General features: G+C 37.9%; 5 protein-coding genes across 7 annotated transcripts in view; 2 read left to right on the top strand and 3 right to left on the bottom strand.

The window, feature by feature from the left end:
- Window positions 1-5,626, bottom strand: part of LOC115964706 (general transcription factor 3C polypeptide 5-like) — a 13,745-nt gene extending 8,119 nt beyond the window's left edge. The window contains exons 1-7 of the mRNA XM_031083967.1: window positions 5,226-5,626; window positions 4,453-4,545; window positions 4,082-4,172; window positions 3,582-3,648; window positions 2,715-2,757; window positions 794-965; window positions 575-673 (exon numbers count right to left, since the gene is read on the bottom strand). Coding sequence (XP_030939827.1) covers window positions 575-673; window positions 794-965; window positions 2,715-2,757; window positions 3,582-3,648; window positions 4,082-4,172; window positions 4,453-4,545; window positions 5,226-5,562 — 902 coding nt within the window. The 5' untranslated portion in view covers window positions 5,563-5,626. The remainder of the gene's footprint in view (window positions 1-574; window positions 674-793; window positions 966-2,714; window positions 2,758-3,581; window positions 3,649-4,081; window positions 4,173-4,452; window positions 4,546-5,225) is intronic.
- Window positions 5,627-9,778: 4,152 nt separating this feature from the next.
- On the bottom strand, window positions 9,779-20,500 carry LOC115964071 (probable thiol methyltransferase 2). 3 transcript variants are annotated; one of them, XM_031083374.1, is made up of 8 exons: window positions 20,275-20,500; window positions 13,185-13,315; window positions 12,578-12,664; window positions 11,780-11,880; window positions 11,602-11,701; window positions 11,248-11,294; window positions 10,984-11,062; window positions 9,779-10,062 (listed from the first exon to the last, which is right to left on the bottom strand). In XM_031083374.1, exons 1-8 carry the CDS (start codon window positions 20,381-20,383, stop codon window positions 10,006-10,008), a joined length of 711 nt encoding a protein of 236 aa, XP_030939234.1. In that variant the 5' UTR covers window positions 20,384-20,500; the 3' UTR covers window positions 9,779-10,005. The 3 variants fall into 3 exon arrangements, 2 of the variants coding, with proteins under 2 accessions (XP_030939234.1, XP_030939235.1); XM_031083375.1 differs by having other exon boundaries at window positions 9,779-10,053; XR_004085987.1 differs by having other exon boundaries at window positions 9,966-10,053; window positions 10,783-11,062.
- Window positions 20,501-23,874: 3,374 nt separating this feature from the next.
- Window positions 23,875-25,924, top strand: LOC115965227. The gene is made up of 2 exons (XM_031084401.1): window positions 23,875-24,290; window positions 25,621-25,924. The coding sequence occupies exons 1-2, from the start codon at window positions 23,875-23,877 to the stop codon at window positions 25,922-25,924; spliced, it is 720 nt and encodes a 239-aa protein (XP_030940261.1).
- Window positions 25,925-39,465: 13,541 nt separating this feature from the next.
- On the top strand, window positions 39,466-40,536 carry LOC115965226. Its single transcript, XM_031084400.1, has 2 exons — window positions 39,466-39,926; window positions 40,044-40,536. Exons 1-2 carry the CDS (start codon window positions 39,466-39,468, stop codon window positions 40,534-40,536), a joined length of 954 nt encoding a protein of 317 aa, XP_030940260.1.
- Window positions 40,537-46,459: 5,923 nt separating this feature from the next.
- Window positions 46,460-57,119, bottom strand: LOC115965225 (putative disease resistance RPP13-like protein 1). The gene is made up of 11 exons (XM_031084399.1): window positions 56,814-57,119; window positions 54,191-56,707; window positions 53,671-53,686; window positions 52,590-53,604; window positions 51,746-51,842; window positions 50,729-50,823; window positions 50,283-50,367; window positions 50,050-50,159; window positions 49,123-49,173; window positions 47,425-47,627; window positions 46,460-46,669 (listed from the first exon to the last, which is right to left on the bottom strand). The coding sequence occupies exons 1-5, from the start codon at window positions 57,117-57,119 to the stop codon at window positions 51,812-51,814; spliced, it is 3,885 nt and encodes a 1,294-aa protein (XP_030940259.1). The 3' UTR covers window positions 46,460-46,669; window positions 47,425-47,627; window positions 49,123-49,173; window positions 50,050-50,159; window positions 50,283-50,367; window positions 50,729-50,823; window positions 51,746-51,811.
- Window positions 57,120-72,089: the final 14,970 nt, after the last annotated feature.

Raw genomic sequence — 72,089 nt, 5'->3', positions numbered from 1 at the left:
AAAGTAGAAACAAAAATGAACTGGTTGACGGGTTGTAATATTTGATCATAAAAATGCTTAAAGGTAGTTATTTTGATATATGGATTAATAATTCATAAGGATGGAGAAATTGGCAAACATGTAGATTATAGAAAAAGAGCATGGTGAATGAAGTAGAGAAGTAGGAGCATTGTGTGATCATAGAATACCTATTAAGTTAAAGGGAAAATTTTAGAGGACTAATATAAGACCAACTATGCTCTGTGGTATTGAATACTGAACTATTTAGAAACAATATATTCATAAAATAAATGTAGCTAAAATGAGAATATTAAAATTAATACGTTGAAGTATAAGATGAAGAAATTCATTTAAAGATACAATTGGCTCTTACTGATGTAAAGGTGAGAAAAAGTCACTTGACATGATTTGTCCATGCGCAAAGGAAAGTAATTAATGCACCAATGAGAAAGAGAGATTTGATTCAAGTCAAGGGAACAAAAAGAGGTATACTAAAACCGAAAATATGATAAGATGTGACAAATGCGTTAAGTATTGATTAGAAATAGAAGTTCAGACATTCAAGAACTCTCACATGCATGAACTAGGATCTTTGCGAGGATCGTATCCTTTTCTGATCCAAAACCTGAGAAATGGTCCGCTTGAAAAGTAGTATGCAATCCTAGACAGATGCCTGCAAGATCAGACAAGTGCAAAGGCCACTGGCAAATATCAGATTTATCCAAGTTCCACAAAACATTCAAATAAAAAATAATTTAACTACAAATGGGCAAGTTTTTGGGCAGAAACACACCTTCTAAACATCTCAATTGTAAAACTTAAGCCTTTATCAAGCAAACGTTCATTTAGTGATTCCTTGGGCCATATAGGGCGCTCGTCAAAGAGATTAGTAAGAAACATTTGCCACTCCCATTGATTTGAGCCTTGGGTTACATATTCCTCCCAATTTACTTTCTTAGGAATCTGTATGAATGTTAAGTGCAACATGGACAAAACAAATAACATTGTGCAATGCTCATTTTGAAATTTCTCATGTTTTATTCAGTAACAGTTATACCTTTTACTGGCACTTCTCTTAACTGACAACAATACTAACAGAAAGAACTCACAGCGTTGTAGATTATTAGATAAAATGGTAATGAAATTTACTAAAACTGACTGCTAAGAGAATCACATGAGCCTTTAGTTTAAAAGTCAGCAACCTTGTTGGAGTTCTAAAATCATTGAAAGAAATGCATATCAGTCAACAGTGGCCTCACAAACATCTAGGAAGGATTGCCTCCAATATATAAACCATCTCAAACGCATCCACAACTGACAAAAAAAAAAAAAAAAAAAAAAAGAGTGCATTTGATCACACATGAATAACATGATCACATTGCACAAAAAAAACACTACATTCTTTGAAAGGGCCCAAAATAGATGTAGAACAGTGATGTGCATGACCTCTAAGCTTACAAAATTGTACTGTAGAAACTTTTTTATTTTATTTTAATAAGTTTAAAAAAAAAGGCGAACTTGGTTAAGACAAAAGAGTGCACAAGTTTCTTATCATCCAACTTATGCAGGCAGCATAAAAAAGAGTAATCATATATCTAAAGTTCCCACAAATAATTAGTTAGTTAGATCTTATGTCAAAATGGATGTATCTGCCACATGGAACTTTAGGTTGGTCAAAATATCTTCTCACTTAATTTCCACTTATGCTTTACAAAATATTTTCTGAGCTATGAGCTATCAACAACTTAGATGACATCAAAAAAGTTTAATTTACAGGGGAAAGGATAATAATAAAGATTTTCTAGTGAGACTGAGACTAAGTCACAATTGACAGAGTGAGCTTCCAAGAAACATAGATTAGTTAGGTAAGGTTCTACCCAATAACAGCTGAGTCTAATAAGAAGTTTCTATAAAGGTAAGCCTCAAAAAGCCCAAGTAAATATTCCCATGTGGAGCTTCATTTTTCCTTACAAATGATTTTTTTGTGTACTAATAATAATAATAATAATTTTTTAATTTTAGAATAGTTTTTTGGTCTTCCACAACCACCCCACCCCACACCCCCCCCCCCCCAAAAAAAAAAAAAGGCTTTAGGATGCGCCTTTACCTGGCTTTAATGGAATATTATTTTAGGGGAACTTAGGAAGGATTTATGACTAGGCTTTGACCCCTCAACACAACTAAGGCCTCTTTTTCTATCATACTAAGGATGGTTGCATGATTAACTTCTATAAAAAAATTATAACCATATTATATGCATATAGGTAGATCTGTATCACATATTTGTCCTATATGGTTAATAAACCTAAGTCCTAACTAAATTTACTAGTAGAAAAAAATATAACAATGAACTCTACAAGGATGAATTTGGAAGGAACGGAATCGGCGGACTTTTGAGAATTTGATTAGCTCCGGTGATCAGATGCTGGCTTCTTTCAGTGGGACTCTTTTTGATTGGTCTCGGGCTTGGGGACTCACGACTAGTGATTCTCTCCCTTCTTTCATTATCTCTCTCTCTCTTTGTAATTAATTTGTGGTTTGGTTTTCTTTTTTGCTTTTTCGTTGTTTCCTCCTTGTACTTTCTGGGTTTGCTCTATGTTTTTTATGCATAGAGTAGCCTTTCGTTTATATAACATTCTTACTTATCAAAAAAAAATATCTAAAGTAAAGGTCTACATAGAAACTTAGTTTAATAGAAGTTACAGGAAGGATATCTTTTATGTTAAAATCAATTGCAAGAACTGGCTCCATATCCATCTGCACAGAACAAGATATATAAAAAAAAAAAAAAGTGTCATTTTAACAGTTATACTCCCTTAAATATCTACTAATACATACAATAAAGAGAGTTGAAAATTAGGCAAACTAAAATGATTCATAGGACATTTGGAATGAGACACAATACAAGTCCTAAACAACATAAAAATCTCGAGAGGAACAACTAAATTACATTCATATTCATATTATAAATTGTAAAATAAAAAACAAGGCAGAAAGAAGTTTTTTTTTTTTTTATGTATTATTTATTATAAATTTCAATAGTTGGGAGATGGTAAATTTGAATCCTAGACATCTTTGTTGGAAACACCAGGAAGTGTCAGTTGAACTATAAGGCACTGGACAGAAAGAAAGAAGTGATATTAGCAACAATAAAGCCTAACAGTGGGTACACAAGTGGGCTTGCCTAAAGCTTGGCAAGCATTTACCTAAGCTTGATCTGCAAATTAATGATATTAATAAGAGATCACACAGACCACCCAAAGGCACAAAAATCTCTAGGAAACTACACTTGCCCATAGTAGAGGCAAAAAGTTGTTTGAGCTAGAGCAGAGGTAGCTTTAATACACTTTGATTCGTCAAAATTTTGTATCAGCTTATCAGGAGTATCTATGACACCTAAGTGACTGAATTTCAATTTCAAGTTGAATTTGTTCGATTAGAAGGTAAGAGAATCAATTAATAGAAGTTTATAACTTTATAGATGTTCAAAATCATAAAATCAATTTTGGACTAGCTGGTGTATTAAATAAATAAAATTAATGTCTAAATAATTGTTACTGTATTCAACAAAGAAATTTCACCTTCCAACATTGTTCTGCAAATTCATCTTGTTTTGTTTTAGAACTCAGCGTGGGTGGCGGTCTTAACCTGAAACATAATTAGGCCAATAAAAACCAGTTCAAAAAATGAACACAATCAACAAGTTAGTTGGAGGATTTTATTCGATGGAATTTTAGAGAATTTTTAAAATTCTAATGAAAATTTAACCTCAAATACTCGGATTTGCATAAATGATGTGGAAAGAAAAAATTGTCCCTGAACATTTCAGGATCCCTCACTATCCTTGGGTAAGGGAAGCTTAGGTATCCTCAGAGATAAGTTGCATTACATTAATGCTTGCCTATGTATTTTTTTCTGCAGTATGTGTTATATAAGTTTCTTTGTCTAAAACAAGAAAAGTGACATGGGCACCATTAAAAAAGAAAAAGTAAAAAGAATAACAACCATTACACAAATTTCTTATGATAAATACAAGAAAAGGATTGGACATAACCAGAGAAGAAAATCCACAATATCTTACACTATATTCTCTGGCACATCCTTTGGTGAAAAAAGCGGGGGCAACAGAATCATCACATCCTCATGATCCACATCCATCAGTCCACCCTTATCTTCAAAAAAAAAAAAAAAGCGCACGCAAGTTATAGATCAAGAAGCACTTTAATTTGTATGTTCTGTTATGATATTAGGCGTAGGTCTGCTTGGGCTCAACTTCCTATTGTAACATACTTGCACTTGTATTTACTAATACCTTTGACTACCTGAGCTAACCCCAGCTAAATTAAGGGACTAAATAAAAGCAGTTATTGACATAGAAAATATGCATTTGTCTCTTCTCTCAGTTTTATAGCACGTTCAAAGTGGTATAGATAATGAAACATATGACTTCACCAAAATGTGGCTCCTCCACTTCTGCCCAATTTCTCTTTTTCCTTCGAGCAACATCTGCATGAACGGCCACAACATGCTGGTAGTCTACCATTCCTTCACACAAGCGCGCGCACGACAATGTTAGAATACCACAGAAAACAGAGGTAATACAAAGTACCGAAATGAAAAATGTGAAAACTTTTAGGGACATAAATGAAAACAAGTCAAAATTAGAGGGCATGATGAGTAATTTAGCCTAAATTTCAAGTCCAAATTGTTAAATAATCCAACTTTCAGAAATTCAACAAAGCGGTAAATAATCCAAACTCTTACTAACAAAACAGATGTAATTCAAAGGAATGAAATGAACAAAAAAACGAAACTTTAGGGATGAAAATGAAAACAGGTCAAAATTAGAGGCCATGATTAGTAATTTAGTCTAAATTTTAAGTCCAAATTGGTAAATAATCCATCTTTCAGCAATTCAACGAAGCAGTAAAACAGATGTAATTCAAAGGACTAAAATGAAACAAAAAACGAAACCTTAGGGATGAAAATGAAAACAAGTCAAAAGTATGGCGCATGATTATTAATTTAGCCTAAATTTCAAGTCCAAATTGGTAAATAATCCAACTTTCAGCAATTCAAAAAATCATCCAGATGGTCATACAAATTACTGAAATGAAAAAAGTGAAAACTTTAGGGACGAAAATGCAAACAAGTTAAAATTAGAGGGAATGATTCGTAAATTTAAAGTCCAAATTGAAAATTGAAAAAGGAGCTAAGTGCAAAACCTTCGAAGTGATAAGCCTGAGGGACTCGAGCGACAATGTCGGCGGCTAGTTCGGCATCGGAATTTCGTTCGATTGATTGAGTTTTGGAGATTTTGAGAAGGAAGTTGTTGTTACAGGGACGGAGCTCACCGAACGCCGGGTGCGAATACGGGTCGTCGGGTCGGAAACGGAGCTCCAGTTTGTTGGAAGGCGAAGTGCGTGCCTTGAGGAGGGCTTGGGCGCCGCCGAGAGAGTCGACAGCGCGGGAGGTGGAGGAAGGGTAGCCCGGATAGTGTACCGCGAATGCTTCGTTGCTTGGTAATTCGCCTGATACGGTACCGTTTTCTATCACTCCCATTATTTTCCCATGCAACGTTTGAGCAAGAGTGAGGAGAGAGAGACAGAGTGAGAGGTTTGAATTGATGGGCCTTTTTTTCTAAATAATACTAGCTTTTTCCAAATTATATTTAAGGTAACCATATTTCATTTGGGTCCTATCATTTCAATTATATTGATTTAGTCTCTAACAATTTAGTATTGTGTCAATTTAGTTGATGTTGTTATTTTTTGAATGAAAATTGCTGATATAACAAATGGTCAAAATAAAAAAATTGGTTTATTGCCACATCAATAGAAACTAATTTTTTATTTTGGTCGTTTGTTACATCAACAATTTTCATCTAAAAGATAACAGTAAAGACTAAATTGATATATCGTTGAAAAGTTAGGGACAAATTGATACAATTAAAATATTAGGGATCAAATTAAAATATGGTATAAAAAATAGGAATCAAATACGTAATTTACTCTTATAGTTATTAGCAAGTTATATGAATTATGTATTTGTGTGTGTATGTTTTTTTTTTTTTTTTTTTGCTTATTTTATATGCTAATTATGAGTCCACCTTAGTTTTTGTTTTGGTTTTATTTCAAATAATTTTATTTTTAGTTTTTTGAAAATAAGGTAACTTTGAGCTTTTTGTCTCATTTCTGTAAATAAGTTGCTAGAATTAAACAATTCCCAAACAGAAACCTCTAAAAACACAATTTCACCAAAATTAAGTTCTATGCAAGCCCACAAGTTTAGTAAACTCAAGTTTTTAATTCCATATCGGTCATGCCACATCACCGGTTACTACTATTATGACATCCATTCCATAATAATTGTTGATTATCATCAGGTGTCTAAGACACTGATTAATTTTGGTATAACCAAGGATCGAATCCTAGATCTTTTATTTAATGACAAGAGACTTTATGAGTTAAGCTAAGTAAAACCCACTAAAATTAAATTAATTACACTTTTCTCCCCTTAATTATTGAACTAACTTCAATTTCCCCTTAAATTATAAAATCAATCCACATCTCCCATGAATTATTGGAAATAAGCAAAACACATTAAGAGGGTGTCTTTTAGTTGGTGAAAAAAGAAAGTGAACATGTTTTAGCTCTAGGAGCTTTAACTAGATCCACCACCGAAATTTGGTTGCAAGGAGATTCCCTTGGCAAACTAATATATTGCTTTAGATGTAACTCAATATATGCAGGGTAATACACAGGGATTAAAGTTGGAGGATGAATATGGTAATTTAGCTTAGATATTTATGTATTTGTGTATAGTACTGTATACAGTACATAAGCACATGATACGAACATAAATACATGTATATGATAATTCTGAGACAACAAACCATGAACTCAGAAATTCAACATAGGTGATACCACAATCGGACTCCTAACTTCATGCTTTCCATTTTCCTCAACCCAAACAAGGGCACCAAATTAAACTTCCCTCTTCTCATTCCCTCTATAACCTATGGTAATATTGTATGACTGCTTCTCATTCTTCATTCCGAACACCAATACCTTTGGTGAGAGAGTGACTATAGAAACTTCTGGTGTTGTCATTTCAGCATTGTATAAGTTGCATAACCCTTTCCAACATTCGTTACAGTTCTACGAAATCTTTTGGCCATCCATGTTTATAGTCACTATATAAAGCAATATAGACGGTTCGGCATTCGGTCCAATTTGGTTTACTTTGGTTCATTTTGGTTCGCTCGGTCTGTTTTGGTTGATTTCAGTCTAATTAAGTTCATCATTTTGGTCCAATTCAATCCATCTTGGTTTAGTTCATTTGAAGGTTGAATAAAGTTTTCAATCAAAATATATACAACTTTAAATTTTCTAGTAAATATTGCATCATTAAGGTTTCAAATTCTATAAATTGCGGTTTCATAATCAAGTTCCAAACAACAAAATATATTTCTAAAAGGGAGAGCGATGCAATGGTTAGAAAGATCATGAAAGGAGTTATTGTGATAACAATGTTGTCCATTGTTGTTTATGTTATGGTGCAGGCTTCCTCTTCTTGTCTTTCTCTTGTTTCATTTAATGTTCTGGTGACAAAAATTTTCATCACTAACATGTCTAATTTTTTTTAATAAATAAATGATAGGCAATGGAATTTTTTGTCACTAAACATTATACTACAATACCTAAAATATATATATATACACACACACAAAATGCAATGAACAATTCCATTATCAACTTAGACCATCACATAACGCTATGCAAACCACCTACTTGCTCCAATTCAACAACCCACCAAAATATCAAGCATCATCAATTTCATTAAACAAGTTTACAAATATTCAATATAGATTACTTACTATACTAAAGTCAATTGCACAAACTTTCATCTTAGTCCATTTGCCCTTCTCTTAGTGCTTTAGTGCACTAGCTTTCCTCCTAGTACACTGCAAATAAAAAAAATAAAAAAAGTGAATCATAGATTGTAATAAGGTGTGTATGAAGTATGAACATATCATGTAATAATGTTTCATGTATTTTGGAGAATACATGCGTATACCAAATAGCTGAATAGAACATGCTTGGCAAGCATGCATGAACCTTTAAGTAATTTATTAATTGGCGGGCTGTTTTCAAGCATTATTAATTTGTGTTGAGGAAAGTATCTCCACTGATATCAGTTTAAGTTAACTACAGAAATCCCCTTCTCCAGAATCTCCTCTAATGACTGTGCAACTACCATCTCAGGACCATATTTAGCACATACTCACCAATGCAATTGCAGGAAGAATGCTGGGATTTTTGGAAGAACCATGCATTCTTATAATACCACAAGTTTTTTTTTTTTTTTTAGGATAGATTTATAATACCACAACCACAAGTTATATACAAAGAGACTAGGTGAAGATATAGTGATATACTATAAATCCCTATAATATGGACTGGGTTCTATTTAAGGCCCTTTGAAAGATTAATTGTAAATGTATCAAGTTAGTTTGTTCTATAGCTTTGTCCTTATTTTAAAAAAATCCAAAATTTTCAAAATTCAATGGATTTTAGATGATAAAAACTTTTCAAATTTTGGCTTAAAATAGAATTTGACTCAAATTTTTGAGACCAAACATATATTTCTGTCAAAAAGTCACAAGCTTTAGTCATCAAGTTACGTCTATAAATCAATTTAGTAATCGATTTTAATAAATAGAAAGGAAAAAAAAAAGGAAAAAAAGAAGAGGAAGAAGACGATGAAAACAACATAATTCCAAGTCACATTTGGAGTCTCCACTTAAAATGGTGCAGGAAGTTGGTTGTATTTGAATGTTGATTTAGAGTTTTTTTTCACCGTTTGGAGTTATAAGTAAGGCCACTATGAGGACCGTATAATTTCTTAAATAAGAGAGGAATTGGAAGTTGAATTAAATACTTTTTAATAAATGTTTTGAGTAATAAGAACATCTTACATCCTTGTTTTAACCAACACTCTTTGGTTTACACAAGTGGTTGGGAAAAAAACTTTGAGCACAAGAATTCATGAAAAAGATGCATAATTTTTTGGTATAAATTATGTGATAAACTTGTCGACATCATATTTTGCTCCATAATTTTTTAAAAAATAAATAGTTATTTAATGATGCCCAGGTATTCGAAAATTATTGTTGTATCCTAAACTGTAATTGAAGCATTGGAAATCAAATTGATGAATCTTGTTTACCTCAATTAAACATATGCTTAAAGAGTTTCATAAATTTGTAAAAAAATGTTGGGTCAAGTCTGATTTGACCAAGGTTGAACAAATTTATCCAAGTTTGAACAAATTTTCGACCATCCAGTTAGAGTGAATGAGTTGCCATCTTAAAAAGCTTGGAAATTTCTCTCAATTTAACTTATGCTACAAAATCGAATTTGAACTGAGGGAGATTTCAAAATTAGAGTTGAAATTTCTTATCAAGTAATCTTTGGGGTTCTTAAATTTCTCCACCATGATCCAAATGAACTAAAATTGGTTGTATTTGAATGTTAATTTAGAGTTTTTCAACTGTCCGAAATTCCCCAAAGTGGAGGTTAGTAATTAGTAAGGCCAACACAAGTTAGAGGATGCGAGGGTAAAACATGGAGTATACGAATTATATATGGCAAAAGTTGTGTCAAGATCATACCTTATCCGCTCTCTGTTTGTGTGAAAATATCCCAAATAAAACCCAAAAAATTTCAAAATTTTTACTTTTTACATTGGGGAGAAGGGAATAAGAAAAATTACCTGAACCAAATCTCTTTTTTAACTTTATAGTTATAGGGCTACATAGGACTGCATATATCAACAAATAAATTCAAAATTGCAGGTAAAAGTTGTGTTGCTAGACTTATTGATAACATTTTACAATAATCAAATTATTATAACGATTCTTTATGTTTTATTGTCATAATCAATATATGAACAATTTCAATGTCCCGAAGTGCTCCACTTTTCACAAGACGACCGCCGTCATCATAGTGAGCATTGGGCTAGGGACCACCTGCCAAGCTTCTCTCTTCCCTGTAAAAGCTAACAACGCCAATTGTTAGAGCACTTTAAAGGGTATTATGATATCTAAACGAAAAATTCATTAAACTTCTAAACTCCCCAGACAGAAAGTTACTAATTAATTCTCCTCACTCTTTCTAGGAACATTCCTCTTGCTCAGAAATCATGAGTGGGTGCAAGTGAGTGTGTGCAAGGCATTCAATCAACTTGTACATCAGACCACTACAGGGAACACTTTTTTTTGTTTTTTGAGAGAGGATTACAGGGAACACTTAAGTTATGTTTATCAGAGGAAAACATTTTCATTGTTTTCAAGTGTTTGGTGCAGTATAAAATATCCTGTTCAAACTGAAGATATTTCTAAATGCCCACTCCATTTCCAAACTCATGTATCTCCTCCCTCAAAGTATAAGATAGCCAACTTGGTAATTTAGAGTGGAATATCTGTCCACAAAATCAACTTTTAGTGGCGAGTTGCAAAATACCAAGACAAGTATCTCATTCAGTGAAATTAGACCCATTTTTGAACTTTAATGCCTCAAATAAAACATCAATAAAAGTATTTAGCAAGGTGTAAGACATTAAAGAGATGCTGTTTAATAACAAGTTGTCAAAAACAATGATGGAAAAACTTCAATCAACAAAATTTCAACAAATCAAAACAATAAAACAAAGAATGATACACATGATAAGTGATACAAGTACATATGCAAAGGAAATTATACAATTCAATTACTTAACTCTTGTCGAGACTCTCGTGTGAGTGTGTTAGATTTATCTGTAAGCTAGCAGGCTGTCCCAATGGCTGTTATTACACCTTTGTTGACTTTTCAAAGTGTACCATGTATCTTAGAGAACTTATTATCGTGTGATTAGCATGCTTGATTTTGCAAGCTCTACATTGCATGTTCTACTGAACTAGGAGAAAATGTTTTGACATACCTTGCGTGGTCCAATAGCCAGTTCATTATCCACAATGGATACTGCCCTAAAGCCCATGGGAAGTAATACCTCTTCATAACTGCAAAGATTTAAATTGGTAAGTTTGAAAAAAAAAAGGTTCTAAGTGTAGACAAACATCCATGCAAAAGTTTCTTCAGTGATATCGATACTAGATTCAAACTACCAAGCCTCTCAACCCCCAAGGGAAGGGCTGGCAAAAAAGAAAAAAGGGAAAAAAAAAAAAAAAGCTAAATAAGTGTGTACTCTGAAATTGATACTTTGAATGGGGGTCCACCAACATGATCACTGATCTGCCATCACGGAAAATTTAGTTTCAACAGAGCCATAAGGAAACCATTTTCACAAACATGTATAAATTCTGAAATTTTACTAATTAATCTGAACTTCACTTTAAAAATTGGAAGGTCTCTAAAATTCTAAGGACATGGCTATTGAGAAAAAAAGCAGGTAAGATTGTGGAAAAAGAAAAGAAAAGAAAAGAAGGTAAGATAGTGGAATGTCTAATCAAATATCATATGATAGTGTTTTTCACATGCAAACAAGAATAAACAAAGGGAAAATAAGTGGGAAAAATTAATGAGGAATTAATATCATTACTGGAAACATTAGTGTTATGAGCTCTCCACCAGGTTTCAATAAATCACGAATTCTCTGTGCCCAAGCCAACCTCATGTCTGGTTCAATGGCACAAAAGAACCTGTAAATTCTCCATTAAAATATGATCATATAGAGATTCTTCTCATGGACAACTAAACCACTATTCATGCCAACTCACGTATAATCGAGAATGAGATCAAATAATTCACTTGGATTCCAAGTGAAAAAGTCCGCCTTTAAGAAATTAAAATAACTTGCATTCGGTAATGAGGAAGACAACTGCATTAACATTAGAACAAACTATTAAAATGAGAAGTAAAGAAAGAGATGAAAACCTATACTAGGTCACCTCTTTAAACTGTAAAATAATTTAGATTCCATGACTTATCACAAGTTAAAGTCACAAAAATACCAGCTTCTTATGAAATAGTAACTGAATCTATCAGGTTCAACTCTCTATTGGTCTAGGTAATCCCCACGCAAGACGTTTGCAAATGATCGCCATAGTAATTGGTCTTTACAGTGCTCTAAATTTTTCTATAACATAAATTTCCTAAGCATCAATTTTAATCTGAAAATGAATAATGGCATGTTTTCAGAAATTAGAACAACCCTGTTATTGTTCCTAATTCAATTAACAGAGATCACAAGTGTGATACTTCTAATCCTTGTCCTTAATACAACTGAGAGAAGCTGGGGTAACCCAGCTATAGTTCCTAATCCAATTCAGAAATGCTGAATAACAACCAGTTCAGGGAGGCTTTCCAAAAAGTTGATAAATTAGACAGTAATGGCCAAATAAACATGGGTAATTCAGTTTTAATATTTTAATTATATCATCGTAGCCACATACATGGTTGTTTCTCCAAAGGAAACAGAAAATGAAATGGTAGAATTAAGAACTTTCGGGTGTCCTTTCTTTTTAAGAGATTGCAAGCCTTAGTGAAGTCAGAATTTTCTGACCAACTGCTCTTACCTCCACTGCTTTCTTAATGGCAATGTCTGATATATCCAATCCAATAACATAGCGTTCAGGACATGCAATTGCTGCTACATCATAACCCTGCCATATTTGAGCAATTTGTTGTTGGCCACAATAGCAAGCTAAAATGCTAGCGAACAGATAAAGATATAAGAACAGCACATAAATAATGTAACATGCAGACAGGGTAAAGGGGGACGAAAGATATACTTTTTTTGGGTCCCCCTCACTGGGATGAGATAGATATCATGTCAAATATCGTCTACCATATATTAAGATGTCATTAATGATCATTGAATTAATCTTAAAACAAGAAATTACTTTTAAGTGTCATTATTTTTCTCCACAAATTATAATTTCATCAAACATAGATCACATGTAGATTTTCTACAGGATCATTGACCCAATTAATCATTGATGATGGATCCTCAAGGGACTAATCTTCCTGATAGAAAATATTGAGATAGAAAAACCAAGAAAAAGGAAACAGATATAAAATATTGACATGCAGAGGACTCAAATCTTGCATAAATATATAAGAAATTGAATTATTATATCAGAAAGTAATATCTTGTGAGTGAGAATGAACCATAGAACTTACACTACCACAACCAGGGACTAAAGCCCTACCCTTGGGAAGAGCTCCTGTCTGATGAAGATGTAAAAGAATTGGTGTCGGCTGTCCTAAATCCCATGGAGTCACACCTTGCTCCCAACTCTTTTCCCAACCATCTGATATGAGTTAGCATACAACAAAATGAGTAGTGAACAACCACACAAATAACATTCCATCCATAGTACAATCTGAATGTGTGCAATTTTCACATTTCTGCCATATTATGAGGCATAATAACATTGATACAAACATAAACTTATAACTGAACCAAGTCATTTTCATGTTCTTAGGACCCATTGCAATAGAAATACAAAGTTAATACAAGAAAGAACCAAAAACCAACAGAAAAAATCACATCTTTTAAACAAAATCGGCATACCCATTTGACAAAATGACGTAGGACAACCACACTAACAATAGAACAAAAGATAAACCCTAGGAGTCAGCACCTAAGGGCTGCTTGGAGTCAGCACCAAGCAAACTGGAGTCGGCACCAGTGAAAGAAAACACACGTTTATTTTTAATAATTCTCAAAACTGTCTTACAATAATCTGAAAAATTGTTTAAATAGCCAACAATAAAAACCCTAAAGAAACCCTAATCATTAAATGTTCGGGCTTGCTTAATTTCAAGCCCAATAACTAGCATGCTCCATCCATAAGGCCACAGGTTGGGCCGTCTTCTTTTTGCTCTTCCTCCTATACGTGTGTGTAATTGGGGGCTTGTACCTCGTGTCCGCACCAACTCCCCCCGGGTGAGAAGAACTCGACCCCGTCGAGTGGAAATCTGAAGAGCTCTGATAGTACTCCAGCAAATCAGGATCCAGTCGCAATAGCTCATCTCGAGTAATCCATGTGCAATCAGAATCTGGTCGCCCTCGCCACCGAACTAAGAAACGGTGAACTCCTCCATCCTTGGTAGAAACAATCTGCTCATCTAAAATAGCATCAATAGATTCTTTATGTGCATAGGGCAAATTTAAGGGTAAAGGAGTGGGAATAGGGGCATCAATAGGATTAGGCAAAGACTCATCAAAAGGGGTATCAGGAATAGTTGTGGGGCTTTTATAAGCAACTAGATCCTCAATATTAAAGGAGGAGCTAATACCATAATCATGAGGGAGGTCAATGACATATGCATTTGGGCCCATCCGTTTCAATACCTTGAATGGTCCGGCACTACGAGCCTGCAATTTCTTAACGGTCCCAGAGGGAAACCGTTCAGGTCGAATCCGAATCATGACATAATCCCCTACCTGAAACTCTGCATGGCGCCGATGAGTGTCAGCATGAATTTTATATTGAGAATTACTTGCCTGAATTTTTTTGCGAATCTCATTATGCAAATCATGAATATGTCGTGCAAATGCCTCAGCAGACTCAGAAATCCTAACATGTGGGGACATGGGCAAAAGATCTAAAGGCTTCCTAGGTGTATATCCATGCACAACCTCAAAAGGACTAGCACCTATAGACCTATTGACAGAGCTATTATATGCAAGTTGGGCTACCGGAAGAATAGAATCCCAATTTCGATTGGCATCACCCACTAGACACCGAAGGAGGTTGCCTAGACTACGATTAACCACCTCAGTTTGGCCATCAGTTTGAGGATGAAAGGCCGTGGAAAATTTCAATTTGGTGCCCACTAAATGCCACAAGGTCTTCCAAAAATAACTCATGAAGCGAACATCCCTATCAGACACTATGGTTTTGGGAAGACCATAAAGTTTGACAATCTCATCAAAGTAGAGTTTTGCAATCTTAGAAGCATCAGAGGTCTTAGAACATGGTAGGAAATGAGCCATCTTGGAGAAGCGATCAACAACTACTAGAATGGAATCATGCTTCCTAAAGGTGCGGGGCAAACCTAACACAAAGTCCATACTCACATCCTGCCATGGGCGATCTGGCACAGGTAGAGGTGTGTACAGGCCAGTGTTTTGTTTGCGATGTTTGGCTAGTTGACATGTACGACACTGACCAACTATCTTGGCAACGCCCCTCTTAAGACTAGGCCAATAGAATTGACGTTCCACTTCCTCAATTGTCTTGTCTCGGCCAAAATGACCTGCCAGGCCTCCCGCATGTATCTCCCAAACTAGGAAATCTCTCACTGAAGATCGAGGGATACATAACTTGTTGGCCTTGAACAAGTACCCATTTTGAAGGGTATAATCATCCAGGATTGGTCGTGGGGCATTACTTAGGCTGGTGTAGAGGTCCCCAAAATCTGGGCATGACTCATAATCATCCTTGAGTCGTTCAAACCCAGTAACCTTAACACTCATGATGGATAGCAAAGACACCCTTCGACTTAGTGCATCAGCAGCCTTATTCTCAATTCCCGCCTTATGCTTCACTACAAAGTGGTAGCGCTGCAAAAATTCAACCCAACTACCGTGCCTAAAATTCAGCTTCTTTTGGGAATGGAGATAGCGCAAAGCTTCATGATCAGAGTAGATAACAAATTCTTGAGACAACAGGTAATGGCGCCAATGCCAAAGAGCTCGAATAATGGCATAAAACTCTTTGTCATATGTGGAGTACTTTTGCTTAGCGTCATTCAACTTTTCACTGAAATAAGCAATTGGGTGACGCTCTTGACTAAGTACTCCCCCTATACCAATACCTGAGGCATCACATTCCACCTCAAAAGGCTTGGTAAAATCAGGGAGACGCATGACAGGTGCCTCAGTCATCTTTTGCTTTACCTCATTGAAAGCTTTAGCAGCAGCTTTAGTCCAAACAAACTCCCCTTGTTTCATGCAGTCAGTGATGGGGGACATAAGGGTACTAAACCCCTTGATGAATCGGCGATAAAAGGAAGCGAGCCCATGAAAGCTTCGAATTTCATGGATATTTTTGGGCTCGGGCCACTCCACAATCGCTTGAATCTTTTGGGGGTCGGCAGAAACTCCCTCAGAGGACACTATGAAACCTAAGAAGACGACTCTATTAGTGAAGAAAGAACACTTCTTGAGGTTGCCATATAGACTCTCCTTCCTAAGGGTAGTACAAACTTGAGTTAGGTGGTCTAAGTGTTGCTCCCTAGACTTACTATAGATGAGGATGTCATCAAAGTACACAACCAAGAATTTCCCCATAAAAGGCTTGAGCACTTGAGTCATCACTCTCATAAAGGTACTAGGAGCATTGGACAACCCAAAAGGCATCACCATCCACTCATATAAACCATCCTTCGTCTTGAAGGCGGTTTTCCACTCATCACCCGAACGAACCCTAATTTGATGATAGCCGCTCTTTAAGTCTATCTTAGAGAAGATCATTGCTCCAGCCATCATATCTAACATGTCATCCAACCGGGGGATAGGAAATCGATATTTCACAGTGATCTTGTTGATGGCACGACTATCAACACACATCCGCCAAGTTCCATCTTTTTTTGGAGTTAAGAGTGCAGGGACCGCACAAGGACTCATGCTTTCTCGTACAAAACCCTTCCTAAGTAGTTCTTCTACTTGCCTTTGTAACTCGGCATGCTCTGCAGGGCTCATCCTATAATGAGGCAAGTTAGGTAGGGCCGCTCCGGGCACAAAGTCTATGGCGTGTTGTATGTCACGCATGGGTGGCAAATGATCGGGGAGTTCCTCAGGGAAAACGTCCTTAAATTCCTGGAGCACTAACCTCACTTCTTCAGGTTGCTCCTCACTGGTCTCTCCACGTAATTCCCTGGCAACTAAGACAAACACAATGGACTCTTGAATTGCTACTCTTTCAAATGCCCTTGGACTTATGATGTTCAGGCCTTTCGCCTTTGGTGCTTCTGTCTTCTTGCTCATGCCAATTGGCTTGGGTTTCAAAGGAGTGAGCACAATCTTCTTACCTTCAAACATAAATGAGCAAGAATTGGATCGCCCATGAAGGGTGACATCCAGATCATACAGCCAAGGTCTACCTAAGATAATATGCCCTACATCCATGGGAATTACGTCACACCATATCTCAGCCTTGTAGGTAAGGAATTGAAGTGGGACAACACATCTTTCTTTTATGGCTATGGAGGAAGTATCCACCCAAGAAACTTTATATGGGTTAGGGTGTGGGGTCAATTTCAAGCCTAGGCGGGAAACAACATTAGAAGACACTGCGTTAATGCAACTTCCACTATCTATGATAACCTTGCAAGTTTTGTCTCCACACTTGGTGTAAGTTTGAAAGATGGCACTTCTTAGCCAATCATCAGCGTTTCTTTGCTCTGTCAAGGCACACCTTACCACATTCACTCTAGGGATACCAAAGTTCTTGGAGTCATCAACTTGGGGAGAAATGGCTCTAATGCATGCGAGATAGCTAGGATCATCTTCCCATTCTGCTTCAACATCATGGGTTTCTTCAACATTGGGATCATACACTAGCTCCTCAACATCTTCTACCTTTTCATCACCCTCTTGAACAACAAGGGTCCTAGAGGGACATCTAGCAGCGATGTGTCCAACCCCATTGCATTTGAAGCATTGGAGGCGAGATCCTAATCTTGAAGGCTCATTGACCACACCTTTTCCCTTGTCCTCTTTTTCTATTGGGGTGCTATTGGGGTTGACCTTAGGGGGTAAGGCGAGTCTAGGTTTGCTACCAAAAGGTTGAGGGTTGGCGGGAACACTTCGGGGCTCAGAACGTCGCCAAAAGATAGATTTGGATGCTAATTCACAATTCCTAGCGAGCTCATATGCTTCTCTTAAGGTAGTGACTCCACGGGTGATAATCTCGCCTAGTAGATTAGCATTTAAACCTTTCTTAAACCTATTGAGTGTGACAACCTCTTCCTCGACTATTCGAATTCGCCTCTTGAACTCCTTGAACTTTTCTATATACTCGGTCACAGGAGTAGTGCCTTGCCTTAGGCGATCCCATTCCTCAAGGAGGGAGCTCCTATAAGTTGAAGGAAGATAATTCCTTGAGAGTGCACCCTTCATCTCAAGCCAATCAGTAATGGGGGGCTCATGTCGTCGCCTAATGCTATCCTCAAGGTCCTCCCAGAAAAGGTCGGCTCTTCCAACTAACTTCATCCTAGCATACCTCACTTTCTTATTCTCAGCCCAATGGTAGTAGTCAAAGAATTTATCCATCTGACGTAACCAATCAGTGAAAACCCATGGGTCCAAGCAGCCGTCAAAGGTGGGTGCTTCTATCTTTTCCTTGAACATTCTATCATCATAATCCCTAGGGTCATTGTGATTATAGTGATCATGTTCCAAGTTTGGAACCCTATGAAAGTAACCGTGGTGATTTTGCCTAAGCAGGTTATCTCCTTCATGGTTAACGGTCTCTCTTTGAGATGCTTCAATTTGATCAACCCTATCAATTAAATTACGGACACTTTTTGCTAGGTCATCTATGGTTTGCTCTAAGGAGGGCCTAGACTCAGAAGTGGATTGATGTTCAGAGTTTGACATGATGCGACCGCTACGTAGATGCATGCACACTATATTTATGAATGCAATTGAGATTCACAAAAGTTCAAGTAACCAATTCTCAATTTAAAATTAGGGTCAGGCAAGAGTGCATGTGAAGAAATTGCAGTCAAGTAGTGACAGAGTTCACAATATTGAGAGATAGCCCAAATAAAAGTCAATTTTCAATAAGCTCCACAATTAATAATGAGGATCAAATATTTCAAAGTTTTTTTTTTTTTTTTAGAATGGGTACAAAGCACAAATAATAAAATAGCTAATTTGGGCACAAAATGGGTAGGCCAATAATATATGGTGGGATATGCACATAAAAAATATAAAGATAATATTTCAATGAGACAAAATTGAACCCACCAAAAGAGAGTAAGAGTTGTACCTAGTCAGTGGCCAATCTCTTTGCACTGGATAGTCAAGTAAATGGATCTGACTTGGATAAGTGAACCTGTGGAGAACAAGTTAAGGCCCAATACATGTAATGGGCTCACAGCAACAATACTGACCTTTTTTTTTTTTATTTTATTTTTTTTTTTTATTGAAATATAACAAAATACAGTTCACGGACTTAAAACTTAAGAGGCTACAGACTGAAAGAAACTAAAGAAACAAACAACGAACTCAGGACTAAAAGAAAAGGAAAAAAAAAAATTTCTCTGCGATGAGAGTCTTCTGCCGGTGTAGGAGACTGATGGCGGCGTGAAGGAAACGCAGACAGCGGCGGGTGGCTGCTTTTCTCAGGTTTCAGCAGCGGTAGTGGCTCGTCAATCTCAGCAGCGGCAGTTGCTCTTCGATCTCAGCAGCGGTGGGTCGGCAATGGGTTTTGGCGGCTGGGTCTTGCGGCGGTGAGGGTTAATTTCTGGGTACCGGCGGCTGGAGGTTGATGGGCTTACGTGGGTCACCTTCTTCTTCTTCTTCTTTTTTTTTTTTTTTTTTTTTTTTTTTTTTTTTTTTGGGTTTGTGGGGTGTGGGTTCTGTGGTCAGAGGCGGGCACGGATGGTGGTCACCGGCTTGGGAGGCGTCACTGGCTTCTCTGATGGCTTGGGGATGAAAAACTCATGTGGGGCTGCGGGGTATACACGGATCGCTGGGACTGGTTTGGGCTTGTTCAAGATTTCATGGGGCAAATACTTGAAAGGTACTGACATATTTGGCTGGCTTGCTCTTTTGATGGTTTTCCTTTCTATTGGTTGTCTACAGTTGTGTTGTATGGACCGGAAGTTTGCTCTGATACCAAAACTGACGTAGGACAACCACACTAACAATAGAACAAAAGATAAACCCTAGGAGTCAGCACCTAAGGGCTGCTTGGAGTCAGCACCAAGCAAACTGGAGTCGGCACCAGTGAAAGAAAACACACGTTTATTTTTAATAATTCTCAAAACTGTCTTACAATAATCTGAAAAATTGTTTAAATAGCCAACAATAAAAACCCTAAAGAAACCCTAATCATTAAATGTTCGGGCTTGCTTAATTTCAAGCCCAATAACTAGCATGCTCCATCCATAAGGCCACAGGTTGGGCCGTCTTCTTTTTGTTCTTCCTCCTATACGTGTGTGTAATTGGGGGCTTGTACCTCGTGTCCGCACCACAAAACCATCTTAAAAACCCAAAAAAAGAAAGAAAAATGTTGTTTTTGGTTGGTACCAATAGAATCCTTGTGTACGAGTTGTTGAAGCTTATCAACACGGGGTTTGTTTAATCTTGTGGTGCTCTCCACAGCTACACTCTTTTGATTTTCATCTCTTTTCTCCATCCTCCTCAGTTTCGAACCATGAATCCTAGCGTTTGTGGACGAAACAGTCCGTATGATTGATGGCGGGTTCCGAAACGGGATGAGGGCCGTGGCGTATTTGTGAGCCAGTAAACGTGAGTGTGACTGTGTGAGAGGGATTGCATTGCATAATGCCCAAATTGAGAAACTCCTTTTTCTTCCCTTTCCTATCTATCAATTTGCCATGCCAAGTCCATGGTCCATAATCCATACCCAAGTGAAATAAACACACCCAAGCCCACTCGAGATGGTTTTTTTTTTTTTTGTTAAAGTGCAAGTTACAACTTCCCCACCCTCGGTTTAGTCGAAATTTAAGTTACTTATTTGTGATTTGAAATTTATACTTTACTCACTTGAGTTTATCTTAGTTAGATTTCCTTAACCCAACTTGGTTAAAAACATGACTAAATATGTAATTTTGCTTATCTTTTATATCTCTCTTTTCCACACAAAAAAAAAAAAAATACAAATACAAGATCAAATAAAATAAAAAAGAATCTAACAGAGCACTAGCATCATGGGATTTCAAATCACATGTAGGCAACTTAAATTTCAGTTAAATCTCATGTGGGTGGAGTGTCAAACTTTAAACCACAAGTAAGCAACTTAAATTTCAATCAAACCATAGAAGTAAGTTGTAATTTGCCATTTTTTTTATTGGTCTAATAGTATCTCCTAAATTGAATGAGGATACGTGCATGGGATCGTTCAACTCAATTACAATTTTACATTCAAGATCCTAGCATACAAAATATCTTAATAGAAACAATATAAAAAATATGCTCATTAATTCAGAGAAAAAGTAATTGAATAAATCTAAACAATTTAAGTTGTATAGAAAGTTAACAAAAGCAAAATTCAATTTTGAATCTAATTAAATTTTCTCTAAGTATTGGTTATATATATATATATATATATATATATATATATATGATTAGGTTTTTTTTATGATTTATTTATATTGAACTCCTCGTTTTCAACATTGAATTAACTCACTTGGTACAAAAATTAAAAAAACTTACATTAGATGAGACACGTGGTGCAAAATTAAACTCTAATTGAATTCTAATTTTTACATTGAATTAACTAACTTGGCATAAAATTTAAAAACTTAGATTAGATAGGACACGTGGTGCAAAATTAGACTTTAATTAAATTATAATTTGAAATCTAATTGAATGTTCTGTTAGTTTTACCTGTATATATATACTAGTACATAGCCCAATGCATATGCACGGGTACAATTAAAATAAATTACAATTATATAATTCAAATTAAACTTCTTTTTTTGAGAGGTTCAAATTATATATGGTACTAGCTTACACTTTTTTTAAATCATACATTTCTAAAATATGTAATGGTTTTTCATTTGTGTGTGTGTATATATATATATATAATTTAGAATTTAATTGGTTTTAGACTTTTCGTTTTTTGCACTAAATAATTTACTTGCCGCAAAAATTAAAAACTTAGATGGACACGAGGCGAAAAATTGGATTTCAATTTAAATCCAATTTAGAAATTAGATTTGGGCTTTTCAATTTTTACACTTAATAATTCACTTGGCACTAAATTAAAAATTAAATGAGACAAGTGACGCAAATTTATAATCTAATTAAAATTTAATTGGATTTTCTCTAAGTTTTAGCTATTAATATATGCTAGTGTATAATCTGTGTGTATGCACGGTACAATTAAAAACAACACAATTACACATATATGGATTCAATTATACATTGTTTAAGTATAGATATATACATGAATTTACTCTTTCTTTCTTCTTTATAATTTTATTTTATTTTATTTTATTTTTTGGATATACACATGAGTTTACTCTTTTTTATTGAGTTTTTATTTTTTATTTTTTTATGGTTTATTTATATTAGACTCTTCGTCTATTGCATAACATTAATTCACTTAGAAATTTAAAAATATATATATACACACACACACACACACATGAGTTTACTCTTTTTATTGATTTTTTTTTTTTTTTGTCTTTATTTATGTGGGGTCAAAGAATTTGACAACCCCGACCCACCTTATACTAAGCCCAAGACCCACGCCGAGGAGGAAGAAATGCCTGAGGTCGAACGAAGAAAGCCCAAATTGCCAAGAAACATCGCCGAGGACAACCTTGTTCTCGGCCAACCGAGATCCTAGAAGGGAAAAACGACACGCCATCGAAGGCAGCCTCCCAGAGCATCCCAAGAAAAAGGACAAGTACAGTAGGACAACCATGGGAGCATGGCGGAGGAGCAATTCGAGGAGAAACTATCATCTCCACCTTAAATGCCCACAACTAACATTCTGGCCGCATTAATGAGGAAATGACCCCAGAACAGTGCTGTCTTGGTTGCTGCAATGCACAGAAGGTTTGGGAAGGTGACTGATGGGACAAGTACTCGAGCAGTGACCTACATGATCAACAGATGGAGGGCCAAGATCAACCGAAAGGGGGTATATAATGTGAGAAATCCTCCTGTAAAAAGGGATCGGGAATTAGAGGGAGAGAATACGGTAGCAATTTGCATGATCTTGGAAACCTTTGTAACCAAGCACTGAAGAAATAATAAGAACAACAAGTTCCTTGGAAGAAATGCCCGAGGACAGAATTTCATACTTTAGTTCACGTCCTTGTTATTCAACCCACTTATAACCATGTCTAGTTATTGTAACTCTCACTAAGGCCTAGTTCTTAAACTCATTCTCTATAAATTTATTGTATTAGGCTAGTTGGGCCTAAGTCCGCTCATCTAATAGAAGAAGTGCACAATCTCAGTCCCTACAATTGGCGCCATCTGTGGGAAGAACTTGTGTGTTGGTAACGGCAACAATCAAGCATAGTAGGATCAGGCCTTCATGAGGCAGGCTCTTATCAGCCTAAACCGGCTAGATCCCAACAACAAGGTAACTTTCCCAACCTTGAGCGTGACCGAAATGAAGAGAATAGAAGGTTTCGAGAGGGAAGTGTGCACACTACTTAAACCAGCAGAAGCCACTCTCGTGCAGGCAGTCATGTGTTCCAAAGACAAAATAACAACCGGGCCATGCAACCAGAAGAAGTTAGGAGTCACGTATCCCAGAGACAGGATGATAAGCACGCCATGCAGTGAGAGATAGATGATTTGAAGAGAAAGTTGCGCCATGCACAATGAAGGCGATCTCATTCTAGCCCTGACATGCCCTCCGATGATGAAAGCGATGATAACTATAAGCAAAGATTGAGAACTCCTCCAAGCGAGACCTTCTCTCACGAAGAAGAGTACTACTAAAGGCGTAAACGTAAAAGCCCATCTCCTAGGGGCTTGGGAAACGATGCCATAAGCAGGGCACTAGATCAACTCTCCAAATCACCTTTTTCACACCGCATAGAAGGGGCTACACTTCCTCGACGATTCCAGCAGCCAACCTTTGCCATTTATAACGGCAAAACAAACCCCGTGGAGCATGTGAGCCAGTTTAACCAAAGGATGGCTGTCCATTCTAAAAACGAAGTGTTGATGTGCAAGGTTTTCCCATCTAGCTTAAGACCAGTGGCGATGAGGTGGTTCAATGGCTTAAAGACGAATTCTATAGATTCGTATAGGCAGCTAACCCAAGCTTTTGGCTCCCGTTTCGTTACAAACAGCAGAGCTCCTCAGCCCTTGAGTGCTTTAGTGTCGTTATCCATGCATGATGGAGAAACTCTAAAGGCCTACTTGGATAGATATTGGGAGATGTATAATGAAATGGATGACGATTTTGACGATGTCGCCATCAGCACCTTCAAAAATAGCCTCCTAGCCGAGCACAGCTTGAGGAAGTCTCTGACTGGCAAGCTTGCCACCAGTGTGCACCAACTGATGGATCAGATCGATAAGTATAAACGAGTAAAGGAAGACCAGCTGTAAGGAAAGGGAAAAGAGAAGGTTATCCCTCAAGAGAGGAGGGATTTCAAGTCGGACTGATATAACAACAACCGCCCGAGGAGAGATTTTGTAGGGCAATCCGGAGTAACCAACACACAGACTGTCAATACTGTATTCCGAGAACCAGTACATCAAGTGTTGGAGAAAATCAAGAAAGAACCATACTTTAAGTGGCCGAATAAGATGGCGGGAGAGTCCACGAGGCACAATCAGAACTTTTATTGCCAATACCACTAGAACCATGGACATACCACGGAGAACTGCAAGAACCTTTGGAACTATTTGGACCAGCTAATTCGAGAAGGAAAGCTGAAGCACCTTCTACATCATCCTAGTGGTTATCAAGGCCAGACCCATCAGGAACCCCAGAGAGATACTACCCTAAGGCCACCCGTAGGGATGATTAATGTAATCTTGGCCGCGTCAAGAAGAACAGGCACGTGCCCTTCACAAGTGTTATCTGTAGCTCAACAGCCTGCCGAGGAGTCCTAGCCAGAGCCGAAAAGGGCCAGAATGAATTTTCACACCCATGCAGATTCATTAATCACGCTTGCTACCTCCTCGGCGGAGGGTCTGCCTCGAATGTCGAGCATCTGGATAGAGCAAATGAGGTTGCAAAAGGCATGGTCCATACCCATGAGGTTAGAGTGGGTCCTAGCTGGATGGACCCTATAGTGAGGTTCCTCAAAGATGATATCCTACCCAATGAGAAGTTAAAGGTTGAAAAAATACGAAGATATGCTCCTCGGTTCTGGTTGTCCGAGGACCACAAATTGTATAAGCGCTCCTATTCTAGGCCATATTTACTGTGTATTCACTTTGAATATCAAAATTACTGCTTGAAGAGCTGCACGAAGGGATCTGTGGGAGTCACATAGGAGAAAGATCTCTGTCGCACTGAGCCATTACCCAGGGATATTGGTGGTCGGGGATACAGAAGGAAGCCCTAGAATATGTTAAGAAATGTGACCAATGCTAAAGGTTTGCCCCAAATATTCATCAGCCAGGAGGCGTTCTCAACCCTTTGTCCAGTCCGTGGCCGTTCACATAGTGAGGCCTGGATATTGTAGGCTCTTTCCCCAAGGCAGCAGGAAATAAGATATATCTGTTGATCGGCACAGATAATTTCACCAAATGGGTCGAAACTGAGCCATTGGCCAACATCAGAGACGTGGATGTTAAGAAATTCATCTGGAGAAACATTGTTACACGATTCGGGGTCCCTCGTACCCTCATTTCAGATAATAGACTCCAATTTGATCGCAAAGCCTTCAGAAGATACTGTTGCGAACTGGGGATCACTAACAGGTACTCAACTCCAACTTTGCAAGGAAATGGACAGGCTGAGGCTGTCAACAAGGTCATAGTCAATGGGCTTAAGAAGAGACTAGATGATGCCAAGGGAAGATGGGTAGAAGAGCTGCCGCACGTCTTATGGACTTACTGGACTACACCACAACGGTCAACAAGGGAGACACCTTTTGCCATGACCTACGGGGCCCAGGTTGTTATCCCTCTAGAGGTAAGCTTCCCAACGCTAAGGACGAGCTCCTTCACTCCAGGCAGTAATGATGAACTACTAGGGAAAAGCCTAGATTTGATCGATGAATGAAGAGAAAAGGCAGTGATCCAGTCGGCCTATTACCACCAGAAGCTCAAGCAGGGATATGATGCCAATGTAAAGCTGAGACCACTAGCACCAAGGGACCTAGTTTTGAGGAAAGTTGTGGGTGCTGCCAAGAACCCATCTTAGGGAAAGTTGGGACTCAATTGGGAAGGACCATACCGAATTACTTCAATAGCAGGAATAGGTGCATACTACTTAGAAGACTTAGATGAAAAAGCTGTACCTCGTCCATGGAATGTAAATAACCTAAGAAGGTATTATTATTAACAAAAGCATTTCTCTAATTTAAATTTTAAGTCTATTATGATTATATGTCTTGTATTTTGGCAATAGTCTAAGTACTAGACAGAACCAAGGTCTTGCATGGTTCTCAGACTCAAATCTATGGGGAAACTAGTTACTTCCAGAAAAATTTTAGTACTAGACAGAACCAATGTCTTGCATGGTCTTCAGACTCAAACCTATGGAGAAACTAGTTACTTTCAGAAAAATCTAAGTACTAGACAGAACTAAGGTCTGGTATGACCCTCGGACCACAACCTTTGAAGAAATTAGTAAGATCAAGCATTCATGCAAGTTGCAAATATAGCCTAAGTATACGCTCGGTATCTCAGATCATCTACTCGGCCCCCACCCCCTAAAGATGTAAGCAAACGCAAACTAAGTGTTCCCTTAATGCTGGTGAGTTAGAATTTAAAGTTTTAATTTCGAATATGGTATGTACATAACCATTTTTACCCATTAGAATAACCAACTCATGAGACACGAGATTCACACTAATAATAATAATAATAATAATAATAATAACAATAAACACATAATGTAAAAAAAAAAAAAAAAAAAAAAAGGCAAAACTAAAACAGAAGCTAGCCAAGATGGCCTATTTCTTTAGCTTTATCTTGATTCCATCCTTGGAAAGCTGAGTAGAAATGACCTCAAGATCCTTAGAGCCCTTACTTGGAGGAATAATCTGAAGGGGCTTAACAGAGAGAGCTGACTCCTCGGCATGAGGGGCCTGAGCATCAGCTGTAGACTCTGCAGTCTTCTAGGGCATTTTAGGGTTCAAGCCTTCATTTGTTGCGGTCGCCCCAGAAAGCTCACTCTCCTTGGCTGGCTCGTCAAGAGTAGTTATGACTAGAGCAGCTTCAGGCTAAGCAGTCTCAGCCTCCTCAGGAGCAACCTCAGCCTCGAAGCTAGCGGGGGTAGTTTTCCAAATGGCAGGAGGGTAGTATACATTCTCCACCTTCCACAGGTCAGATGACGCCTCAACCCCAGCTTGTTTAAGGGTTTCATTCCAAACCTGGGAACAATAGAGCCTGCATACCCCAAGTACTTAAGCCTTGAGAGTGGCTTGGGTCTCAGCCACTCCCAAGGCATAAGCCTCCTCCTCGACTTTCTCCTTGGAGCTCTCGGCCTCTGTCCTGGCGAACTCAGCCTCTGCCTTAGCCCTCAAGGCTTCATCCCTGGCCTACTCCATGACATTCTTGGCCCCCTCTGCCTCGGCCAGCTTCTTCTTTAGGTCAGTGATTTGCTCCTTGGCAATCTTCAGCTAATCCTCGGTTTCGAGCAGGCACCTCGTCTGGCCTTCGGCCTGTTTTTGAGCGCCAACTAGGCCTGCTTCAGCACTATCTCTGGCCCTTGTTATCGTCTTCAGATCCTCCCTTGCTTTGAAGAGATCGGCCTCGGAGTTTTCAAGGGTCCGTGTAGCATTAAGGCACTTGTCACTCTCGAGCTCCAGGGCCCTGCTTTGGTCGTTAGCTGCCTCTTCCAATCTATAAGTGGCCTGGATAGCCTGCCAATTGAAACAAGCACACGGTAAGTTGGAAACCAAGGAACAAAAATCAACGGAGTCACAAGTGTTAGAAGTCTTACCATGCTCAAGTACCTCTTAATGCTGAAGAAGACCTCCTGCCTCCTCAAATTCCCCAACTCGGCCATGTTGACGGGAAGTAGCAGGGACCTCTCCAGTGCATCGGCCACGTAGGTGCCTTCACCCCCTCGGAAGTCCTTGAGGGAGGCGTTGTCCATCAAAGGCTCCTTGTGGAGCATTGGGGCGGGAAGCCAGGCCTGGGGCTCGGACTGAGTGGCGACTTCTTTTTCTTGGCCCTAGTGCCCGATTTTTAGTTGTTTCAAAACTCATCGGGCTTCATCTTCCTCCTGGAAGGAGTGAGACCTCCCCCCATCCATAGGCTCTTTGCCTTTGGAAGCCCTCTTCCTTTTTGGATCGACGGGCTCGGGCCGAGAAGGAGGAGGAAGTTTGGACCATGGAGATAATGGTTGTAATTGGGTGGAAGATGACCTGGTCTGAGCAGGCTGAGGCTTAGGTGGAGGAGGAGGAAGCTTGGGTTGTGGCTTCCCTGGCATGTCCTTCCTCGACTGGCCTTCAATTAGGTCAAGCAAGTTCGTTGGAGGTTTCCTCTTAAAACCCATTTCAGCCTGAGAATAAGTCCATATTGATAGGAGATCCGCTTCAGTCAAACTGGGGTCACCTAAGTCACCAGAGGGATCCTCGGATAGGTTAACTTGGCGGAATACACCAAATTCGTCCTCGGGCGGACCCAAATCAACGAACTCTTCTTCGCTTTCTATTCTTCCTCCCTCGGCCTCTGCAGCTTGATGGGATGAAGAAGGGCCTGCCAATGGAACGCCTTCTGGGACAGGAGATCCTTCAAGAAGCAAAAACCCGTGTTCTGCTACAGTGATTTTGTGAAGCCGAGGATCTTTAGCTCTGATCACGTACTTTAGAGCCGAGAATGATTTCTGGATAGGATCCTACTCGAGGATCTTGTAAGCAGCTCTGACTTGGTTGTCAGCTTCGTTTACAAAGACCTCCGCCTTAAGGATGGTTTCCAAATCTTCCCGGTTGACTAAGTGAAAGTGTCGTTCAAAGGCGTGTGGATTTGCAAAAAGAAAGCATATTCATATTAGCAACCGAACAATGCAAACTATGATAGCACAAAAGATTAACCCTCTCCTACTCTGAATACTCCACTTAGTTCCCCCTCCTCTGTTGGACAATGAAGGCCGTTGTGCCACTCCCCAGACACAATGAGAAAGTCCTTATTTAACCCCTTACTGGTCTCGGGGAGGAACTAAATAAACCGAACCTTATCGTCCCTCATTTTTATATAATAGGATTTACCCTTTAGGTGTTGGAGGTTGTAGCACCAATTTACATCGTGATGGGTTAACCTCAACCCCATTTTCTCGTTTAAGGCGTTCATACAACCCAGGATCCTAAACACGTTGGCGGTGCACTGGGTGGGAGCTAATCGGAAATGCCTAAGGTAGTCCCTCATCACCGACCCCATAGGGATTCTCATACCACCTTCTATGAAGGCGATTATGGGAATCACTACTTCACCCTCTTGCCTCCTAAAATGCCACTTTCTTTCTTTACAGTATCTCAAACCTACATTATGGGGTATCCTATAATCGGCAACGAATTTTTCCATTGCCTCTTTGGACTCAACCAACTTTTTTAACTTACCCATCCCTAAAGACGGCTAAAAGACTCAGGGAAGGACGAAAGAAAGAGAGGAATAAGAGGAAAAGAAACTTAGAAGAGAGAAAACGTGAGTTAAAGAGAGAAGAAAACTTACAGAAATGAGGAAAAGCTCCTCAGACAGGCTTTTTATGCTAAAAAGAGACGTGAGTTTGACTGGAGATTTGACTGAACTCAGGATATGTGCGCAAGAACTCTTGAGTGTAAAAGTAAAGAGGCAAATCGGTTTAAATGGGTATTTATACCTCCAATTAAAAATAACCGTGCGGGTTTTCCCGCCCATAAAGTTAAAGAAATCCTCACTGTTAGAATACCATAACACCGTTGAACGTGGGGAGCATAGAGCTGCTAGAATTTAATGAGGATGCGCTCCGTATACCGAAGCACCAGGAACGTGCCTTAGACAAGTGAAAAGGTTCTGACACTGATGGAGGACAAGACTTGACAAGTCATGATAAAGGCCCGAGGACATCAAAATCCTTCTTTCCGTCTGAGGAGCCGGACAGTAGGATTTCAAGGGGCTATTGTGGGGTCAAAGAATTTGGGAACCCCGGCCCACCTTATACTAAGCCCAAGGCCCACGCCGAGGAGGAAAAAATGCCCGAGGACGAACAAAGAAAGCCCAAATTGCCAAGAAATATCACCGAGGACAACCCTGTTCTCGGCCAACCGAGATCCTAGAAGGGAAGAACGGCACGCCATCGAAGGCAGTCTCTCAGAGCATCCCAAGAAAAAGAACAAGTATAGTAGGACAGCCATGAGAGCATGTTAGAGGAGCAATTCGAGGAGAAACTGTTATCTTCGCATTAAATGCTCACAACTAACGTTCTGGCCGCATTAATGAGGAAATGACCCTAGAACAATGTTGTCTTGGTTGCTGCAACGCACAGAAGGTTTGGGAAGGTAGTTGATAGGACAAGCACTCGAGTAGTGACCTACATGATCAACAGATGGAAGGCCAAGATCAATTGGAAGGGGTTATATAATGTGAGAAATCCTCCTATAAAGAAGGATCGGGAATTAGAGGGAGAGAATATGGTAGCAATTTGCATGATCTTGGAAACCTTTGTAACCAAGCACTGAAGAAATAATAAGAACAACAATTTCCTCGGAAGAAATGCCCGAAGACAGAATTTCATACTTTAGTCCATGTCCTTATTATTCAACCCACTCATAACCATGTCAAGTTGTTGTAACCCTCACTAAGGCCTAGTTCTTAAACTCATTCTCTATAAATTTATTGTATCGGGCTAATTGAGCCTGAGTCTACTCATCTAATAGAAGAAGTGCCCAATCTCAGTCCCTACAATTTATATTAGACTATTCATCTTTTGCACAACATTAACTCACCTAGAAATTAATACATATATATATATTTATATAGGACACTTGGCATAAAATTAAATAACAATTAGAATTTGTAAGGACTAAATTTGGATTGGACCAAGAATAGGATTGGGTTTTCGCCCAACAAGCCCAGACAATGAATTTATAGAGCGTGGGTGAAAGAACTAGTTCTACTCCAGAAGAAAGACAATAAAAGTTGCTGAATTAAGATTGTTAAACACAAGTAAAATAAGAAAATTTGTCCTTAGCACGGCCTGAGGAGCTTATGTTATAATGTTTTGTTGATGAACAAAGTTCCAAGAGTTCACAATGTTATTACAAAGATTTCTTGAGTTTTTTTTTTTTTTTTTTTTTTTTTTTTTTTTTTTTTTTTATCTCCCTTTTTTAGGTCACCTTCTCATGCTATATATTATAATCTTAGTATCATCTCTACCATACACGTGTAGATTGGATTCTAGGAACTCCTTCTTGTCCTATCCAACACCTTTCAGAACCATCAACTAGTAGCTATAAGGCTGCTTGATCACTATTCATGTATCACCTCCACATTAATGCAGCCAGAGAGTTGGTTGGGAGGCATTTAATGTGGAGATAGCAGCTTTTGAAGATATTTGTTACCACCCTTTGCTCATCCCTTATCCAATATCCAACTTTTAGTTGCGATGCAATCTTGAAGGATGATTGGGATGATAAGACATTCTTACTGACCTCGGATCTTCGTTTCTGAGATGAATTTTCTCCTCGGATGTATTATGGACTATCGCATACAATCTTTATTTCTTCTTCTTATACTATTCCCATTATAGCCTTATTTAACCATCCTCGGATTGGGCCATAGGCCCAATTCATATAGTTTTAATATTACCTTCTAGACAGTTGGCCCCCACAAAATCCAATTTGAAATCTTATATATTGGATTTTCTCTCAGTTTTACCTATTAATATATAAATATATAAATATATAAATATATATATATATATATATATTTATACTAGCTTGTAATCTCATGCACATGTATGGATATACTTAAAATATATACATTAAAATGCATAGTATAATTTTTACATATATAATTTAAATATTATTGATAGCCATTCTTATATTTTTTTTAACTCTTTAAAAGTTTTGTAAGAATATTATTAGGTAGAAAATGTAAATTATCCATTTAAAAAAAAATGTTATATTCATTAATTTTGATTTTTATACGCAATAATTCACTTGAATGGATATTATGATATGGTTCCACATTTGACTCCAAACTTAAGAAATAAAACTCTCTAAAAATAAATAATTTAGGACACATGACACAAAATTGGACTTCAATTGTAGAATCTATTCGAATTTTCTCTAAGCTTTACCTACTAATATATATATATATATATATATATATAGATTGGGAACTCAATTTCAATTATATTACACATCATTAAAAAGAAAGAAAATGCAAATTATAAAAGCTAGTATAATTAAGAATATGAATGAATCAATTGCTTGTTACTACATTTGCTGAACTTTTGTTTTTTTTCAATTGTTGCCAAATTAAATCAATTTCAACAATAACCACATGTTTCAGATCAACTGTTTCTTATATAAATCTTATAGAAATAACCATAAGAATACATAAATATTTAGTGCACCACTTATAAAGAATTGTTTTTAGTGACATTTATAAAGAATTAACACATCAAAATTCATTTAAATAGTACAAAGTTAGGCAACTAAGTGTTGGTTTCACACGTACATATATATGTTACATGTTATTAAAGAATATAGAAATGTAAAATTTTAAAACTGATAGGGCAAAATTTAGGTACGGTACTTACATCCTACTCTTTGGGTTCCTCTTTTAAGATTCAGCCATGTGGCCGTACTTAACTAAAAAGTAATACACTTGCATCCCATGAGGAAAAAGTCATACAACTGAATTTTAAGAGGAGAACCTAAGGAATAGCACCTAAATATTATACTTAAGTTTTGTCCAAACTAATATAATTGTCAATAATTTTGTAACTCAACTGACACTTATTGATATTTCTAGTAGAGATGTTTATGGTTCAAATCTTTTGCTCCCTTAATTATCAAATTGTTAAGAAAATATTAATATAATTAAAAAGACAAACATTTTTGAGAAATTTTTTCTTTGGACTCACAAAATAGGTGATGATAAATTTCAACTATATGAATTAGTTAATGTAGGGACTAGGGCCCAAAACAGCGTATTGGGTCTTGGGCTTGTTCGAGGGGGAGCGAGTAGTTGTTAAGCGTCACCAGCTAAAGTCTCAAAGATGAGGAATGGGTGGGAGGCAATCCAAGGGTGAAACCCTCCTTGGATATGATAAAAGTAGTTTACAATACGTACTCCATCCGTTAGTATAATCCTCCAAGAAACTCTAGAGATGAAGACACGTTTCAGGAACATATGAGAAGAAAGGAAATCTAAAAATATCTAAAAGAAAGCTGCCACCACCGCATTAAATGCACTGCAGCTACTTTTTTGGCCGCATTTATGTGGAGAAGACCTCTAAACAGTACTTCCTAGGCTACCACAACTCACAAAGAACGAGAGTGGGTGTCTGATGGGATAGGTACTCAAGTGAGGGTTCAGATGACCAACAAGTGGAGAGCGAAGATGATTCAAAAGAAGATATATAAGGTAGAAGGGTCTTCATGGAAAAAGGATCGGAAGAAGGAAAAATGAGAGAATACTGTAATAATCCAAATGGATTCTATATTCAGCTGTAATCTATATACTGTTATAGTCTCCTCGGACTGAAGGACAATTAATATCAATATATCGTGTTTGTATTTGATTAACATCGAATTCTATACTAGCTATTGTTCAAATTGTTAGGGCTTAGTTCTTTGACCCATTCTATACAAATTTATTATATTGGGCTCATTGGGCCAAGATTTCACACGTATTGGGCTTGCGCTACAAATCGGGACCCTACAGTTAAAATAAAAAAAAATAAAAAAATAAAAATTTGGCCCAAGTATGAGAAAAAAAATGTAGCCTATTTAATGGTGAAAAAGAGCACTGCTATTATTTTGTGTATATATATATATATATATATATATATATATAAATAAAGCTAACTTTTCTTTTCCTAAAAGTCACAAGTATCAAATAACTCCATGCATGGATATACTTAAAATATATAAATTAAGATGCATAGTATAATTTTTACATATATAATTTAAATATTATTAATAGCCATTCTTCTATTTTTTTTAGCTCTTTAAAAGTCTTGTAAGAATATTATTAGGTAGAAAATGTAAATTATCCATTTAAAAAAAAAAATGTTATATTCATCAATTCTAGATTCTTTAATTTTTGTACGCAATAACTCACTTGAATGGATATTTATGATGTGGTCTCACATTTGACTCCAAAATTAAGAAATAAAAATCTCTAAAAATAAATAATTTAGGACACATGGTGCAAAATTAGACTTTAATTATAGAATCTAATTGAATTTTCTTTAGGATTTACCTACTAATATATATATAGATTGGGAACTCAATTTCAATTATATTACACATATTGAAAAGAAAGAAAATGCAAATTTTAAAAGCTAGTATAATTAAGAATATGAATGAATCAATTGCTTGTTACTACATTTGCTGAACTTTTGTTTTTTTTCAATTGTTGCCAAATTAAATCAATTTCAACAATAACCACATGTTTCAGATCAACTGTTTCTTATATAAATCTTATAGAAATAACCATAAGAATACATAAATATTTAGTGCACCACTTATAAAGAATTGTTTATAGTGACACTTATAAAGAATTAACACATCAAAATTCATTTAAATAGTACAAAGTTAGGCAACTATGTGTTGGTTTCACACATACATATATATGTTACATGTTATTAAAGAATATAGAAATGTAAAATTTTAAAACTGATAGGGCAAAACTTAGGTACGGTACTTACATCCTACTCTTTGGGTTCCTTTCTTAAGATTCAGTCATGTACCCGTACTTAACTAAAAAGTAATACACTTCCATCCCATTAGAAAAAAGCCATACAATTGAATTTTAAGAAGAGAACCTAAGAAATAGCACCTAAATATTGTACCTAAGTTTTGTCCAAACTAATATAATTGTTAATAATTTTGTAACTCAATTGACACTTACTGATATTTCTAGTGGAGCTGTTTATGGTTCAAATCTTTTTCTCCCTCAATTATCAAATTATTAAGAAAATATTAATATAATTAAAAATACAAACATTTTTGAGAAATTTTTTCTTTGGACTCACAAAATAGGTGATGATAAATTTCAACTATGTGAATTAGTTAAAATATATATATATTTTTTTAAATTTTGGCTCAAGTATGAGAAAAAAAAATGTAGCCTATTTAATGTTGAAAAAGAGCACTGCTATTATTTTGTGTATATATATATATAAAGCTAACTTTTCTTTTCCTAAAAGTCACAAGTATCAAATAACTCCTTTGTGACACAGTTAAATTTATTGTGTCACATTCATGAATTATGCATAACACTTGTCAAAGAGTCTTATTGTGATTCTTTATTAGCCATTCTACAAATTAATTTTTGACCAACTTTTTTTTTTTTGGTCAAAAATTTTATGTAACCATTAGCTATATCTTTTCACTTGATACCACATTCTTTCCATATAAATAAATAAATATATATATATATATATATATATATTAGTGTAGAGCGAAACTACACTATTGGTTTTTGAAGTTTGCCCTGTGTGCACAATTGGTCCCTTAAGTTTGAAGCAAGCATAATTGGTCCCTCAAGTTTGAAGCAAGCATAATTGGTCTCTCAAGTTTTAAAACTGAGTTGTATTAGTCCTTTTACTAACTGCCATTAGTGGTGTTACTTACGTAGTTAATGGAACAATGAGTTGGCTTTTTTTTTTTTTTAATGATGTGGCATGTTTTTAATTTAAAAAATTGATGAAATTTAAATCATATGGACCTGATTAAAAAAAAATTTGATTTTTGTTTAACAAATGCACGACAGCATGAGAGAGAGAAGGGGAAGAAAGAGATTGATAGCCACAAGAGAGAAGGGCAAGGAGAGAGGCGTTGGTGTTGATCAAAGAGCTAGGGTTTCAGAGAGAAAGGAAGTAGAGAATGGAGAAGGGAGGAAGAAGAGGAAGGAAAGAAAGGAGCGACGGAAATTTGGAGATAGAGTAAAAGAAGAAGAGGAAATTGAGGTTAATAGGGGCTTTGAAGATGAGAAGAGAGTGAATTTCATTGATTCTAAGGTCAAGGAAGAGGTGAATGATGAGCTTATCGACAATGTCTGGAGCCGCCGTGGCACTGCCTCTGCGAGTAATGTAAGTTTATTTTACCAATCTTTTTCTATTTACAATGCTTGTTTTTGATGTTGTAGATGATTTGTAGTTCAAATTTATGGTTTTGCACATACCCAAACACGTGTAGCTAAAACTTTAGGTTAGTGAAGCCATTGTGGCTTGTGATGATATTTTCAAGTTGTTACAAGGAGTATGTTAAAAATGCCTGATTTTGTAGTTGAAAAGTTGGTTCCGATATTGTAGGGGAATTAGTTAGGGGGAGGTTTAGTTCTTGTGAATTAAGGTTTAGTACAATTAGAGATTCAACTTCAGTTCTTAATTAAGGTTTTTGGGGCATATGGTAGTTTATCATGTATCAAATTAGGTGGTCCTAAGTTTGAATCCTATCTCCTACTGTTTTGTGGAGCATCTTGGCTACTTTCTTTTCTGGTGTTTAATAGTTTCTAGACCTTATGAATTTGAGATTGTAATTCTTTACGAGTTGGTCAATTATTTGAATAAAAATTATATCTCTTATAAAAATTAAAAACTTTCGGGTGTCCTTTCTTTCTAAGAGATCGCAAGCCTTATTGATGTTAGAGTTTTCTGGCCAACTGCTCTTACCTCCACTGCTTTCTTAATGGCAATGTCTAATATAACCAATCCAACAACGTAGAGTTCAGGGCATGCAATTGCTACTACATCATAACCCTGCCATATTTGAGCAATCTATTGTTGGCCACAATAGCAAAGTAAAATGCTAGCGAACAGATAAAGGTATAGGAATAGCACATAAATAACATAACATGCAGACAAGATAAAGTGGGAGGAAAGATATACACTACACCTTGTGCCCTTTTTAGTAATGCTTGATCAAATAGTAGTTTAAATTCCATGTGTGAGAAAGGAGGAAGGAGGAAAGATACCAAGTGATTGGTTTCTGATATAGTTGAATAATTGCATCAAGAATTCATTTAACAACTGAATTTTGCTTCAACTGAATACTCAATCACAAAGAGATTTAATCGTTATTGTTTAATCCTTTTATCTTTTTTTTTTTTTTTTTTGGGTCCCCCTCATTGGGATGAGATAGATATCATGTCAAATATCATCTACAATATTTTCAGATGTAATACAAGAAATTAATCTCAAAACAAGAAATTATTTTCAAGTGTCATTATTTTTCTCTTCAAATTATAATTTCATCAAACATAGATCATGTGTAGATTTTCTACAAGATCATTGATCTAACTAGCCATTGATGATGGATCCTCAAGAGACTAATCTTCTTCTCTACCATTCTATCCTACATATATAAAACCAAGAAAAAGGAAACATATGGAGAATATTGACATGCAGGGGACTCAAAACTTGCATAAATATATAAGAAATTGAATTATTATGTGAGAAAGTAATATCTTGTGAGTAAGAATGAACCATAGAATTTACACTGCCACAACTAGAGACTACCCTTAGGAAGAGCTCCTGTCTGATGAAGATGTAAAAGAATTGGTGTCAATTGTCCTAAATCCTGTAGGTCACTTTTGATGAATTAAGTGACTATGCTCTCGTAGCACCCTTTCCCACATCTCTATACTTGAGCCTGGTTCTATGCCCCACCCATAGCCCATGCTTCAAGTCCCAACAGCTCTCCCCTACCCTCTGCTTATCTCCTTCTCCTCATCTTTTATTATGGAAAACTCAAATATACTTCTCAGTACCAAGAAATTGTCCAATCTAGGACTAAGATTAGAGCTCCCTCCAAACCAAGACTCATCTAATTCCCCCCACCTTAAGCTCATCAGCAAGCTTATAACCACGAAATCCATTACTACCATCAATTGTCAAGGAGGTAGTAATCAAAGCTTGGAACCCAACGTACCCCCTTAAAGTTAAGTGAATCAACAAGAATGTATTCATGTTTGTATTCCAACACGAAGCCAACCTCTACAAGGCTTTCAATCGACGGCCTTGGTCCATCAAAGGCAGCCATCTCATTCTCAAGAAGTGGAACTTGGAGTTATCCTATAAAGAGGTAGATTCTCCCCGACCACATTCTAGGTCTAGGTTCATGGCCTTCCTTCCCTATGGCCTTCTGCCGATAATCTTAGGAGGATTGGGGAAAGCCTAGGCTTTGTCCTTGATATCAAATCCGCTGGCAATTCCAACATTGCATGGAGGAGATACTCAAAGGTCTAGATCAACATTCCTACCTCCTAACCTCTCATCCCTAGCATTTTTCTACCTCGAGCTAACCGAGTAGACCTTTGAATCAGTTTGAAGTACGAGATGCTCACCGATGGTTGCTATAACTGCGGCATTATCGGACATGAGGAGAGACTTTGCCAAGATGACCATTTCTGGTTAAACAACCCTTTTGGTATCCCATTTAAGGCAGCAGGTCTATGGCTTTGTACTGACAATGATGAATCCCCCCCATGCATCCTCAATACGGGTTCTAATGGCGGTGGCACGGCCGACCCATCCATCACCTCAAAGAGGAAAGCCGGTTCACATGAGACAGCCACATCATTAGCAAGTATAGGCCCCACTCCAAACATTAAACCCACTACAAATATTTTTTGTACCACTACTATAGTACCGCACCAACTAGCACTAGGTGTGCTCATTAATACGACAGACAACATGGACTCATTAGCTGCACCCACACCCCACAACGACATTGTCCCCATTCCAATCGACCTGTTCGTTACTCATGTACTAGAGCCTCTGAGTCATGTGGTGCCCTATCCAGTAAGCCCCAATCGTAATCCATAAACAAGCCAAAAAGATGAGCATACAGATATACCCACAATCCCATCCAACCAAGCCCTGCATCCAAAAAGCCTAACCCACTCCATTAAGCCTAATCCCTCAAAGGCGAACCCACATCTAACATCAACCTTCCCTATACCCATCACCAATCTGAAAACACCCATATCCTCAAACACTTCAATCCCTATCTCTAGTTTAGACTCCAACTGCCCCCCCCCCCCCAAAAGGAAAATTACCAAGAAAGAGATTAAGCACTTTGCAAAGAGACTCAAAAAGACCGCTGATAGCCCAGAATACTTCATACTATCAACAAGAGAGGAGCTACCCCTCGGTCCTTCCAAGATTTAGGGCCAACTTCTAAAAAGCAGAGCAAGAAGACTCAAAAACCAAGCAAATCAATTCTCCCTTTCCCCATCATCAAGTCATGAATCAGCTGCTAGATCAACGGCGGAGGAGGTGGGCTTTATCATGCCTCCAATGGCGCCATGAAAATCTTTGGATGGAACTGCCGTGGTATTTGCAACGCCGTGACAGTTCGAGCCCTTAAGGCTTAAATAAAAAGTTCAAAACCCGATTTCATCTTTCTTTACGAAACGAAAGCTTCCAAAGAATGCATGGATCAGGTGATGAACTCCCTCAATTTCTCTTTCAATTTCGTTGTAGATGCCAAAAGATTAGCCAGAGGCCTTTGTTTAATGTGGAAAGCTGGTTCTGCAGTTAAGCTTGTTGATTTTAATAAAGATTTGATTGCTGTAAATATTTCGGATACTGCTTGTGCATGGAATTTAGTGGGCTTTTATAGCCCCCTTTATGCAGTCAAGAAAAGGAAGGCATGGGAAAATCTGGCTGCCTTCTTTCGATGCCCGTGGCTTTGTTTGGGTGACTTCAACTACACCTTCAATGATGATGAATCAAATGGATGCAAGAAAGGGAGACACTCCTTCAACAACTTCCTCCAAGAGCTCATGTTTAATACAAGCACCATAGATTTAGGTTTTTCTAGTAATCAGTACACATGGGCCAAAGGAAAATGGGGGCAATGCGGCTATAAAGAAGAGGCTGAACAGAGCTATCTGTAGTATTTTGTGGAGACTTACCTACCCTAAAGCTAGTGTCTATCATCTCGAAGCAATTTAATTGGATCACGCTCCCATTCTGTTTGTCTCAAACCCGACTGAGCCTTTACACATAGGCCATTTCATTTTGAAGTGGCATGGATTAGAGACCCAGGGTGTTATGATATAATTAACAATGCTTGGAACCAAGACTCCTTTGGCACTGATTTCACAAGGCTCTGTCAGAAGCAGGAAGCCACGAGAAGGGCTCTTCGCACATGGAATAGGAAGGTGTTTGGCCACTGCCAGGATAGAATTAGCACGCTTCTTAGCAAAATCAAAGAAATCCAAATTAAAGAGGGCTCTGATCACAATGAAATAGTGGAAGCTAGTCTCCAAGCAAAATTGGCAGAATGGACCAGGAGTGAGGTTTTGTGGTGGCAAAAATCAAGGGAATTGTGGCTTCAATATGGTGAGAGGAACACTAAGTTTTTCCACCTTTCCACAATCATCCAAAGATGTAGGAACAGTATAGATAACATCAAAAATAATAATGGGGACTGGATCTCATATGCCAAGCTTATTAGGAAGTATTTCCATGATGAGTTCAAAGAGCTGTTGACGGAATAAGAGGTCTCATTTCCATCCAACTTGGAAAACCTCATTCCACATGCCATCACTGAGTCAAAAAACACCCTCCTATCTGCTATACCCACCCCTGAGCAAATCAAGGATACACTTTTTAATATGAAGGATCAAAAGGCACCCGATCCAGATGGGTTCCTTACCTAAGGAGATAAACAGCTCACTTATAGTGCTTATCCCCAAGACGCAATGTCCCACCACCATTAACAACTTCAGACCTATAAGCCTCTGCCACATTGTTTACAAGGTCATTTCCAAGCTTCTAGTTTCTAAATTAAGACCTCTTCTCCATAAGCTCATTTCCCCAACTTAATCAGCTTTCATCCCCGAAAGGTGGATAACAGAGAATCAAGTGATTATGCAAAAGGTGCTGCATAGTTTCAAGAATAGAAAGATCAAACCTGGCACCATGGCCATAAAGCTAGACCTTTAAAAGGCCTATGATAGAATGAACTGGAGCTTCCTTAAAGAGGTGTTGCTGAGATTCGAGTTTAATGAGACATTCACCTCTTGGATTATGGCCTGTGTGACCACAGTATCATTTAAAGTCTTGATTAATGGAGGAAAATCTGATCAGTTCAAGCTCGGCAGAGGTGTAAGATAGGGTGATCCACTATCATCATACCTGTTCATTCTAGCTCAGGAGGTTCTACCCAGACTTCTTGATCGGGAATTCCATCTCAAAAAAATTATTGGAGTTAAAGCCAATTTAAATGGGCCAGCCATCACACACGTCATGTACGCCGACGACATAGTGCTTTTCTCTAAGGCAACAAGGATGGAAGCCAAGGCCATCAATGAATGTCTCGACATATACTGCAAGTGGTTAGGCCAATGCATTAATAGGAGCAAATCTGACATATATTTTTCCAAGCATACTCCAAGGCAGACAACAAGAGGCATTAAACAAATATTCCATATGAAAGGCCTTAAGGACTCCATTTACCTAGGAGCACCTATGTTTCTGTCCAGATCTCCCTCCAAAGATTTCAGCTATCTACAAAACAAGCTTGAAGCTAGGCTATCGGGTTGGAGAAGCAGGACCCTTTCATGGGCAGATAGGAGTACATTGATTTCATCAGTGGCCCAAAATCTCCCCAACTACACCATGTCCTCAATCAAGGTTCCTAGCAGCATTTGTGACAAGTTGGATGTATTAACAAGGCATTTTTGGTGGAAACCAATCAACCAAGATGGCAAATTCTTGGCTTTAAAATCATGGGACAAGCTTTGCTATCCCAAAGCTAAAGGTGGGCTGGGTTTTAAAAAAGTGGTTGTATTCAATAATGCCCTCCTCGTTAAGTTGGCCTGGATGATTGCGTCAAAGCATGACAGTCTTTGCATGTCGCTTTTAAAAGCTAAATACAAAGTTAAACAAGGTTGGTTATATGCAAACAGGCCGAAAATCTACTCTCCAATATGGAAGGCCATTGAGGATACCAAAAGCATTATAGTAAAGGGCGCTTGCTACCAATTAGGTGATGGCTCCTTTATCAATGTATGGAATGACCCATAGGTTCCGTGGCTCCAAAATTTCAAACCTAAACTGAGATTGGATCCCATAATAGAAACCCCCTTAATGGAATCACAATTGATTGATCATGACTTGCATACGTGGAATACAAATTTGGTAAACCACATTTTTTATGCCCAATTTGCTCAAGCTGTCCTTTCCATAGCTATCCCAACTAGAAATCGACCTGATACACTCATCTGGATACCCGATCCTAAAGGTAAGTTCTTTGTCAGGTCTGCATATTGCATCTCCACTTCCCACATCCACACAAACCCGAGTCCTAACATCTAGTGGATGAAGCTTTAGAAGATCAAGGCCCCAAAACGCATTAAAATGCTCCTATGGAGAATTAGAACCAATGCACTAACTACATATGAAAATTTAATGAGAAGGTCGGTCATCCAAAACCTGGGATGTGTGTTATGCAGCCAAGCTCTAAAATCCTCCACCCATCTGTTCATAAACTGCCCATTTGCTAGAGGAATCTGGTTTGCTAGCTATTGGGGATTTAAGCCAGAGGAGCATGCTATTTTATCATGTGAAGAACTGATTAACATACTGCTTGACCCCCTCTTGGCCCCTGATCATCTTGAGAAGCATTAGAGCATTCCTTTAAATATGGCATTCATTCTGGATGAAATCTGGAACATAAGAAACCAAGTCATATTCTCTAGCATCCCTTCCAACCCAGTGGAGTCCATAAGGAATATTAATCAAAGGTTGACTGAGTTCAAGGTGCTGTGATCCCCACCATGTCCTCTAGAGAGCCTTCATCCTACACTATGCTGAAGTTGGCAACCTCCCTTCCCTAGTTGGATCAAGTTGAATGTGGATGCTGCCATCAATTCAACTTCCATCGCTTTAGCAGTTGTTGCTAGAAACGATAGAGGAGAGGTGGTTAAGGTTTGGGCCAAGACACATTACTTATGCTCTACACTCCAAGCCAAAGCATCCGCCATCTTTTGGTCTGTTCAGTTAGCTAAAGCTGAAGGATGGCACCAGATTGTCATTGAAGGAAATTCCAAGATATGCTTGGATTCACTCAACACCCCTCCATCCACCCTCATTGGGAGATTAGTGCTATTATTAGTAATATCCTTCTTCTATTAGAATCTTTTAGGTCTTGTCTGTTTTCTTGGGTCAAGAGAGATTGTAATGCAGCCGCTCATGTTGTTGCAAAGCTCTCCATCAATAGTGTTCAGTCCTTTTGTTTCAATAAACACAACCTACCAGTTGTCCTCTTGCATGCTTGTAAGGTAGACTGCGATGTTCATTTTTCTTTGAATATATAATATTGACGATTATCAAAAAAAAAAAAAAAAAAAATCCCATGGGGTCACACCTTGCTCTTAACTCTTTTCCCAACCATATGATATGAGTTAACATACAACAAAATGAGTACTGAACACCAAACAAATCACATTCCATCCATAGTACAATCTGAATGTGTGCAATTTACAAATTTATACCATATTATGAGGCACAATAACATTGATACAAACATAAACTTATAACTCAACCAAGTCATTTTCATGTTCATAGGACCCATTATAAATTATAATAGAAATACAAAGTTAATACAAGAAAGAACCAAAACCCAGCAGAAAAAAATCACATCTTTTAAACAAAATCGGCATACCCATTTGACAAAACCATCTTAAAAACCCAAAAAAAAGAAAAAAAAAGTTTTTGGATGGTACTAGTAGAATCCTTGTGTACGAGTTAACTCTTTGACTTTCATCTCTTTTCTCCATCCTCCTCAGTTTCGAACCATGAATCCTAGCGTTTTTGGACAAAACGGTCCGTATGATTGATGGCAAGTTTCGAAACGGTATGAAGGCCGTGGCTTATGTGTGACCCGGTAAACATGAGAGTGGAAGGGATTGGATTGCATTGTAACCAAAGCCCAAATTGAGAAACTGCTCTTTCTCCCCATTGGCTATCTATCAATTTGTCATGTCAAATTCATTGTCCATAATCCATAATCCATACCCAAGTGAAGTACACACCCCAAGCAGGGATTTTTTTTGGTGGTCGATTTAGCTGAATCCAAGCCCTTGACCCTTTTATCCAAACAAGTTATTTTTTTGGATCCTTATTCTTATTATCCTTCTTCAATTCTCAAACCAAAAAAAAAAGGAAAAAGATTAGACTTCAATTCTCATTTATTAAATGCAAATAATGCTTCTCAGTTGGATTACAAATAAACTGATATTGATAAAATATGCTAACCTATAATTCGAATTCAAAAAGGGGGAAAAAAATCTGAAAAACTAACTGCTAAACTTTTCCTAGAGAAAAATCTAGTCAAGAAATCAGCTATAAAGTTTGAGAAAAAGATTTATGAATCAGCTATAAATATTATCATGATCCATATGTACATGGGTGTGTATGTCTACTTCTAGAGTATAAAAAACCATCAAAGATCTTTTTCCATTTTTGCATCTTGTATATAGTGCCATGAGATTTAAGTGTTTTTTTTTTCATGCCTCATTTCAGTCAGATTATCTACAAATAATAAGTCGGAAGATGCATGTAGTGCAAGCTCTTTCTCAGAAACCTACAAGCAATAAGAATAAGTCCCCATATGCAGGTAATTAAAAACAAAAATCAATGAACTGATAAAGAAAGAAGGAATGAAATGAGGGCAAAGTATGTGTCCTTATTCAGATGGAAATGGAACAAAGTCACAAACCATGATGATTCCCACTAGATTCACTTCACCAAGAAGCATGCATTATGATAACACAAAGAGTTCAGTTGCCTACATCATGGCAGCCAAAAGTTCTAATGATCCTTTTATAAGTTTATCTTTCAAACGCAAACAAAATGATAACTCATAATTCAAATGGAGGCACGGAGGGGTGACATTGAAGTGAAGTTTCCTCTTGCATTTGGTTGAAAAATATTTTCTATACCACATATGCATCGAGATAGCCAATTAACTCAACACAGAATTATTTCCTTTTTCCCTCTTTGTACAAATTTAATGGATATTTCAGATAAATTAGCAAAGCACAATAACAATTATAAATAAAAAAATTTAGCAACAATCCATAATCAAGACACCAAATTTTTTCGTGGAAAACCTTTCAATGAGAAGAGAAAAACCACAGGACCTAGTCTAGTAAAATCTTCCACTATAAAATATGGGTTTACAACAATCTTCTCTAGAACAAATGCCAGCTACCGTGACAACAAAAACATGCAGTTCTTGGATTACAGCAAATATTTATCACACTAAAATACCAACAGTAAAAAGAAGAAAAGATCCCACCACGTGGGCTTTAGCTCCAAGCAAACGGAGAGGAATTTCAAGTAACACCAATCACCAATCAACACAAAGCTCTCTTCATTAAGAAATTCCATCAAAATTGGAGTTGAATTTGATTTCGGCTTGAAAGTATCTGGTTTTGTAGAAAATTTCTCTAAAATTTTCTTGTCTCATACACAGCAACTTTAGTACTACAAAATTTTCAACGAAGATAGCACAACTGTAACAAGCAGATCAGAATTGAATATTAATAAAGAATATGAAAACATAAGTGGATGTGATAATTCAAATGAAATCCTAAAAACTTAATTTCTGAGAAATATTTGATATACAAAAAGAAATCCAACCATCATGGAAGAACCACAATAAAATAGAGCTAAAATTTGAAGATACACAAAGCTATGCAGTAAAATATGTTATATGAATATGAATGAATGATTTGACATAAAACTCTTTGGATATCATTAACCCAGGAATAAGCTGAGTAGAGAACAAATCATGAATAGTTAGTCAACTTCAAAGCGAAACAACTAACAAGAGGTTTGAGAGAACATGCCAGTTTTAAATGATTTTGACCTTAGAACAGGATGTATCAAAGGTTTATCTTAATCAAAGGAACATGGAAATCATAGACCCTTTTGTGCTAAACTACATGACCTCTGATTGGGACAATGAAAGATCATTGTTATTTGTTAACGCAATGAGCCAGTTACAACATAAGTAGATATTGTGGCTTCTTGCAAATGTATAGCTCATGTATGAATGATAGGTTCTCCAGTTACTGTAGAAGATATTCTCACTATTTGGTTATGTGATTTTCAAAAATGTTAGTATAGTGTGTTCAAGTAGATGAAGAGGAGATAAAAGATTTGGCCATCCACATATATAATAGCCTATTTTTCACTATTGACATGTAGTTGACTAGAGAGAAGACAGATTCTTTTACTTTTCCTTCTATATTACAAGAGAATTTCTCCCAAGTGCGAGATTTTAATTGTGTTGTTTTTGGTAAAGTAAAAGAACTAGTTTATGTAGGATGCTTAAACCATGATGGCATGATTGGAATTACCTTCGAGACGCTTCAAAGAGGGACTGGTAGGAGTTTTTAGTATTGTCACCATATCTTTGCATGCAGTCAAGTAGAGCCATTGTCATAGTGTATTTATGCCATCAGATATATGTTGGTTTTGTTGCTCCTTTTATCTCCTATAGCAGAGAAAGTTAAGACAGACGAATGATACTCAAGCATTGACTTACGGATTCTTGCATGGTTCTGGAATACATGCATTTGTGCACATAAGCATATATCTGAACTTTATAGCTGTTTCCTGGATGCAATTAGCAGGCATATTGAGTCCTCAAATAAACATATGCAGCAGATGTGATAGCTAGTGGTGGATATATAGAGAGACTGAGAAAGCATAAGGTTCTAGCTTTTCATTTTTAAAATAAAATCAAAATATGACAAAAGCATGTACAAAATGCTGTTTCTTAATATTTGATAAGAGCCATTATTATTAGAAAACTAACAAGTCAAAACATTATAGTGAAGACAATGCAAAAGTAACAAGTAGACCTGAATTTCCTATGTAAAATAAAACCAAAAAACCTTGAGGGAATAGTTTGAAACAAAAATTTGAAGCTAATATGCTATGCAGCAGAAAATGTTGCAGCAAAAAACAAGTTTGACACAAAAATTGAAGGGAAACTTCTTTAAAATAAGTGGATAAGAAATATGGTAAATTAATTGTAAAAAGAACTAGTTTATTCCAAAATGAAATGCTGGGAAAAAAAAAAAAGGACCTTTGAGAGGAAATACGAATTTAAGATTATTTTGAGCTTAAAATAGGAATCAGATGTTTATCCGGATATTTGGGACCACTCTGTGCTGAGGTGCATGACTACTCTAATTGGGATATGAGGGATGACCAAAATCTATATATAGTATACTGTATACAAACAAAAAATTTACTAATAATAATATATGAAATGGAAAGAAGGAAAAAGAATCAAAAGGAATCATATTAGGTTTTGTTAGAAGAGAGAAATCAAATGAAAAGAAGAATAGATTCCTACAACTCACAAATTTCAATGAAACAAATAGATTGGAAATTTGGAAACAATTCAAGCTTTAGTTCTTCATTTAGCTTTTCATGGAAAGGGAATGCACCACCTGCTTTGCTGGTAGGTAGTAGCACTCTTGTTCCTAAACTTTGGTTCTTGAAGAGATAAAAAGTTACCCCGGCACCAAACAATCGAGAAGCATCCTTGACATTGGAAAAGTATCTGCTGATAAAAAAGAAATTACTGGTGACAGTTACATGAAAAGAATTGTCAAGTGCTGGTAATTATGGGTTACAGCATAATCAAATATAAATTAAACAAAATAGAGGTAGAATAGAATAAAAATAAGTTTATTCTATTTCTTTAATAATATTAAATAATTAGTTTATTTCTCTGTTTCTCAAAAAAAAATATATGGAAAAAGAGATTGTCCAGAGCATATAAAAAATAAATACATTATCAAATATTATATTCAATCATTGATATCATATGATATATTAATAGTAATCCTAATTACCTAGTCTCTGCATCAGTTCTGAAGAAGCTCAACAATTGTTACTACTCTTAATTCCTACATTTTGTAATGACTTGATCTGAGCATGCATGTACAATAAAATAAACAAAAAAGGTGGCTCTTTTGGTTATATCAGAGGCTATATATAAAATTGGATCTATATTGTGGTAGACATCAAATTATTTAAACCATTTATTTAGACAAGATAATATAAAACCAATAGCATGAGAGACATGTTACCAAAATAAAATATATGCATGAAAGAAATGACTCTATTTATTTGCAAACAGATAGATGCAACAAGAGGAGGAGAGCTAAATTTTGGGAATTCGGAAGAGTAGGATAAAGAAAAGAAGCAATAGTAAAGAAACTTATTGTTAATTTTTAAAACCAGTGCAGACATTAATTTTATGTGGTTAGAAAGAAGTAATTATGACTCCAATTTGCTAAAACAATATATATATTTTGATATATATATAAAGAAATTGCAGTTGCATTCAAATTTGATGGCTTGACTGGTATTTGACTCTTTAAATTACTTAAACAACAGCAGTAATTTTACCGTTACATATATGTAATTGTATTGACTTGACTAGTGTTTTCAGTAGAATTATTCATGTGAAACGAAAGTTTGTAATGGTCGATCCAAGTGTTTTCCTTTATTCTCTCCCTCTATAATAGCTAAATGCCGACAAGTGTGAAACTTTGCTAAGTTTTTTTCCCTCTCTCAATTATTAAAACAAGCAGCCACCAATTTACCACTTTGCAGAAAGAAGATGGTTATTTATTTTTGGAAAATTCTTCTTTTACATTGTGTGGTACAACATTGTAAACACACAAAAAAGTGACAAATGTTGTACACATTTGCAAAAGGTGGTAAATACTAAATATTGTACACTTTTTTACAAATGTGTATAACATTTGCTACTTTTTGTGTGTTACACATTGCAAATATAATGTAAGAATATAAAGGTCCTTTATTTTTTATTTGTATTTCTAAAATTGGGTTCCAGACTTGAAAGTTGAAAATTATGATATGTGGACAACTGGACATCAGAACTTAGTGAATGCCATAGTCGTTGAGCCTAACATGTTACACGCCTATCATTTTTGGATTCTATAAGGTTATATTCATTCCTATCTTGAAAATTTTAGAAGATTTCCAACTATAATTAATATGGCAGCCTGCAAGGACTCTGTTACCATAAACGTCTACCAGTATGATCTTCCCATTTGCCAGCCAAAAAGGAATTCCTGTACAAACATAACAGATTTTAACCGTGGGTCAAAACATAGGAAACCATAGTTAGTAAAGTACGCATACTATATCGCATATCGTATGTGTGTGTATATATATATTTTAAATAAAACTCCCATTTGCCATAAAAATAAAAAATACTCTAAAAAATACAAGTTTTTTATACTTAAACATATTGAACACGGACTAAATGTTTTCTGTATCATATTTGTACAAAAATCTTGAAATTAAACATATTAAACACGTACCTTATATTATAATCTTGAAAATTTTTTTATCTAATATTTGTATCCAGTCAAAGTAAGGAACCATGGCATAACCTCCTATTTGCCAATAGAAATGTTGATATTTGTCTATAATTTGAATTATTAGATTTTATTTCCATATAATAAACAAAAAATAACACCATTTGAAATTGATAATTGTAGGGAAAAAAATAACGATTTTTGTCCCACCCCACCTCTTCTAGAACTTGATAATTGTTGGCAAACAAGTAATGAACTTGTGATGCTCTCAGAGGAATTCGAATGTTTCAAATGAAGAAAGTTTCCAAACCCACCCATAAATACTTCACTCCTCTCTCGACTCTCACCTACCAAGCTAAAGATAGGGTTGTGCAACTGAGAAAAGATTCCTTCACATGAGTGTTCATTTGTATTGTCCTTGTTTTAAAACTTCTTACTTTTTTAAGAACAAAGTTTGTGTTGTTAATTTCACTTTTTAATTTTCTGTTTTGGCAGTGGTTTGAACCTGATAAATGCAATATTCAATGCTATCTCCTTTGGTTGAGTTAATAAACTATTTTTTCAACCATAAAAAAAAAAAAAAAGTCAATAGCATAGAGACATGTCAAAGAGGCAAAGAGAACTTACTAAATTAGGAGTAGCTTGCAGCTAGGTAGATGCAGTCAATGTTGGGAAGAATAAGAGAAAGAGAATTGAAAAAGTACTAGTCTGCGATCAGTAGATTAACAGCAGTGGATCTAAAACCAACAATGAAAAGAGGAACAATATATTCATATCTAAATAAAAAATGAAAAAGATAAAAATAAATTATAAAATAGGAACAAAGAAGCAACCAGTCTCAGGATGTAAATGAAACTCACCAGAGATGAGAATGAAAGGGGCACATTATCTCTCTCTCTCTCTCTCTCTCTCTAGAAGAGCTCTGTATTTTCAGTTCTGTTGTTCCTGGCAGCACAAAATTCTTTCATGGTTCATGACTCATGACGGATGGACAAACTACAATTCTTATTTCTTAATTAATCCAACAAATCCACAATTTCTTAACAGTAACTATTCGTTTTAGTCTTTATTTTTTTTGAGACAAATATTCATTTTAGTCTTAATTGCCAGCACGACTGAGAAATTTAGAAATTAGCAAATAAAACCTCCTTCTTAAATCTTAATTTATGTTCACGATGGGATCAAGAGATAAAGACAACGCTCTAAAGACAATCAATGCTTATTCAAAGGTAACTAGTAAAACACCAGTTTGAATTAAATTATATATTCAAATCCCAAAGGGTAAAGAGAAAACATACTTACGTACCTTGGCATCAGTTTTAATCAAGTTGGTTATTTCCCAGACACAAACATCTTCTGAGCTTCATGAGTTAGCCTTCAAATTCTAATTCTGGCAGTGCCCTTCAAAAGGTAAGAAAAAAAAACATATATAGAAATATATTAGAATGATAAAACACCTTCAGTTTTGTCTGAAACTTTATATGAAAGTGAGTTAAACTTTGCTTGCACTAGTAGAACAGGAAATCGCATAACTTCATGGACCAGTGAAAGTGTAAAACTCAACTCTATTTTCCAACAATAAATTCGCCCTTATAAATATAGTAATTATTACCCAGCCCAAATCAACAAAAGCCTGATCCATGAACTATTACAGTATCAGTTCAAGAAACCAGGTAACGCTGAGACCAAGAATGATCATGTGGACTTCAGGCTCTAATAGTCATGAATTGAATCCAATATTTATAATTTCCAAATTTCCAGAATTTTTCAATTTTGAAAAATTAATAGGTAATAATTTGATGAAAGAAAATAGGCTAGTAAACATAAATTTGAAAAGAAGCAAGGCAATTGCTAAAACTCAGAAAAAAAAAAAAATTTAATTACTATACTTTTGGCAACTTTTTAAGTGTTTGTGATAATTTGTAGAGACAAAAATTTAAGTAAATCCAAGCCAAATGGCAGCAATCACAAAAATTTTAATTACATTATGCTTTAAGTGACTTTTCGCAAATGATTGCAGATGATTTCGAATTTTGAAGAAGAAGAGTAGAATTTTTCAAGTGTTGCCTGTCAACTATTTATTTCAAAAGACATTAAACCAAATTGCAACATTTATATATTTCATGAATGGCATCCAATTAAGTATTCATACCAGGAACAATTATGAACCATTGAACTCACCCATTATGAATATAAGAGAATAGAAGAGGAGATAGGGTAGTATGAGTAGACTTACTGAACATTGAACTGAATTGGGTTTGGTAAATGACCAATTATGAAGTAAATTATATACATATAATTCAAATGGTAAGAGAAAGAAAACCTGAAGTGCCTTGGCATCAGTTGTCATCAAGTAAATTAGATGCAAATGTCTTGCCAGCTTCCTGAGTTAGCCATAGAAATCAGAGCAATATGGCCACCTTCAAAAGGTAAAAACCATATATTAGAACCATCAACACCTTCAGTGCTATTTGAAATTTTAATTTAAATTTTGCTTGCACTAGTAGGACCGGGGATCACATAATTTCAAGGTCACTCCAGTAAAACTAAACCCCCCAACCCAAACAGAAAATGAAAAATCAGCAATACCTTCACCTGCCCAATTTCTCATTCTTATGCAACTAAACTCCATTTTCCCACAATAAATTCACCCTCATAAACAGCAATTACAATCCAGTGCAAATCAACAAAATCTACTGTCAAGTTTTAGACAGCCCTAAGTAAAAGAACTGATCCATGAACTCTTACAGTATCAAAATACTGAGCGAAATAATGATTATGTGGACATAAAGAAGGCTCTAATAGTGATGAATTCAATATTCAAAATTTCCCAATGTCCAAAAAAATTCAGATTTGAAAAATTTGCAGAAAGAAATAGGCTAGCAAACAGAAATTCGATGGCAGCAAGACAATAGGTAAAAATAAGAAAAAATTTGAATAGTAGCAAGCCAATTGGTAGCCATTACAAAAATTTTAATTAGACTCTTCTTTTCTCAAATGATTTCATAAATAGAAAAAGAAGAGTTGGATTTTTCAAGTGTTACTAGAGTGGTTGGTGAGATTAATTTTACGCCAAGATCGATTAACCTAATAAATTGTATGAATAAACTTACGAATATAAGAGAATAAAAGAAGAGGAAATAGTAGGGTAGTATGAGCAGACTTACCGATCATTAATGATTTTAACCAATGGAACGTGGCTAATCTTGATCCGCTCATTGTCTTCCAAATTGGGGCAACGATAAATCTCCAGCATTTTCAATTGGGTGAGGCATCGCATGGCTTCCCCGGTGGGCAGATGCACCAGCTTCAAGCAATCCACAATATACAGCTTTTGAAGAGAGGAAAGATTGCCCAACTCATCTGGCAAAGATTCGATTGCTTGAAAAGACTCTATCCACAGAATTTTAAGGGCAATGAAGTATTGAATTTGGTCCAGCGGGAGATCCCGACACCGTGATAGCTTTAGCTTTTGGAGGGAGGGGTGAATGGAGGAAGTAGAAGAAGAAGGCAGACGACGACAATCCCCATTCTCCAAATATTGTAACCCACTGGACCGGACACCTGGCAATGACCTCAGCTCAGGACAATGCCATACTACCAACTTCTGAAGGGAAACACGCAGTGAGTCTGGCAAATCTCTCAGTTTATAACAACTTCTAAGGGTCAACTCCTGAAGGCAAGGAAACACAAACAACACCTCATCTGCGGTTGTCAACTCCTTTGCATCCTTCCACTCTTCTAGCTCACGCAAGCTCTCCAATTTGAGTATTCTCAATGCCGGAAATAATATTGTAGTAGTATTTCTGTAACTCCCATCACTGTAAAAGTAAAACTCACTTCCTATACATCTTACCTTCCCCATTCCTATTATTTCAAGAACCCTAAGACAGGGTAATTGCCCCAGAGTGGGAACTTCTTCACATTCATTACAAAATCTCAAATCGATCTCAATCAAATTGTGATATAGCGAAGACAAACCAACAACCCGCTGGGAGGGGTGAATGGAGGAAGTAGAAGAAGAAGGCAGACGACGACAATCCCCATTCTCCAAATATTGTAACCCACTGGGTGGGTCTTCAATACCACTCCTTATTATGGACCGGACACCTGGCAATGACCTCAGTTCACGACAACCCTCTACTACCAACTTCTGAAAGGAAACGCAGGTGCACAGTGAGTCTGGCAAATCTCTCAGATTAGGACACCCTCTAATAGTCAACTCCTCAAGGCAAGGAAACACCTCATCTGCGGTTGTCAACTCCTTTGCATCCTTCCACTCTTCTAGGGTTTCCATATGAACCAATTTGAGTATTCTCAATGCCGGAAATAATTTTGTAGTAGTATTTCTGTAACTCCCATCACTGTAAAAGTAAAACTCACTTCCTATACATCTTACCTTCCCCATTCCTTCCATTTCAAGAACCCTAAGACAGGGTAATTGCCCCAGAGTGGGAACTTCTTCACATTCCCAACACTTTCTCAAATTGATCTCAATCAAATTGTGATATAGCGAAGACAAACCAACAACCCGCTGGGAGGGGTGAATGGAGGAAGTAGAAGAAGAAGGCAGACGACGACAATCCCCATTCTCCAAATATTGTAACCCACTGGGTGGGTCTTCAATACCACTCCTTATTATGGACCGGACACCTGGCAATGACCTCAGCTTACGACATTCCTGTACTACCAACTTCTGAAGGGAAACGCAGGTGAGCAGTGAGTCTGGCAAATCTCTCAGTTCAGTACAGCAACTTATGGTCAACTCCTCAAGGCAAGGAAACACAAACAACACCTCATCTGCGGTTGTCAACTCCTTTGCATCCTTCCACTCTACTAGGGTTTCCATCTCCACCAATTTGAGTATTCTCAATGCCGGAAATAATGTAGTAGTATTTCTGTAACTCCCATCACTGTAAAAGTAAAACTCACTTCCTATACATCTTACCTCCCCCATTTCTTCCATTTCAAGAACCCTAAGACAGGGTAATTGCCCCAGAGTGGGAACTTCTTCACAATTGGAGCATTCGTATAAAGTGATCTCAATCAAATTGTGATATAGCGAAGACAAACCAACCCATGATGGGAATTTCTTTCCTCCATACCCAAAGATTGTTAATCTTTTCAAATTTGGGTGAGGCTGGAGGCCTTCCAACACCTTTTCATCTTTATCATACATGTCCTCTTCTCTGTCATACATGTCGTCCTCTTCGTCCTCTTTCCAGTATAATCCCAAGTTGGATATTTCCTTTTCTTTTAATTTTGCACTTTTGGCTTCTTCCTCATCTTTCACCTTCTTTAGATTCTTTATTACTATTTCTCCTTTGAGATTCTTTAAAGCTCCCAATTCTGTAATCCGATAACCATCCTCTGAATCCACAGCAAAAAATGACAATGTTTGAAGGCAAGTCAACATACTCATATTTTTAGGCGTATTTATAATTTCACTGCTGTTAAGAAGAATATGTCTTAACTTAATCAAATTGCTTAGGTCCTCTGGAAGCTCTCTTTCGTAGCCTTCAATTATTAAAGTTTGCAAATTGTAGAGTTTGGTGATGGATTTTGGTAATTCTTCAATTTCAGGGTCCAAGATGTGAAGAAGCCTCAAATGTATTATCGGCTCAATTGAATCTGGAAACCCTCTTATACTAACCCCATGTAATTTTAAAACACGTAAGCATTTAAAATTTGATAACATGTTGTTAAAGTCAAAATTTTCTGAAAACAATGAGTGCAATTTTATGAAATCTTCTCTATGATATGAACTTTCTTGTGTTGCTTCATCCGTTGAATCTCTGTCCAAAATCAGAGTTCCATGTTTTGAAATTGAGAGGGCGAAATCATGCACCAAATCATGCATTTTGCAACTAATAATATTACCATAGGCATCCTTTCTAGCATTTTGAAAAAAGGAAGTGGTCAACAAAATATTGAAATACATGTTACCAATATCCTCCATTGCCATATTAGCTTCTTCAACTGGTTCAAGAAACCCTTCAGCCATCCAATACCGAATTATTTTGTCCTTTTTCATGTCATAATCTTTAGGAAAAATTGCACAATATGCAAAACATTGCTTCAAAGATGGTATTGGAAGATTATCAAACCATAACTTTAGCGTTGGAAAGATACCAGCATTATCATCATACAACAAATGCCAAATTTTATCATTTTGTATTGCTAACCATTCGCTTTTATCACATTTAAAGTACATTGCTTCTCCTAAAACTCTTGCAACCAATGGAACCCCTCTACATTTTATAGCAATCTCCCTTCCACTAGCCTCCAAATCAAAAGTTAGTGATTTTCCTTCATCTGCAAATACTCTTTCTTTTAATATAGACCAACAATCACCTTTTGATAATTTTTCCAAGTGATGTGGAGGAAGTGTCCCCATAATCTGTGCTACTTTGTCACTACGCGTTGTCACAATAATGTTAATTCTAGTATTTGAATTAATCCCTACCAAGTGATTCCTTAAAATATCCCATTTATCACAGTCTTCAATCCAAATATCATCCAGTACAAGAAAGTATTTCTTCTTTTCTAAATTAGTCAAGTCTATTTTGAGAGATTCATGAATCTTTCTTGAAATTTCTTCAACATCAAAATTTCCACCAACATGTACCCACGCTAGCACATCAAAGTGTTTCTTTATTTCTCCATGGTTATACAATACCTTTGCTAAAGTTGTCTTTCCAAGACCTACCATACCCACAATAGGAAGAACAGATATAACTTGTTGATTGCTTGAACTAATAAGTTCGTTCACTATCTTTACAACATCAAATTCTCTTCCAATAACTTCTGAATCATTGAGGAATGAATCCTCATTCTTGTCCAACCTAATCTTGATGATTGACTTCAACAACTCTATTCTAAGACCAAAGCCAGCTACATCAGCCACAAGTTTATCCAACGATTGTTTGATGGTCTTAACTTTATTGTGATCGTAGAACGAAAAGCTACATACCTGATCTATCATTTGGCTTTGAGGTTGTACCTTTTGCCGAATGATCTCATAGTCAAATTTGTCTAGCACATTATCAACTTCATAAGCTACATTCCTAAGCTCCATTAACCAGATCCTTACAAACTCATCACTTACTTGCCTCTTTTGATATAACACAACTTTAATCTTGTATAATGAGTAAAAAAGATTTTCCAGCTCCTCCTTAAAACCCCACTTAAAAATGATATCATTTGTGGCAAGTGAAAACGCTTTGGTTACCAGTCTACCCACAACATCATCGAGCACAATTTCATCTATATATTCTTCCTCGCTCTGCAGAAGAGAAATTAGTATGAAATTTTTTTTCGAAGTGTTAAACTAAAAGTGTGGTTTTGTTACAAATAAACAACTATTTGTAGAGTTGGGACTAGATAATGACCTGTGTGACAATTTTTTCCTTTTGAATTGTTGAAATTGAAGTTGAGGGGATTGTACTCCCCTTATCACTACTTGAGATTGAAGCATTTTTAAGTTTTTTGTTAGTCCCTTGAGTTGCTTCATAAGCTTCTTTTTGTACATCTTCAGGCACAAAACCACATATAAGAATATCACACCCTTTAACTCCAGCCAAGTGTGATTTAATCCTTGATGCACCTCCAGGGAATTCACGTTTACAATAGTTACATTTGAAACGACCCTTTAGGTCCTCAGCGTAGTCCCAAAATCGATCTCTCTTTCTTCCCATACTTTTTTCCCTGGTAATAGATACATAAAGAATGCAATATTATAATCAAATATAAATTAAAAAAATTGATGTAGAAAAGAATAAAAATAAGTTTATTCTGTTTCTTTAATGATATTAAATAATTAGTTTATTTCTCTGTTTCTCTAAAAGATATATATATATATATATATATATGTGTGGGTTCCAGTTAGCTCAACTGGTAAAATCTCTGATGGTTGTATAAAAGATCTGGGGGTTCAATCCTCGCCTACACCAAAAACTGATTGGTGTCTTGATCTGATGATAAAGAGCTATCATTATGAGCGGATATCATAAATTGAAACTCTCTCTCAAAAAAAAAAATATATATATATATATATATATATATGGAGAGAGAGAGATTCTTCAAATCATATAAAATATAAATACATTTATCGAACATTATATTCAATCATTGATAACATATGATATAGTAATCCTAGAGGAGCATGCTTTAAACGTTATAGATCCATATTTTTTCTATCTTCTCGATAGTGGTAGACATCAAATTATTTAATTTTTTCTTCTTCTTTTTTATTTGGTGTTAATAATCCATTTATTTAGCCAAGATAATATTAGAGGAGGATTTCAGCAAAGAAGAAGAAAAAAATAGAGTGAGAAAAGAAATTCCTACATTATCAAATATTATATTCAATCAAATGAAAAGAAGAAGAGATTCCTACAACTCACAAATTTCAATGAAACAATTAGATTGGAAATTTGGAACCAATTCAAGCTTTAGTTCTTCATTTAGCTTTTCATGGAAAGGGAATGCACCACCTGCTTTGCTGGTAGGTAGTTGCACTCTTGTTCCTAAACTTCAGTTCTTGAAGAGATAAAAAGTTACCCCGGCACCAAACAATTGTGAAGCATCCTTGACATTGGAAAAGTATCTGCTGATAAAAAAGAAATTACTGGTGACAGTTACGTGAAAACAATTGTCAAGTGCTGCTAACTATGGGTTACAGAAATCATACACATAAAGAACAGAGTATCATAATCAAATATAAATTAAACAAAATAGAGGTAGAATAGAATAAAAATAAGTTTATTCTATTTCTTTAATAATATTAAATAATTAGTTTATTTCTCTGTTTCTCAAAAAAATTATATGGAGAAAGAGATTGTTCAGATCATATAAAAAATAAATACATTATCAAATATTATATTCAATCATTGATATCATATGATATATTAATAGTAATCCTAATTACCTAATCTCTCTATCAGTTCTCAAGAAGCTCAACAATTGTTACTACTCTTAATTCCTACATTTTGTAATGACTCGATCTGAGCATGCATGTACAATAAAATAAACAAAAAAGGTGGCTCTTTTGGTTATATCAGAGGCTATATATAAAATTGGATCTATATAGTGGTAGACATCAAATTATTTAAACCATTTATTTAGACAAGATAATATAAAACCAATAGCACGAGAGACATGTTACCAAAATAAAATATATGGATGAAAGACATGACCCTATTTATTTGCAAACAGATAGATGCAACAAGAGGAGGAGAGCTAAACTTTGGGAATTCGGAAGAGTAGGATAATGAAAAGTAGTAATAGTAAAGAAACTTATTTTTAATTTTTAAAACCAGTGCAGACATTAATTTTATGTGGTTAGAAAGAAGTAATTATAACTCCAATTTGCTAATACAATATATATATATATATATATATATATATATATATAAAGAAATTGCAGTTGCATTCAAATTAAGATATTTATGTTTACATATGTATATACAATGTAAACATATAAAGGTATTTTATTTTTTAATTTGTATTTCTAAAATAGGGTTCCAAACTTGAAAATTGTGATATGTGAACAACTGGACATCAGAACTTAGTCAACGACTCAACGCCACAGTCATTGAGCATAACACGTTATGCTCCTATCATTTTCAAGAGTATAATAGTTTATTTTCTTAAGATGTGTTATTATATAGCAAAATTAAATTTTCAAAATTAATATCTCTAGTTCCATGTTTTTATAATTTATACTAGACTCATCACACTTGCTTTCACGTGTAGTAAGATTTTCTTTTATTTTTTATTTTGGATTTAGTGAAATAATATTTTAAAATGAGATAGAGATAGTGTTCTAATTTTTAGGATCTTGATAAAATTTTGAAAGCCTAAAACGTAGGTACCCTTTTAAAAATAGTAAATTACTCTTTTAACAAGTTTGTATTTTTAAATTTAAAATTATTCAACTAAAAGATAAGGGTATTTTAAAAAGTTTAAATTTGTGTGAGGATATTTTAGTACAAAAAATGATGAAACCCAATCAAGAATCCTGTTATTAATAGTGCTAGACTCATCATACGCGCTTTACGCGTGCAATAATGCTCTTTTTTATTTATTTTTTTATTTTTATTTTTGGTTTAGTGTTATAATGTTTTAAAGCGATATATAAATAACTGTGTATTTTTTTTTTTAATTTTAAGAAAGAAGGTAGCGTGAAGTAATGTTTAAAACTGAGATAGAGATAGTGTCCTAAATTTTAGGTGGAATGAAAAAAATAAAGGAAAAAGCCTAAAACTTAAGAACAATAAATTACTCTTTAACCAATTTGTGTTTTTAAATTTAAAATTATTTAACTAAAAGATAAGGGTATTTTAGAGAGTTTAAGAATTTGTGACGGTATTTTAATACGTAAAATGGTGTAACCCAAACAGAGAATCATGTATTAATAGTAAAGAATCGATATGCGATGGTAACTCCATAAATATAAGTGCTTGTGAGGTGTGGGGGGTAAGGGTCGGGATTCAAGTCTCTAGAAGGAAATTTCATACACATATACACTTAGATTATGCTAGAATATAATTTCTATTTTGTATTAAAAAAAATAGTATAGATAATTTCTATCTTGTATTAAAAAAAAATAGTATAGATATATTAATTATTAATATTGATATTGTCATGCTTTTATTATAATCTTGAAATTTTTTTCATCTAATATTTGTATCCGGTTGAAGTAAGGAACCATGTCATAACCTCCTATTTGCCAATAGAAATGTTGATATTTGTCTATAATTTGAATGATTCAATTTTATTTCCATATAAAATAAACAAAAAATAACATCATTTCAAATTGATAATTGCTGAAAAAAAAAAAAAGATTTTTGTCCCACCCAACGTCTTCTGGAACTTGATAAATGTTGGCAAACAAGTAATGAAATTGTGATACTCTCAAAGGAATTCGAATCTTTCAAATGGAAGAATTTTTCCAAACCCACCCATAAATACTTCACTCCTCTCTTGATTTTCACCTACCAAGCTGATGAGGATAAAAGAACCTAACTACACGGACATAAAACTGACGGTTTAATGCAATTCCTTCGGGCGTAACAGACGGTGATTATGCTGACGGTCATAGGGTCAGCTGACTCCAAGGCTGACGGCATCACTAGACCGTCACCCAAAAAGGTGAAGGAGGTAAATTAAGGCTGACGGACCGGGAATAAGTTTACTTGCTACCCACGCTACGGATTAGGAAAAGTCTTGCTTCCCACGCTAGATAATATTCAAGGGATCCCCATAAGGAAAAGATCCCGTAAAATACGCTCAAGAGGACTCCTATAAGGAAAAGACTTCTACTCCAAGGAAAAGAGGTCAACCCCCTACTAGTATAAAAACCCAAGCACCCTCACAAACCAAGGTACGCATAATTTACCCTCTCTAGCACTCTAGAGCAGTGAGAATAATTCTAACTTGACCTTCGGAGGGTGTTTGGCCGGTACCACACCGGTACTTTTTGCTAGGTTATTCCTTTTCGTTGTGCAGGTGCCATTTGCGGTCGTACGAGGAACGTGTGACTCACTGGTGGTATTTATTTTCGGCATCATCAGTTGGCGCCGTTTGTGGGGAACGTAGCACATCCTCGCTTCCTAGACACAAGAGTTACATGGTACTCACTCGCTCAATGGCGACCACTAACGACGTTCAAAAAGAAGAAGCACCTACGACTGCTCTTGAAAGACAGGTAAGGACGCTCGCCACAGCCGTGGAGTGCCTCACCAAACGAAACCACGACCTAGAAGAGCAGCTGAACCAGAAAAATGCGGCGGTCAATAACCAAGGAGCGGATCAAGAAGAAACCAGCGCTGAAAGGAGGAATCACGAAGGACCACAGGAGAGCAACGCCCCGAGCAGACCAGTGCGACGGGACACTAGCATCCCTTCCCTGACAGAAACGGCTCCACCACCCATCATCGCGGAGATGCAGGCGATGAAGGAACAGATGGAAGTGATGATGAACGCTCTCAAGGGGCGAGTATCCAGTGACCTTGACGACCTTGTCAACCGGACTGACTCTCCATTTACGACAACCGTCAACTCCTTCCCCCTACCGAGTAAGTTTCGCATGCCAAATATGGATAGTTATGACGGAGTCAAGGACCCTTTAGATCACCTAGAGACCTTCAAGACCCTGATGCACCTTCAAGGAGTGGCAGACGCGATTATGTGCAGGGCCTTTCCTACAACCCTAAAGGGCGCGGCACGGATTTGGTTCAGCTGGCTAGCACCCAACTCCATCAGCACCTTCAAGGAGCTAAGCGCTCAATTTACTACGCACTTCATTGGGGGACATCGGTATAAGAAGTCCACGGCTTGTTTAATGAATATCAAGCAGCGAGAGGAGGAGACGTTAAGGGCCTACATATCACGCTTCAACAAGGAAGCGCTCTAGATCGACGAAGCCGACGACAAGATACTGGTAGCAGCATTCACGAATGGGCTGAAGGGAGGCAAGTTTTTGTTCTCCCTATACAAGAACGACCCAAAGACCATGTCAGAGGTACTTTACAGGGCCACTAAATACATGAACGCTGAAGACGCGTTATTAGCCCGAGAAGATAGACCCAAGAAAAGAGACAGACAAGAAGAACCCCGACAGGACCAGGGGCGGAAGAAAGGCAGGATGGAAGACCGAAGGGAAGAGAGACGTCCAAAACCCATGGGCGGAAGGTTCACAAGTTTCACCCCGTTAACCGCTCCGATAGACCAAGTCCTAATGCAGATTAAGGACGAAGGGGCCCTGACGTTTCCGGGAAAGCTGAAGAGTGATCCCAACAAAAGATCCAAGGACAAATATTGCCGCTTCCACCGTGACCATGGTCACGACACGGCCGATTGCTACGACTTGAAGCAGCAAATCGAAGCCCTTATCCGGCAAGGAAAGCTGCAGAAGTTCGTCAGCAAGGAGAGAACGGATCAACCCCCACAAGAGCAACACCCCCGCCGAGAAAACGAGCGACCAAGACCCCCATTAGGAGACATAAGGATGATAATCGGAGGGACAGCTGCGGCCGGATCGTCAAAAAAGGCTCGCAAAACATACCTTCGGATGGTACAGAATGTCTAGTTGACGGGCACCGTGCCAAAGATAGCAAGAAGGGAAGGCCCCATTATCGGGTTCTCAGAAGAGGATGCACGGCGCCTACACCATCCACACGATGATGCCCTCGTCGTCAGCATGCGGGCAGGAGACTACAACATGCACCGAGTGCTGGTCGACAACGGCAGCTCGGCCGATATCTTGTACTATCCGGCGTTCTAGCAAATGAGGATTGACAGGGAGCAGCTAATACCGACAAACGCCCCGCTCGTTGGTTTCGGAGGGAGTAGGGTATTCCCTTTGGGCGCGGTCACGTTATCGGTGACAGTAGGAGATTACCCCCAACAGATCACCAGGGACGTGACATTCTTGGTGGTTGATTGCTCGTCCGCCTACAATGCTATCCTTGGACGACCTACACTCAACTCGTGGAAGGCGGTAACGTCAACTTACCACCTGATGATCAAATTCCCAACTGACTACGGAGTAGGGGAGCTACGCGGGAGTCAAGTGGCCGCGCGTGAATGCTACATAGCCATGATGGAAATGGAGGATCAGGTTCAAGCTTTAAGCATAGAAGAGCACCGGACGGTGACGGAGCCGGTTGAGAAGTTAGAAGAGATACCCCTGGACAGTTCCGATCCTGGCCGGACGACCAAAATTGGAACGCTCGCTAGCCCCACGGTCCGTCAGGAGCTCATAACCTTCCTCAGATGCAATAGAGACGTATTCGCATGGGGTCACGAAGATATGCCGGGAATAGATCCTTCAGTCATGGTGCACAGGTTGAATGTATCACCCGCCTTTCCGCCTATCAGACAAAAGAAGAGGGTGTTTGCCCCCGAGCGAGACCGAGCCATAGCAGAGGAAGTCAGAAAGCTACAGGAAGCGAGCTTCATTAGGGAAGTATACTATCCCGACTGGCTAGCAAATGTAGTAATGGTAAAAAAAGCGAGCGGGAAATGGCGGATGTGTGTGGACTTCACCGACCTTAACAAGGCCTGCCCTAAGGATAGCTACCCCCTCCCGAGGGTTGATGTCCTAGTAGACTCTACGGCCCGACACCAGTTGCTGAGCTTCATGGATGCTTTTTCAGGGTACAACCAAATTCGAATGCACGAGGCCGACCAGGAAAAAACGTCGTTCGTAACCAGCCAAGGCCTCTTCTGTTACAAGGTCATGCCCTTCGGCCTGAAGAACGCAGGCGCAACGTACCAAAGGCTCATGAACAAAATATTCGCACAACAAATTGGGAGGAATGTCCAGGTCTACGTGGACGACATGCTAGTCAAAAGCCGGAGGGAGGAAGATCATCTAGGAGATCTCAAAGAAATATTCGACACACTTCGCTCCTACAACATGAAACTCAATCCAGGAAAATGTGCCTTTGGAGTGACGGCGGGAAAATTCTTAGGGTTCATGGTGTCTCAGAGGGGAATCGAGGCAAACCCAGACAAGATCCAGGCTATTATGGACATGGCATCACCAAGAAACGTGAAGGAGGTGCAAAGCCTCAATGGAAAGATAGCGGCCCTAAATAGGTTCGTGTCAAGGGCAACGGACAAGTGTTTACCCTTCTTCCGAACACTGAAGAAATCTTTCGAATGGACCGACGAATGCCAGCGAGCATTCGAAGAATTGAAGGCTTACCTCTCCTCCCCGCCGTTGCTGAGCCCGTTGCAGCCGGGAGAAGAGCTTTTTCTCTATCTAGCCGTCTCCCCCGCAGCCGTTAGCGCGGCTTTGGTCAGAGAAGAAGAGAAAATACAAAAGCCCGTGTACTACGCAAGCCGAGCGCTTCACGGTGCCGAAGAAAGATACCCGCCCATGGAGAAACTTGCCTTTGCATTAGTTGTGGCAGCCCGCAAGCTCAAACCATACTTCCAAGCTCATACGGTGAACGTCCTGACTGACAAACCCTTACGGCAGGCAATGAGTAGTCCTGAGGCCGCAGGACGATTGACGTTATGGGCCATAGAACTAAGCGAGTTTGATATTCAGTACCGCCCACGGACCGCCATCAAGGGACAGATTGTCGCCGACTTTATAGCTGAATTCACTCATGACGAAGGCAAGGGGGCAACAGAGTCCCCTCAATGGAGCATATATACGGACGGATCGTCCAACAGACAAGCCGCAGGGGCCGGCATTGTGCTACAATCGCCTGAAGGAGACACCATTGAATGTATGGTTCGTCTCGACTTCCCCGCCACCAACAATGAATCAGAGTATGAGGCTCTGATAGCAGGCCTCGACCTTGCCAAAGCAGCCGGAGCCGCAAGGGTAATCATCTACTGCGATTCACAGGTCATCACTAACCAAATAAATGGAGACTACGAGTGCAAGGGCAAAAAGATGAAAAAGTACCTTGATGAAGTAAGGGCAAGGATGATTGACCTAGAAGCCAAAGTCGTCCAAGTTCCCAGAGAAGAAAACGAGCGAGCCGACCGCCTCGCGAAGGCTGCTTCAGCAGAACAAATGGTCATCCCTGGTAATGTACTCTCTTTCGTACAGCTTTCTCCGCTAATAGATCCCAGCGACATCCGACAGTAGCTGGACAACGCCGTTAGTTTCATACCTGAAAGATGGCGTCGTACCAGACGAAAAGGAAGCCGCAAGGAAACTTAAGGTCCAGGCGGCAAGGTTCGTCCTGATAAAAGACGTCCTTTACAAAAGGGGTTTCTCCCGACCATATTTGAGATGCTTGGGTATGGAAGAGGCCGATTACGTCATGTGAGAGGTACATGAAGGAATCTGCGGAAACCACTCAGGGTCCAGATCGTTGGTACACAAGCTTGTGCGAGCAGGGTACTATTGGCCCACCATGCAGAAGGACGCCGAAGCCTACGTCAGGGCCTGCGATAAATGCCAAAGGTTCAGCAACATTATTAGGCAACCAACCGAAGAGCTGACCCCGATGACGGCCCCATGGCCGTTCGTACAATGGGGATTGGACATTATGGGACCATTCCCTACAGCCGTACGACAGCTGAAATTCCTGGTAGTGGGTATCGACTATTTCACGAAATGGGTGGAAGCTGAAGCTCTGGCCACGATTACGGAGAAGAACGTGCGGAGCTTTGTCTGGAGATGCATCATATGCAGGTTTGGCATTCCTAGAGTCTTTGTCTCGGACAATGGGAGGCAGTTCGACAACGACCATTTCCGGGATTTTTGCTCACAGTTAGGAATAAAGAACCACTACTCCTCCCCCGCCCACCCTCAAGCTAATGGACAAGTCGAAGTTACAAACCGATCCTTGCTCAAGATCATCAAGACTCGGCTCGAGGGGGCAAAGGGTATATGGCCCGAAGAATTGCCGAGTATACTATGGGCATACAGGACGACGGCAAGAACACCCACAGGAGAGACACCGTTCCGCCTGACGTACGGAGGCGAAGCAGTCATCCCGGCCGAAGTCGGACTCATGAGCTACAGGGTACACAACCACGATGAGAACAAAAACGACGAGGCTATGCGACTACAGCTCGACCTAGTAGACGAGATCAGAGCAGCAGCAGAACAAAAGCTCGCCAGGTACCAGGACCGCATGGCCAAACACTACAACTCTCGGGTTCGACACAGAGACTTCCAAGTTGGAGACCTTGTTCTCAGAAAGGTCATGGGCGCAGCTAGAGACCCTACCCAAGGGAAACTCAGCCCCAATTGGGAAGGTCCTTATCGGGTTTCGTCGTGGCAAAGGAAAGGTACTTACCACCTGGAAACGTTGGAGGGACAGAAACTACCGCACCCATAGAACACCGAGCACCTACGAAAGTACTACCAATGAGAGCGGCAGCATGAAGACCAACCTCTTTTCTATTTTAAATTATAGTTTTACTTGTCAGATTTATCATTTACATTAGTTTTTTTGCAACAATACTTTTTAGCCCAAGGGGCAGGATTTGGTTTTAATTACTTTCATTTAGATGCATGACAATAAGAGGAGTTTTATTCAGAAATTGCTGAAGTATATTTTGTCTACGGTCCACTTAGTTCACGACCAAAATGACTAAGTCCATAACACATGGACTAAAAAGAAACCGACGGATTAACAAAAGGTGTCAAAGACATCAAGGCTAAGGCCAAGAAAATAACGGTCCGGAAAGGCTAAAGCAAAAAAGCTGACGGTCCAATAGATGAAGCTATCATCGTATGGACCAGGCCTTACAAACTGACGGACTAACGAAGGTGTCAAAGACATCAAGGCTAAGGCCAAGAAAATAACGGTCCGGAAAGGCTAAAGCGAAAAAGCTGACGGTCCAATAGATGAACCTATCATCGTATGGACCAGGCCTTAAAAACTGACGGACTAATGAAGGTGTCAAAGACATCAAGGCTAAGGCCAAGAAAATAACGGTTCGGAAAGGCTAAAGCGAAAAAGCTGACGGTCCAATAGATGAAGCTATCATCAAATGGACCATGCCTTATAAACTGACGGACCAACAAAGAGCCAAACAACAAGTCTAAGACCGAGAGAGTGACGGTCCAATAAAGTCAACTTTAAAAAGTTCACGGTTCAATAGATGAAAATATCATCATATGGACCAGGTCCTAGAACTAACGGACCTATAAGGTTGACGGTCCAATAGATGACGGTCTAACGAAAAAGTAAGACCTGGCTTACAAACGTGGTTCTCAAACCAACAAGCCCGTAGAAATGACAAAAAAGGCTAAAAAATCAAAAGGTAACGATCTCATCAAATAAATGGGGCCATAAGAAATTAGTCAATAAAAGAATCAGTATACATGTTCAAAGCAACGGATTCCAAGTGCCATAAAAAGGGGCAGATAGAGTTACAAGTAAAAAGCCCAATAAACGTAAGGGCACTTAAAAAAATTGTTCAAAAATTAAAATAAATAAGCCAGGGTTAAGTGGCAGGAACATCCTTAGAGACCCCGTCAGCTTTATCCTTGGCAATTTGTGCTTTATCTGAAGACTCGGCAGGGGTAGTGACGGCAGGCTGGGCTAAAATAACTCCGGCATCATTAAGCAAAGAGTCCAAATTGAGGGGTTCGTCACCTTTGTCAGCAACAGTGTCGCCAGCAGGAGTCATCGGCATGGAGGCATCCATGGTAATTCCGGATAGATCCAACTCCGGATAAGCTGACGCTACTTGCTTCAGACAATCATCGAAACCTGTGCCATAATAATCAGCGTAGGAATCAATAAATGACTGGGTTGTCTTGAATTTTTGGACCGCGTCAATCCCAGCCGTCTCTACTTGTGCACGTAAGGATGAAACCTCCTCCTCAAGCTTCTTCTGCTGACCCTCAGCCTCTCCCAACTTCTCCTTTACATCCTTCAGATCTGAGTTTAAGAGACGGACGGCCTCCTTATATTACGCCTGCTGATCCATCAGATTGGTGTTATGCCTCCTAACCCGAGAAACGACGCCTTCTTTGGCCACGCACCGGTCTTGAAGTGCTTTTACACGAACCAAGGCCTGAAGGAAGTACAACCGTCAGCCATTAAGCAAGGCAAATATTAAATTGATCAAAGTAAGAAGCATACCCATGCTATGTCAAAGAAAGCTGACGCTCCCAGGTCCTCCGTCCCTAGCTGAGCACAAGGATCCAGATCCGTCTGTTTTATGAGAAATTCTACCCCCTCAACAGCATAATCCTTGTGAGTCAACAAGCAACGGGGTCCCCCAATGACGGGACCGGAAGAGGTCATCACTCCTTTCCCAGCACCGTGACTGGACTTGGGGGGCGACTTCTTGGAAGGCACATCCCCTGGACTGACGGCTACCTTCTTAGAAGGAGGATCGTCCTTTCCGTCAACCTTCCTCTTAACTGAACTCTTCAAAGAAGAATGAGGGGTTGACGCTCCTTCTTTTCCCTTGGCTTTCTCCTCCTCCTTCTTACGGGCAGCAGCGGCCCTCACCCTTTGCTTCGCAGCTTCCATCTCTACGCAAAATAAACTGACGGATCAGTAATAGCCGACGAAATAAATAAACCGACGGGTTAAGTAAGGCATCGACTTACGTTTCCGAGAAAATTCTTCCAACCTCCGAGCTTCAGCCGTCGGCTCTGGACCCCCACAATACAAATGGAGAGTGTCTAGGGTGATCAAATCCCTACACTTCCGTTGCCCAAGCGGTATGCCAAGTATCCGACGGATGAATTCCCTTTGTTCGTCAGATATCTCCGGACGAGCGCTAGCTGAAATAAAAGGGAATAGACGGTATTAAAAGAGACGGTCTTGAGAAAACCCCCTGATGAATAAGAAGAGACGGTAGAAAGAAAGACAAGGGGGCAACCTGACTCCCTAATATAAGCCCAAGTGTTATCAAAATAACCGCCGGGCAGCGTATCCCACTCATCTGGACGGCACACCCAGTCCGTCCCTTTAACAAAGAAAAATCTACTCTTCCAATTTCTATTGGAGTCTGGCATATCAGACACTAATCTTAAGCTCTTCTCACGAGGAGCAAAATGGTAGGTTCCCTTGACAGATACTTTATGCTGGGGTCTGTAGCAATAAAAGAACTCGTCTAGCGAAAGTTGACGGTTCCCCCCACTCAAGCGACCCCAAAGGATCTCAGCACCAATGAAGATCCTCCAGGCGTTCGGAGCAATTTGGCTGATGGACAATCCCAAAAAATCCGCCAGCCGACGGTGTAAAGCCGTCAGTGGTAATCTAAGGCCTGCTGCGAACATGGCATCGTACATCCCCACATCAGCAGTCCTCCCTGTATAACACCTCTCGTTTTTTCTAGGGAGACGGATAGGAATGTGGTCTGGGATTTGGAAACGGGTACGCAACTCGTTAAAAACCCTGTTGCTCATCTTTGGAAGGAATTTATTGACGGCCCACTCCTCCGGGAGGATGAAGGGACGGTTACCTCCAGAACTCCCTGAAGTTCCCTCACAGGACTCTTCGTCACCTTCATCCCCATTTCCGTCACTACTAACCTCGTCACCTTCATCCCTATCCCCGTCACTATCAGTCTCCTCGTCGCCTTCATCCCCGTTCCCGTCAACAACAATTTCCTTGTCTCTCCCCTCAACCTCAACCTCACTTAACACTTTATCCCTAACTCCCTCGACATGGTCTTCTACGTCAATACTAGGGGACTGGACTGACGTTTCTTTTCCTGACGACTCAGAAAAGCCATCGGACTCTTGACCTGAGCCAAAGAATTCGTCGTAGCCCGCTCCATCGCGGACTGACGACTGATCACTCGACGCGTCACTTGACATCTGACTACCTACAAGTGACGGATTTACTCTAAGTTCCTAGACTGACGTTCTCAATAAAAAAAGTTTTTCAGGCAAAAGTAAAAAAGAAAAAAGCAAAGGAAATGGAAGAAGAACTTACAGGTGAAGCAGATCTTGGGAGTGACGGTATTGATAACTGCTGACGGATCAAATTGGGAGTAAGGGCGACGGATTCTCTCTCGAAAAGTCAGCGAGGTTGAAATGGCGAAATGAGGCAAGGGGCATGGTATTTATATAAGAGGAAAACGCACGGAAAGCGAGGCGACGCCCGTGCCCAGGAACGAGGCCAACGATTGTGCGCCACGTGACCCTGCATTTAATAGCTCGAAGATCGAGGAGTCATTTATAAATCGGTTTTTCTAATCATCCTTTCGTTCTAACTCCACATGCTGACGGTCTTAGGCGTCGAACATGTAGAGTAGGGGGCAACTGATGAGGATAAAAGAACCTAACTACACGGACATAAAACTGACGGTTTAATGCAATTCCTTCGGGCGTAACAGACGGTGATTATGCTGACGGTCATAGGGTCAGCTGACTCCAAGGCTGACGGCATCACTAGACCGTCACCTAAAAAGGTGAAGGAGGTAAATTAAGGCTGACGGACCGGGAATAAGTTTACTTGCTACCCACGCTACGGATTAGGAAAAGTCTTGCTTCCCACGCTAGATAATATTCAAGGGATCCCCATAAGGAAAAGATCCCGTAAAATACGCTCAAGAGGACTCCTATAAGGAAAAGACTTCTACTCCAAGGAAAAGAGGTCAATCCCCTACTAGTATAAAAACCCAAGCACCCTCACAAACCAAGGTACGTATAATTTACCCTCTCTAGCACTCTAGAGCAGTGAGAATAATTCTAACTTGACCTTCGGAGGGTGTTTGGCCGGTACCACACCGGTACTCTCTGCTAGGTTATTCCTTTTCGTTGTGCAGGTGCCATTTGCGATCGTACGAGGAACGTGTGACTCACTGGTGGTATTTATTTTCGGCATCATCACAAGCTATAGATTGGGTTGTGTGACTGAGAAAGAATTCCTTCAAATGAGCGTTCATTTGTATCGTCCTTGTTTTGAAACTTGTAAAATTTGTGTTGTTGAATTCACTTTTTAATTTTTGTTTTTGTTTTGGCAGTGGTTTGAACCTGATAAATGCAATATTCCATGCTATCTCCTTTGGTTGTGTTTATAAACTATTTTTTCAACCCAAAAAAGAAAGTCGATAGCATAGAGACATGTTAAGAGACAAAGAGAACATACTAAAATAGGAGTAGCTTGCAGCTAGGTAGATGCAGTCCAGGTTGGGAAGAATAAGAGAAAGAGAATTGAAAAAGTAGTAGTCCGCGATCAGTAGATTAACAGCAGTGGATGTGAAGGAAGATCTAAGCCCAACAATGAAAAGAGGAACAATATATTCATATCTAAATCAAAAATGAAATAAATAATAATAATAATAAAATATGAAGAAGAAAGAAGCAACCAGTTACAGGATGTCATGGAAACTCACCGGAGATGAGAATGAAAGAAGCAACCAGTTATCTCTCTCTCTCTCTCTCTCTCTCTCTCTCTCTAGAAGAGTTCTGTATTTTCAGTTCTGTTGTTCCGGGCAGCACAAAACTCTTTCATGAGTCATGATTCATGACATATGGACAAACTCCAATTCTTATTTCTTACCTAACCCACCAAGTCTACAATTTCTTTAACACTAAATATTCGTTTTAGTCTTATTTGCCAGCTTGACTGTGACAAATTTATAAATTAGCAAATAAAACCTCCTTTAATCTTGATTTACATTCACGTTGGTATCAAAAGATAAAGACAACACTCTAAAGACAAGCATTGCTTATTCAAAGATAAATATTTAATTTCTCGGTTTTGTAGTTAGTGTCGGATATGATATGAATATGATGATGGTCTGAAAATAAAAAATTAGAGTTGCATTATTTATATATTTGATGGAACCTACGTTATTTATTTTTAACTCTTTTAATCCACCTAACCCACTATCCCCTTAATAAAAAAAAGTAAAATATCTGTTTTAGTCAAAATTGTCACCTTGCCTTCCGATAAAATTTTAAATTAGCAGATCTACCGTCCTTTTAAAACAAAATTTACGTTCACCCAGGCAGAGATGGAGCCAGGACTAAGAGTTAGGTGAGGCAATTCTACTGTTAGCTATATGTGATGGTTCCAATCTTTGAATTTATTGCTTTACTACTAAGGATTTTTGTTTAAAATTTTTTAAATGGCCAAATTGTTTGTTCGGGGTAAAATAGATTGATTGGACTTAATTTTTTTAGTTTTATTATTGGTAATTTTTGTTATTGGGCTAATTTTTTTGGACTTGTATCTTTTGTTTTAGATTTAATCTATTAATTT

This window comes from Quercus lobata, chromosome 10 (genome assembly GCF_001633185.2).
Source record: "Quercus lobata isolate SW786 chromosome 10, ValleyOak3.0 Primary Assembly, whole genome shotgun sequence".
In the NCBI taxonomy this organism is placed as follows: domain Eukaryota; kingdom Viridiplantae; phylum Streptophyta; class Magnoliopsida; order Fagales; family Fagaceae; genus Quercus; species Quercus lobata.
This window is presented reverse-complemented; position numbering and strand designations above follow the sequence as displayed.

What these genes read in the sequence shown, in the direction of transcription:
- LOC115965226 (XM_031084400.1), top strand. Translation starts at nt 39,466, where the DNA reads ATGGATCAGGTGATGAACTCCCTCAATTTCTCTTTCAATTTCGTTGTA. An exon ending in GAGGCTGAACAGAGCTATCT is followed by an intron (nt 39,927 to 40,043) that starts GTAGTATTTTGT and finishes CTTTACACATAG; the next exon opens with GCCATTTCATTTTGAAGTGG.
- LOC115965227 (XM_031084401.1), top strand. Translation starts at nt 23,875, where the DNA reads ATGGCTGTCCATTCTAAAAACGAAGTGTTGATGTGCAAGGTTTTCCCA. An exon ending in CGAGTAAAGGAAGACCAGCT is followed by an intron (nt 24,291 to 25,620) that starts GTAAGGAAAGGG and finishes GATCACTAACAG; the next exon opens with GTACTCAACTCCAACTTTGC.
- LOC115964071 (XM_031083374.1), bottom strand. Translation starts at nt 20,383, where the DNA reads ATGGAGAAAAGAGATGAAAATCAAAAGAGTGTAGCTGTGGAGAGCACC. An exon ending in GATCTCATTCTCGATTATAC is followed by an intron (nt 11,702 to 11,779) that starts GTGAGTTGGCAT and finishes GAGAATTTACAG; the next exon opens with GTTCTTTTGTGCCATTGAAC. An exon ending in TGGCTATTGGACCACGCAAG is followed by an intron (nt 10,063 to 10,983) that starts GTATGTCAAAAC and finishes TGGCGTTGTTAG; the next exon opens with CTTTTACAGGGAAGAGAGAA.
- LOC115965225 (XM_031084399.1), bottom strand. Translation starts at nt 57,119, where the DNA reads ATGGGAAGAAAGAGAGATCGATTTTGGGACTACGCTGAGGACCTAAAG. An exon ending in AGGAAAAAATTGTCACACAG is followed by an intron (nt 56,708 to 56,813) that starts GTCATTATCTAG and finishes TCTCTTCTGCAG; the next exon opens with AGCGAGGAAGAATATATAGA. An exon ending in GTTAAAATCATTAATGATCG is followed by an intron (nt 51,843 to 52,589) that starts GTAAGTCTGCTC and finishes TACCTTTTGAAG; the next exon opens with GTGGCCATATTGCTCTGATT.